This window comes from Apium graveolens, chromosome 3 (assembly GCF_009905375.1).
Source record: "Apium graveolens cultivar Ventura chromosome 3, ASM990537v1, whole genome shotgun sequence".
Classification (NCBI taxonomy): domain Eukaryota; kingdom Viridiplantae; phylum Streptophyta; class Magnoliopsida; order Apiales; family Apiaceae; genus Apium; species Apium graveolens.
In genome coordinates this window covers 5,068,441-5,140,529 of record NC_133649.1, presented here as the reverse complement: position 1 = coordinate 5,140,529, position 72,089 = coordinate 5,068,441, and the positions used below count along the sequence as shown (strand labels likewise).

At 33.6% G+C, this 72,089-nt stretch overlaps 1 non-coding gene across 1 annotated transcript; it reads left to right on the top strand.

Moving 5' to 3' along the window:
- The first annotated feature begins 51,898 nt into the window (after positions 1 to 51,898).
- LOC141715361 (small nucleolar RNA R71) lies at positions 51,899 to 52,005 on the top strand. The gene has a single exon (XR_012572127.1). It is a non-coding gene; the product is annotated as a small nucleolar RNA R71 (small nucleolar RNA).
- The last annotated feature ends 20,084 nt before the right edge of the window (positions 52,006 to 72,089 follow it).

The following is a 72,089-nucleotide window of genomic DNA, read 5'->3' as shown; positions in this document are numbered from 1 at the left end:
TTTGAAACACAATATATTCCTATTTTTAACGAATAAACGAAACAACACGCAGGTAAAATTTAACCCAAAATTACCAAAATAATTTTAAAATTCTCGGAATATTCCAAAATTAATAAAATATAAATTTCGAAATTTTTGAAGAATTCTAGAATTAATTACTGATTTTACGATTAAATGAAATCAGAAAATCATTTAACGATAAATTATCAATAAAATATTGATTTCTAAATTTTATAAACTACTAAAAATAATAAATAAAATTATAAAACAACAAAAATAATTTTATGAGCAATTTTATCATTTATGAGAATAGATATTCAATCAAATCATTTTGAAACGAATTAAATTCATACAGCTCAATAATTAATTATAAAATTCACAAACAATTGATAACACAGCAACACATAACTGACTGAACCATCATATATTTTATTTATTTAATATTTCGATAATTATATTTACATATCGGATCCGAAAATAGGTTACTTAGCCGCTAAGTAACTAAGTAGACGATACGAGTTTAATACTAATTTTGGATAATTATAAAAATAAAGATTCTTATAAAATACTTTATACGAAAATGTGGTAATAATCTCTCCCTTTTGGGAATACGAATTGTTATCGGACTACAAAATGATTTGCGTATCGAAAATTTCATGCCGGGAGTCATACGGATCAAACCGTACCCCGGATCGAAAAAGTCAAAACACGAAAAGCGTTCAAAATTATCAGATTATGTTAGGAAGGAGTTTTCGGAAGAGTTTCAGGTTGTAAAAATACAAAAACAATTGAAGTCGGACGATTCACGGCTTTATAAAATAATTTTGTAATTATTTTGAAAATAATTAATAATTACATAAATCATTATAAAATCATCTAACAGTCCAAAAATTACCAGAAAAATATCACAATTATCTATATTTTTATTCTGGATATATAAAATTTAAATACTCAAATAATATCACATATAAACATCCAAACATCAATTCCAATTATCAGTTAATTCACTAAAATTCACATAAAATCACATAAATAATTCCAAATAATCCTAATAATAATATTTGAAAATATGGGATATTACAATCTGCATCATCTCTCTAGTGGAAAAGATCAATATCCGTTGAGCCACCAATAGGAGTTGAAAGTCAATACAGATCACACTCAGAAGGGACCCCAACTTCAAGTCACAGATCCACAAACTCAGGGGGGATTTCTTCTAATCAAAACTCAGTCATACATCAAGACAACTATGAGGCCTCTTCATCTAGAGCTAATCTACCATAATAAAGAAAATGGACTAGAGATCACCCATTTGAACTTATCATAGGTGATGCAACTTTTAGAGTGCAAACTAGAAAAGCAACTCAAGAAGAATGTCTATACAGTAGCTTCTTGACATTGTTTGGAGTCGGTGTCTTGCTTTTGTACTATTTCCGATGTCATCATTAAGCATCTAAATATACAGAGAAGAGAGAGAGAGAGAGAGAGAGAGAGAGAGCAATTACAAAACTGAAATAGAGAAAGCGAGACACGGAGAGAGCGAAGTCGGAAAAGAAGGAGAAAGGAGAGAGTCGGGAATGTTGGGCGGGGGATTGGGCCGATAATGTGCCTATAGTTGAAAGAAAGTTAGAAACGTACTTTTGCAAATAAAAATTTAAAATAAAGTATATCTGTAATAAGTTCGATAAGTTGGTATAATTGCAAATAAATATATAAAAATTGGTATTTCTAGTATTAATACATCATCAATCCTTCAAAAAACGAGTATTAAGACAGATACAAAGGAGCGTAGATTGCGATAACATGATACCAGGTGAACTGTATGACTTTGAAATCCTAATATTGATATGATAAAATTGTTAATATTTATTAACATATATATTCTCAGTTTTATAGAGAGATTTTTTCATTGTATTAGATGCTCGAAACCATCACATAGAGTATATGTACATGTGTGTTTTATAAAAAAACGCCATGTTACTAAATAACTTGGGATAAAATTGGGTAAATTTTCTTTTCTCAAAACTGATAATCAAGAACACTTCTGAAAATAAAATGTATACAATCACTAAACTATTAGCAAGAAAAGAGGTATATTGTAAACAATAAATAATAATAAATTGGGATTTTGAAAATGAAAAATTGAAATAATCTTTTACCGTTATTTCATATGAAAAGTTAAGATCCCATTCTTGCTAAATGTTGAAATATTTTTATGGCAACTCTATACAGGAATTTTTCCTATAAGTGCTTTTACTTTCGTCAAAGGTCAGTGTCGTATTTCGTAAGTCCGGCATGCTCGTATAGTGACGTGGAATTGGAGATTTACTTATTTTAAAGATGGAATTGTAGCAAGGATATGGGAAGTTGTCCTATGGGAACCATATTTTCAAACTTAAGGGTACAAATGAAATAACCTACGGTAAATGTGAAACTCTAGAAGATTTATGCAGGAAGCAATATAGCTAAAGAGGTATGTAAATTAATATTAAGTCAGGAGAATTTGGATAATAATATTTTTTGACTTCCAAAAAAAGCTAGATATACTAAAGTGAGCATTAGGGTTCATTCCCAGGTAGAAAAATAATTTTATGGGACCTTCACCCCACAAAGAGCGATATATATGAAATTATTCTATAATGGTATATGGTCACACGATTTATTTACGGCTCCTAGATTAAACTTCCTAAATAAGTGATAGGTGCACAAGTATATGTTGTTTTCTTAAAAGTAAACATGGTCTTTAAATTCTCATTTTACATGGCGAACTTATTATCTAACTGTTTTCAAACTAATACATTCAAGGCATTAAACTCTTTAGTAAACTTATTAAAAAAGAGTGAATAAAATCAACTCTGGCGTTTGATTTTACTGATAACACTATGAAAATAGGGTTTTCACCGACCGTTAAATAACTGCTAAAGACCACACGTACATTTCACGTGTCGGGTGACATTTGACATTTGGTGGCCCATGACCTAACATGTCAGTGCATTGTGGCCACAAACACGTGATCTTCCACCTCAGTAATGAAATGAACTAAAAATTATTTTAGTATCATATTTTAATATTTTACTGTTGGAAATCAATAAGAATCTTTGATTTGTAATATTTGAAGGATAAAAAATGTATTTGGTGTAAAATTAAATAGAAATTTTGAAATTGTTGGGCTAGAGAGGCCCTATCTTGAGTTTTAAAAGATTTGGGCGATTTTATAATAACTCACCTAGAATATATGAAATTGTTTGTAATGTGGAGGTGGTCCATTAAGCAAACTCCAATTAAATTGAAAAAAAGTACAAAAAATACTTCAGGGGAGAAAAAGCAGCTACGAATTTCACATAAAAATCCTATAATATAGTTATGGATTTCTATTTGTATGTTTATTATAAATATTCAAAATACTTATGTTGTCATATTTACAATCAAATTTTATTGTAATTAGTTATTAGTTCATTAGTTGGGAAACAAACGATAGTCTTCGATGGGACGCACATTAAATACATTACTTTTATTATAAAATTAAGTCATTTTCTAGCCGATTATACTTTGATGTTTAATATGTCTGACTGGGCCACATCATTAATTTAGGGAAATACATCAAATAGTTTTGCTCATTAGAGGCATACTTACCGAAACAGTTAAATTTGAGTGCAATGGAATTATTGAAGTCGGGAAAAGGTTTCCAAAATGAGGATAAATAATTTCAGTGTAATAGAATTATTGAAGTCCCTAAAGGATTTCTAAAATCATGATAAATAGGTTCATGGACACTGCAAAAAAGACTATATAACATATATAAGCGAAATCAACTATCTTTTGGCAAAAGTACAATACAACATATCCAAATGAAAGCATGCTTTGGATTGTTGGAGGTGTAAGAGAAAAATAAACTGTAGCAGAGGATAACATCACGTTATCCCTTGTAGACACGTTTGCCCAATTTCAGGAAATGAGAGATATAACTTAAAAAAATAAAGAGACGGGATATAACCGACCAATGGCGGATGGTTATATATATGACAGTAAAACCACATCATTCTGGCTATAACAGGCACATCGTTCCTTTTATAACCGACCAACACGTGTGGTCGGTTATAATATGCCGGATCGACGTCGGTCGGTTATATTTGGTCAATTTTTTCCTGTTTTCACTACTAGAAATATGTCCTTAGACATCGGTTTAAATATATGTCTATTTTTTTAACCCGATGTCTTCGCATGTGTAGATAATGGTCAGGGTCTTTAAAATCGGTTTTTAGCAGATGTTAAAGGCCTAAATAAACAACAGTTTTATTAAGAAACTGATGTATATTTAACCGTTATTTTTAATAACATGTTAAAACTAAATTGTGAAAACTGGTAATTAGGAGGTTAAGAAGCACTATAAATATATAACATGGAAGAACTTTAAACCGATGGACATCAAATTATTACCAAAAATGATGTCTTACTTTGTATAGTTTAGAAGTTGCTACATATAACCGATGTTTAATATGGTATATGACATCGGTTTCACTTAGGTTAACGATGTTAATTATGGCATATCTCATCAGTTTCACTTAGGTTGGTGATGTGAATGTCCCATTTGACATCATATTTCCTATCAAAATTGTTGTGTTTCGTTTATTTTTAACATCAGCCGGTTAATATTTAAATGAGGTTATATATATCCAAGTTACAGCATGATCTTTAATTAAAATAAAAGCTATATCAATAAAAATAATCTTAAACCAGAATAAAATATACCAACATTCAACAAATATATTTTTATATCTATATCTATATCAATATCAAAAACTATCTAGTTGCAATCACATTCCTAACCTATCTAGCTCACTAAAGCAGCATCATATATTGAAGAAGTAGAACTTCTTCTGCGAGGATTTAAAAAGACTCATCTTCCAAATTGAGAAGACCGTATGCGAAGGGGTCTGCTAAAACTTCCATATCACCAAACATGACAATGATAGTGATATGTTTTGCCACACTCCAAATCAAGATACTGGAAGAGAAAAAGGTATAGTAATTAATAACAAATTATTTGAAAATATAGGTATAAGTCCCATATTGGTAAGTCATATTTTTGAGCATTATGACTAAAAGATGTGTGAGATATGATGATATTCTCTTAATAAAGGAAATTATTATTTTCCATTAGAATTTGGCTCAAATATTATGGAATAAATTAATTTATTTTGTTTTAGATTAATTGATATGGTGTATGTCTTGATATATTTAATCTGATTCTGTTTCAGATTATTTATGGAATAGAGTAACTTGCAAGTATTACACCGATTCCATAATTAATGATATTTAATTATGGAAATGAGTAGCGCACAAGTCTATCTACACCTATATAAACACCTCTAGGGTGTTAGGGTTAGACACAGCAAAAACCATATTAACCTCTAAACATAAAACCCCACCTCTCTCTCTCTGTTGGTGATAGTTTCGTGCCCGTTCAAGCTCGCTGATGGTGCTCTTTATCCGTGACGCCGCCGCTACCTCATTTTATGCTGGGAGGCTATCGACTCGTACATACAGTGAGATGCAAAATAGCTTTAAGGAAACAATTTCAATTAGACTCGAGGATCTCTCTTCTACTAAAATATTTTCTTTTTTTGTTGATTTTGTTTACTCACGCACACACTTGTTTGATTTATATATATTAATCGCAGATTGTATTCATAATTTTAAAGCTATTATATATATATATACACATCTATGACTGATACATCTGTATATGCTTGTTAGTTGAGTAACAGATCGATGGAGAACGAAACTGTGATTAACGCTGGAAACGTGATGGCTGATCCCAACGCACAGATCGCTGGATCTGACGGGGTTCACCAGCAGGAAATTAACCCTGATGCACAGATCGTAGTATCTGATGAGGGTCAAACACCTGTTGGACATGTGCCTTCGGGACATGTGCCTGTGGGACACACTGTCATTGGACAGTTTAGTGTGCCTCTTGGATAGATATCGACAGGATTCACTCCTCTGATTATACCTGCGGTGCCTACTGGTGTGCATACACCTGTAATACAGATGCACGTACCATCTGTTCCACATGCGGTGCCTGCTGCACCTGTTATGCCAACTGTGCCTGCTACACATGCTGAAAAACCTGAGAAGTTCAACGGAACGAAATTCAAATGTTGGCAACAAAAGATGCACTTTTATCTGACCACGTTGCATATGGATCGCTTCCTCAAAGAAGAACCACCGTTGCTCACTGTTGAGAGTAACGTGTAGACTGTGTATGCTGCTGCTTGGAAGCACTCTGATTACATATATCGGAACTATGTGCTAAATTGTTTATTTGACTCATTGTATAATGTGTACATCACGAAGCCAACAGCTAAGGCCTTATGGGAGTCACTTGACCATATGTATAAAATCGAGGATGCTTGGGCAAAGAAGTGGATTGTTGGCCGTTTTCTTGATTATAAGATGGCAGACTCTAAGTCTGTGGTCAGTCAAGTGCAGGAACTAAAGGTGATCATTCATGACATTCATGCTGAGGGAATGGTCACAAGTGAGTCTTTCCAAGTCGCTGCTGTTATTGAAAAGCTTCCACCTGGATGGAAAGATTTCAAGAAATATCTTAAGCACAAGCAAAAGGAGATGTCTGTGGAGGATCTTATTGTTAGACTTCGTATTAAATAAGACAACAGAGGGTCCGAGAAAAAAGTTAATGTTGCCACTGAGAAGGCAAACATGGTGAAGCATGCTCAAAGCTCCCAGCCCGAGAAGACTAGTTCTGGTAAAGGGGCAAAGCTGGCATCCAAGGGAGGGATTTTGAAGTCAAAATTTTAAGGGAAGTGCTACAACTGTGATAAGGTTGATCATAGGTTTTTTGACTGTAAGAAGCCCAACAAGAAGAAAGAAGCAAACATGGTTGATAATATCTCCAAGGAGATGGGTGATATAGACCTCTGTGCTACGGTCTCTGAAGTGAACCTGGTCGGTTCTAATCCGCGTGAATGGTGGATTGATACTGGTGCTACTAGGAATGTTTGCTCAGACAAGGTTATTTTCTCTAGCCTCAAAGCTTCCAATGCCGGTGAGAAGCTCTACATGGGAAATTCAGCAACTTCTACCATTGAGGGTGAAGGCACGGTGATCCTGAAGATGGCCTCTCGGAAGAATCTGACTTTGAAGAATATAATTTATGTGCCTGATATTCACAAGAACCTTGTGTCTGGTTCTCTGTTGAATAAAAATGGCTTTCGCATTGTAATTGAGTCAGATAAAGTTATTTTTTCTAAAAGTGGTATGTTTGTAGGGAAGGGTTATGTAACCGATTGGTTTTTAAGCTCAATGTGATGTCCGTTAAGGACGATAATGAAATGAAGAATTCTTCTGCTTACTTGCTTGATTCTCCTAATTTATGGCGTGCTAGATTAGGACATGTAAATTGTGACACTTTACGATGTTTAAGTGCAAAAGAATATATAACAAAACTCACTATTGATTCAAAACATAAGTATGAGACTTGTGTTGAGGCAAAATTAATGAGATCATCATTTAAACATGTGGAAAGGAATACCAAAGTGCTAGACCTAATATATAGCGATATATGTGATTTAAAATTTGCTCCAACAAGAGGAGGAAACAAGTATTTTATTACATTCATTGATGATTATACAAAATACTGCTATATATATTTGTTGAAAAGCAAAGACGAAGCTATAAAGAATTAGAATAGACATCGGTTATTTTAGAGAGTGATGTCTGAGATGATCTTCAATATCATTTTAAAAATGTTCAATGTTAAAATTACTTATAACATCAGTGACATTTCAAATCGATGTTAATTGCGTGATGTCATAAGCAGTATTTCTAGTAGTGTTTCTTGTAGTGATTGCTCCACACATTCTCCTATAAATTGATAATACACATTTATGTGTTTACTTCGATGTAGAAAACTGGATTCCTTGTTAAATTATTTACAAGACTATTGTGAGAACCATTGGACCAGGTTGAGACTAGATATTTAATTTAAAACATTATGCAGCCAAATGCCTTGACACACAACAGTCGTTATAGACATGAATTTTACATCACATGATTATAATACTACACACCTTTGCTTTTCCTTTCTCATTCTTTTTCCAATTTTCTGCTTTGGTTCCTCCAGTTTCTCAGTTTCAATGATAGTAGCACGCTTCTCAGCTTCTGATTTGGTAGAAACCTCTTTAGCCTTTTTCTTGGCTTCTAAGGCAACCTGCTTTTTCTGATCCTTAAGTCTTAGCTTTTCTTGTCTTTTGGCTTCTGGAAATTGTGGATGTCCATCCTTCACACAAATTTCTTTACCATGTCTTTAGACTTTGGGTATCCTCTACTTTTAAACTGAATCTTTTGGATGTTTGATGTAAGCAATAGAATGACTAAGCAGTTTCTTATCATCTGGATGAGAAGTTGTATAGACTATGTCCAAAGGATTCTTGTTAGAATGTTTTAAAGAATGTTTCTTGGGCTTCAAAATCACATTGGCCTTTGGTAGTCTTCTAGCAGAGGTTTGACCTCTCTCATTGTTCCTCAAGCTCATTTCAGTGATAGGGATTTGTCTCAATTGTGTGAAGTATTTCATAAATTTATCTTTCTGTTCAATTGGATCAAACACCTTTTTAATATTCTCATCAATTTGCTTCTTTTGTTCGTTCAGCCTGAGCTTAGTTGCTGCAATGTTGATCAAATCAATACCATCTAGAACTGGTGGCTTTAAGAAAGTAATGGCTAGAATAATTACTTTGCTGACTGTAATTTACACATCCTTCTCCCCCTCACTAACTTGAGTAATTGCACCTTTCTCCCCCTTTTATTATCATCAAGTTGGGCAGGATTGGATGTCTGAGCAGCCACTAATTGCTATAGCAATTGAGTTTGAGTTTGTTGGTTGGAAAGTATTTGAACAACCGAGTCTTCAACTTTAGACAGTCTTGAACCCGGATACTCGACTTTGTTCTTTAAGTCATTATCTTTCCTGAGATTTTGATCGAGACTGGTCATAGTAGTATCAGGAAGATTAGCATCCAGTTTCTTGTAGAGATCCTCCTTGACTTGAGACAAGTCATGTTTTAGTATATCTACACTTTGATGATGTTGAAGAGCTTGCATTTTATGCAACTGTAGAGACTCCATATGGGTTTGAAGAAGTTTCTTGGTGCTGGGGTTGTTGGTGGCCTGAATGGCAGCTTGAGTTTTATGAATTAGCTTTAACAAGACATAATTTAAATGATGAAAATTGCATTCTTTGGTAAACATCCAATCCGGAGTTTCAGTTTCTCCCCTATGTTCATGCCTATGTCTTTATGACCCTCTCCAAGAGAATCAAAACTAAAAGAATCACCAGAGGTTGTAGAATTATACTCAAAATCCTCACCAGTTGTGGAAGGAAGTGAGTTGATTGCATCTTTGGCCCTTAGCATGGAAGTTGTTGTATGCACCAAGTTTAGTGTCCTCTCAGCAGCCTCATTGTCTTGTTCAGCCAAAATTTGATAAGCTGGAACAGGGTGAGTAAATGCCTCATCTTCATAATAAACAGAGTAAAAAATAGCTTGATATTGTTGCTGAAATAGCTGCTTCGTCTAAGCCTTATTGACATCCCTTAACTCACTAACAATGGCCACTTCCCATTCTTCATTTGTACCTGTATTTCTCTCATTTTTTCTCTGATGTTGTATCAAGGGCTCATCTTGGCTTCCCACCCTCATACCCTCACATTCACCATCTAAGGTGGGACTCTTCTCACTCACTTTTACCATGCTGGAAGAAATATTATGCATTTTGTCACTCATTTCCTCTCCTTTTGCCTGAGAGCAACTCAGCATCTCACTTTGTTCACTCTCTTCCATCAATCCTAATAGTGATTGAACAACCACTAAGTCATCTGCACTTGTAAAATTTGTGGAAATTTCAATTGGTGTAGAGACTTTCAACGGATGAGAAACATTCATCAAAATAGTAGTTGAGAAATTCAACGGATAATTGCTGTTAAGCACATCCGTCGAGATATAATAATTGGTCGACAGATGAATAATATCCGTCGAGAGAGTAGAAATGGTAGACTTTGGAGTATAAATTACTGTAGAATCTTTGGTGACTGATTTAAGATTGTTCACAAATTTCTCATTATTTTCAGAAAAGAAATGACAAGTGAGCCAACAAATCATCTATAGATGATGCTCACTTTCTTGAGATTTTGGCTTCTCCATGAGAGTTAAAGATGGAGAATCAGGAATTGATGTATTTATCATGTCCACATCCAGTGAGTTTGTGGGAGAAATTTATGTTTGAGATGTTTTGATCAAGAGAGATTTAAGTTGTGACTCCACATTTATTAGAGTCACATCAATCTGACTTTGAGATAGTGCATTAACTAAGTTTTTGACTGCAATTGGCATTGTGTGTGCACCCTGTGTATCCCCAATTATTTTATGTTTCTTCTTTCTAATGTAAGTTAGAGGTTGGTTTGTGTCCCTAACCATTTTGGCATGTGCTCTTGGTTGAGAGCCTGTTTTAATAGTCACATCCTTTTGGGAGGATGCAACTAGTAATGAGCTTAAATCGTTATTAAGAATTATAGTCTATTAGGAGACTGCAATGTGGCTGGTTTGGGGTTCACTTACCTCACTCTCCTTATCCTTAGGGTTTCTTTGATTTTCACCTTGTCCCTCACCTAGCTCACCACCCTGAACAGTCCCCTCTTGGTGTTTGGTAGATTTTAAAACTAGTTTCTTTTGAGAGAAACTTGAGTGGGTTTTCTTTGACTTAGATTTAGAGATTTTAGATTTTTTGGCTTGGGTAGGCATCTGTTTGGTCACTATCACAGATGCCATAGCCACAGTTGGTTGCAAAGAAGTTTGTGGTTGGGTAGAGATTGGGGCAGAAGAAATTACTTTATTTACCTTTTGTGCCTCAAAGATTGGAAGATAATTAAGAGTCACTCTATTATTGAGATTATTTCTGCTCAAATCTGCAAGAACTCTCTTTTCTTGAACCCAACAATCAAGCTTGTTGGTTGGTTTCTCAGTTACAAGATTCTCATAAATAAAATTAGCTAGCAATATAAAGAATCTAGCATAATAAATGTTCTTCGACCTTTTATTAATGTGTCCTAGTTTGTATCCTAGCTCATACATTACAAAATTACTGAAATTAAAATACTTATCATTCAGAAGCATGTTAAGCATGTTAACAATAGAATTGCTAACATCATCAAAATTACTATTTTTTCCAGAAAATGCCTTAACAAAAGAATTACAGAGAAAGCTCCACTCTTTCCTAAGGCCCATTCTCCTAACCTCACCTAACTTGGTGGGATTGATAGAATAACCCATAGAAGTAAGCATGTTGCTCACCTATGTGTCTGTGTGTGGAACAAAAGGTTCATTTTCAGGTAGTTTAAAGCATGCTTTTAGTGTAAATGCAGTGGTCCTTACCTTTGAGAGAGAAGGTAATGGTCTTATCTTTTGAATTGAACACGGAAGTGGTCCAAATCTCCTCAACAACCACTACGCCATAGATTGGATTCTGCAACCCCAAGAAATCGTTACTAAAGGCCAAAAAAGCGTTGCTAAAGGACAAAAAAAGGCTATTGTGACTCTTTTTCGGGGTTGTAATTTTAGGCGTTGCAATAGAGGTTTTTGAAACCCCGGGGACACCCTATTACAACCCTTGGTTACCCGTTACAACATGCTATTGCAACACCGATGGGGTTGCAATAGGACTTGAAAAGTGTTACAACATGGTTTGGGCTATCAGTACAATATTTGTGGGCCCCATATGTGGGGTATTGATGCAACCCTTTTGTAACATTTTTAGTTTTTTGCAATATTTTTAGTGTTTTTTACAACATTTTACACTGATTATTAGCAACATTGTAAAGACCTATTACAATTCTTTTACAAAAAAAATGCAAGGAACTGTTTGTAAACTGGCATGCCCATAAATAAGACCATAGTCTTAAAACCAACACAATCAACCAACCATAACATCAGTTATCACAAATAAATACAACTACCTTCACCATCACCATACTACGATCCCACATTACATGTTCATCTCATAAATTCCAAACAATATAATACAAACTTAATTTACAAAAATAAATAATCTTGAACTATCAATTCTAGTAGCAGGGTCATGCGCCACATTCAATAGTTTCTTGTATATAATAACATCTTCTTCTCTCTCAACATTCACGTCTAACGCATACCTGCAATTAAAATTAATCACATTCTACTCCTAGTTATGAGCTAACCAACACTTCTCGAAAATTTAAGAGATATAATTCCAATATATAATTTGATTCACTTATCTAAATAACTAGTGATAAAGGAAAGATCTGATTCACAATATATAGTTTTAAGTATCATTCCTAAAGTGACTGTACTCAAAGATCGATTCCAGAGACTTAGGATTTGATGATAGATCAGAAAAGAATACTGTATAAATCTTATTAATACTTTTCTCAAAAGTCTTATTTACAACAATCACAACTGTTTTACAATTTATTTTAGATTGATAAAGCACTAGTTTAGGTATATTAGGCAACTTGGAATAACAATCTATAATTATTTCGGTGAAGTGCATCATACAGTAAATTGACCCGATCTGCGCTTTTCTGATGCCAGAAAGTGCAATCGCATGTCCTGAATTTTCTCATACTCCATTTTTAGCACATAACATGTCCAGAATGTAAAGGCATGGGCCATCAATATATGAATCCAAAACCTACAATCAGTTTTAAATAAATAATGTTCTCATCCCCCAATCTGTCAAGTTCTTAAGTTAACATTCAAATTACTATTTAAAAGATGAAAGTATCCAAGTTCTTATATTGTAGTACTGGTAAAAGAATTTTACAGCAGTTCACATGTATTGCAAATGATTGTATGCATTTTACTAAACGATTGTGCAGAGTTCCAAATGCATATACAAAATGAAGGAAATGTAGCACATAAGGATGGTCTTTACAAAAGTTTCTTTTATAACACCAGCACAAGAAAACCCATAGCATGGAATAGTTGAAACCTAATTGGCAGCAATTAGAATGCTCGAGAAGTTTAAGTTTGTAAGCTTAATAAAATTTTCTAATTACTAAAGAATATGTAGTGAAATCACTGTAGATGAATCAAGACATTTCACAAATAACATACATGTAATGATGGTACAGTTCATATAATGCTTGAAACAACTTATATTCTTACATGTCTTATTCTAGTAGAATGTTTGAAATAGAAATTTTATCAATATTGCTGAACATTACACCTTTGGCCTTCTCTAAATTATCATCTGTAACATTGACTAGTACAAGGATAGCCCTTGCCAGTAACATTATGGGGAAAAATATTTTGAGCCGGCATTTAAAGTGCAAATTAGCTATTATAATTATTTCAACAAAAACAACGGAACAACCACAAAGGAGATGATCTTGGTACATAAGAACCAACATATTATTCTTTTTGTATATAATGTCTTCATAATCAGTGGTATGAGTTCTTACAATACTGTATGTCAGCATGTAGGTCTTCCTTGGACTGTACTATAGGTAAACATCAAAATACAGGACGCCTTCACGTCTATTAGCTCTGTTGCAAGTACTAATATTTTTGTCAAACTTACTCTCTTGTTGAAGTCGAGCTGCATTATGTGTCGAGTAATATATATTTTGTCTCAGTGACTCTGAATATTTATTAATTATCTTTAGTATGTGATAAACATTACATTTTACAAATAATTATTCCTTGGGCATAAAATCTGAAGAACAGAGTCCGAGAAATCTCTTTTAGAGTGTATTTTCTCTTTTGTAATAAACTAAGTACTGCACGGTGCCGGATGGCCAATCTCTTTCCAAATTTGTTAATCAGATTTAAAGAGCAAGAGAGCCAGTTTTAAGGAGATTGAAATCAAGCTCCAAGTTGATGCCTTCTATCCAACCAAATAATGCACTTGCAGAACTCTATAACGCATAATATGAAGTATATATTAGTAAATGAATATGAAAACAACTTATTTTCTTATAAAAGAGGAATTACAGATTATTGTCCAATGTGTATATCCTGAAATTCAGTTGGTTACTGAATGCTGATATTTCATGTCACTGTCAAAACTCCAAATAACATGATTCAATTTAAGACAAAAAAATGCAATACTGAAGGGGCTTTATTTTACTAACACAAAACAACCAATGTAATAGACTTTTACATATATATATATATATATATATATATATATATTAGCGAAGTTAGTTCTATCTATGTTAAAATAGGATTCATGTGTGGGATATGATGCACGAGAGATTGACTATATTTGTCAAGTGAAGCATGAGAGACTGTTTGTTCGACATGCTTACAGATAATTTAGGCCACACCATTAAATAGCCTAAAAAAAGGATTCCAAAATCCAGGTCTAAAGAAGTAAGAACCAAAAAATAACGAAGTTACATATCCAACCAAGTAAATCCACAAATACACAACGAAATCCATTTATGCATGGTCAATAAGCTCGAGCTCTGGCATTTGTAATGCGTCAGGCATCCACTTGAGAAACTTAACATAGGAGTTCACATGAAAATTCACGAACTTGATCAGAAAATAACACTTAGGATTTGAATGACAAAGAGCAGATATAAACATTCCCTCGCACATTCTTCTCTCAACCATTCTGTTCAATTCACCCACCTCTATACTTTATGATGTTAATATTAAAAAGTCACAAACTTCATATTAACAATATAGAGAGAGAGAGAAAGAGAGAGAGAGAGAGAGGGTGGGAGGGCAAATAAGTTCTAAATACCATTCAAAATAGAGAGAGAAAGATGGAGAGATGGAGAGAGGGAAAGAGCACCGAGAGGGAGATACATTAAGATTCAAAAACAAGAAAATAATAGCAAATCATACCCTATAATCGAAGCCCCTAATCGATCGAAAAAACCCGAATCTTGAAGAACTCGCTTCATTCGAAACCAATAATCAAAAAACCTAATGAGAGACCATGAATGACGATGAGCTCATTATGATTATGAGACCCTACAACGAGTCCGACACTGGATTCCATGGAGGCCCTTGTTCAAAGTATCCTGATAGACAAATGCAAGGAATGTTGTGAACAAAATAAAAAGTAATGCAAAAATTATACTTAAGAAGACAGAAGCACATATATAATTAAATAGGATCAGGGAATCAATAGAAGCACAAATGCCACCAACTTGCGTGTAGAGAATCCATAATTATAACCAATTCACAACTTAATTATCATACAAAATTCTCTACAAGCAATTTGGGGTAAATTCCATACTTGAATATTAATGTAAATCTATGCGTGTTTACTTGGAAAGTAATTGAAACACAAATACTGAAATTATCACTATAATACACAAATAGTCAAGAAATTAATTTGAATCGAACTTTAGGATCTAGGGTTTCAAGGAATAAGCTCAAATCAAGGGGCTTTTAACATATGATACATATAAAATTATCTACAACACAAAACAAATGCCAATCGTTCGAAAAATCATCGATTAATTTAGAATCGAAGCGATAAAAGAACTGGGGTTCATAAATCTTTCAATCTGAGACTAGAAAAGATGATTTGAGGATTGAAATAGATGATAACGTGGCCAAAGAACATAAATGGCTACGTTTTTTTATCGAGGTTGAATGGTTTGGCTGGAAATGGAAAATATAGAGAGAGGGCGAGAGAGAAACAGAGAGAGAATTGAGAGACAGACTCAGAGAGGGAAGGAGGGAGACAGAGAAGGAGATAGATGACCTAGTGTCGTTTAAATCTCGGTCAAAGTTTTATTCAAAATAAATACCCGGCCGAACTTTTTTTGTTCAACTTTAAACTATTAAATTGTTTTTTCTTTTAGTAAATATTATTTTTAACACCTAATTATAAAAAATTAAATAAATTCAACAATATATGCTGTAAATCACTCCAATACTAATGACTTGTTAAGTTATAGAACTTTCAATTGATCAATATATTATAAATCACTTCACCAATATTAAACTTTAGAAGTTATATATATTTGAATTATTAACTCATTTCTATGTAAATAATTATTAATTAGTTAAATTAAAAAACTCATCTTTAACTTATATATATATATGTCATTTTGGTAACACATTATAACTATATGCAACATCAAAATGAAGGGTTTGCGATAAACATTTGTTTACAAGGCTACTATTACACTTTTCTTGCAACCCCATGAAGGGTTGCGGCATACAATCTGTGGCGTAGTGAACTTCACAATAAATGAAAGGCGATTCAAGTATAGCATAACTCAGTTTGCAGCCTCGAATTAAGTCCATCATTTTGTGATAATCCTCAGAATCTCCATGTCACCAATCCTACAAAGTTGTTCTTCTCATACACAAACCGAGTTTGAGACATGATTTTGACTACTGGTGCCATTGCTGTGATTGAAAGTAGTTGTGGAAAATGGGATTTTTGCTTTGGAGACGAAGAGAGTTAGTAGATTTTTTTTTGAGAAAGATAAAAGTAAAATAGAAAATGAATCGGGGCTTTTATACTTTCTCGAAAATAGAAAAATAAAAATTAAAAAGTAAAAGGGTTAAATCTCAAGGTGCTCATTGCAGTGAAGGGCATGTATTAAAAAAATGATTCTAGTTACTGGTGACTCATTTGTACCACTTTAGTTTCAGATAATGACAACTCCGTTAAATGATCTTGTTGACTTAACCAAAGAATGGAGGTGGCATTGTTGACTTGGCCAGGCTGGACGGGTGGATAGGGTTGCCACACATTTAACATTTTAAAGTGTAAAATGCATGTATATCAATTAGGGTTCATGTGGATAAAAATCACTCACTTCCAAAATATGGTGAGAAATAGTTTAATTGATTTCATACATTGCTCTTAACTTCATGACATCTTAAAGCCCGGTAGCCACGACAGAGTTCTCAGTGTTCTTATGATGGATTGTGTACTTTAGAAGCTGTAGGACCTCTCTATTCGGGTGATCCTGGTATATACACCTTCAGTAGTAGAGTGAAGTGCCATTAATATAGAACTCATTTCTATATTTATAAAATTCATGATCTCAACGAGCTTATATATTTTTAATATTTATGAAATTACTAATAATATCCCTTCGTTAAAAAATGGTCATTTCACTTATATGAAGTGCCATTAATATAAAATTTGATTTATAAATTATTAAAAAATGAAAACTTTGATTTTCAGTTTCTATATTGTGTTACTTGAGTTACATTGTATTTTTTTATTTTTTTATTTAAAACACTAAATAAAGTTTACATTTAAAAACTAAAAAAAAATTATAACAAAGAAAAACTCATTAATTTTTTTATAAAAATTACATGTATTATTAAAAGAAAGGGGCTTGTTCATGTATGTATATAATTTTCTTTTTCTTTTTTTTTGAACTTAGTAGTGCAGTTTGACCGGAAGAGTTTCACCGGTCTATATTACTAGCTCTACAAAAGATGGTAATGGTTTGCATCAAAACAATAATTAACAAAGGATGGTACTTATAATGCATGGACACTTCACCGAGGGCAAATAACATAAAATCAAAGCAACCATATGTTGATATTCATAAAGGATGTGGATGTGAGAGGTACATGACGTACAGAAGGCTGGATGGTGCTCACTTCAACACCGATAGCAACAAGGTGGACTGAGAAAGCAAGTGGTTATATTCCATCCTTAAAGATCATGTAGAGCGACTCGAGCTCTTATTTATGTTAATTCAAAACATGGTACAAATGAGTTCCTTATAGGTGGAATCATTTTTTTGATACATGCCCTCCACCCGAGTGACCACTTTGAGATTTAACTCAAAAGTAACATAAAGTACTCAATGAAATTTTCTCAAAATAGCGGTTTAAAATAAAATAAACCGAACAAATTCTAGAGGCTATCCATCAAAATATACTTACAGACGGTAAGTAAACTCGACGGATAATAAATAGAATTAACGACTATGATTGTAGCAATTCGACGGATAAAATTCAAGGGAATATTCATTTTTGACGGATTATGAACATCCGTCGAGATGTAAATTTTGATTTAGGTAAAATTTCATCTTTAACAAGAAAATTAAATTTGATTCTGGATGCATTTCAAATTGCTTAGACATCAAAATAATTTAGGAATAATTAATGATACCTAACTCAGTTACCAACCTAGTTAAGTTGGACTCGTCAAGTGGCTTGGTAAGATGTTGCAAGTTTCTTCTCACTTGGAATAAAATGAAGTTCCACATTACCATTCATGAAATGTTCTCGAATGAAATGGTACATGATGTCAATATGCTTTAAGTTCTCTGGAAAATATTGTCGGTCGGAGCTCCGTTGCCAGACAAAGACCAGCTTGATTATTCCATCGCTGTCTAGCAGGTCATCTACCGTCTCTATTCCTATAATTGATCCCATCACCTTTTTACTATTTTCCAATACATTCTTACTACTATTTGTTGTTGTCTTTTACTGTTCAATTTTATTGTCTCTCTGATACTAGTCTTGAATACTCTATGGATTTGATCTAAATTGTTGTTTCAATCCCTTTCTGAGTAAACTAGTTGAGTAAATATTAATGATTCCGGCGAAGACAATTTTTGCTTTGATTTTAGTTGATTTCATGGTGGCTTTTGTGATATTAGTATTGGCCCTGCAGGGGAATTCATTTTTCGCTATTTGCAACCACCCGGGCAACTTATTTTGCAACTAAATGTAATTTTCAACAAATTTTTTCAAATTTGTATTTGTGGTTGCATACATGGTTACCAACAGTTGCAGATATGGTTACAAATGCAACCTCTATATTTTTGCAAATATTTTTTGAAAGGTAGTATTTTCGTAATTTATTTTAAAAACTGACAGTATTTTTACAAAAAGTTTATAAAATTTAGGTATTTATGAGAAAAGCCCAAATTTAAATTATATCATTTAACTAACTTAGTTTATTAAGTCATAACACAACACCATATATGGCCTATTGTACCAGTAAAAAAAATGTTGCTAACAGCAGAAAATGTGGTGATAAGTAAAAAAAATGCCTATGGTCACTTTTTTGAAAAACCAGTTCATCACCAATGTGGGGGTCATGTTAGGGGTCTATCACTATAATTTTGATTTTCAGATTACATTGTCTTAAGTGTGACTATAGAGGGTCTACGCTAACACTTTCCTATATATTGTAACATCTATAATATTGTAATAATCACACGACTATAGTTCTTTGTTACATCAAATTTGTGTTATCAACAGGCTTTTTGTTAATAACTCTCTTTTCATTGGTTACACTATTCATATGTGATAATACTTTTATAAACATTATATACATTTACTAACAGTTTTATAAGCTTTATTGACACTTTTTAAAGTTTTACTAACACATATTTTTTGAATATTTACAATATTGCCTACACTTTAAAGGGCTATGCTAAAGCCGTTACATAATTTGAAAATACTATTGAACAGTATATCATTAGAAAATACCATTTCCCATTACATAATTTGCCAATATTCACAATCATCCACGATCACAATCTGAAATCGTAAAGAATTTAAAATATTTTGTTTAAATAATTTAATTAATTAAGTCATAATAATTTAATTTTATATATAGAAGAATTATTTATTTAATTTGATTTGATCGATGAGTAGACTATTAAATCAAAACAACATTAGAAATGGTTGTGCATTTCATAATCACACTAAAATAAAAAGTTCATAACATCACTAATAAAACTAAATTGGAGGTTAATGTTAAGGAACCAATCGCTCAAACATCTCAAAGTCTTAAAGAAATGACCTTTTCAGATCTTATATTAGTATTCTAACACTCACCCTCATCTCGTTTATCAGTTATGGGTCGAATAGTGGATCATGTGCACATATTTTTGGGGAATTAATTTGCCTTTCGTGTCATGATAAATTATGAGAATATTGAGGGTGGCTTAAAGTCGAACCCAATCGACTCCTCCCCTTGCCCAAAAGCCATTTCTTGGTCGAAGAGCGGATCACAAGCACCCATCTTTGAGGCATAACTTTGTCATCTGTGTCGGTAATAAAATGTATGAATGTTGGGGGTAGAAGTGAGTCGAACCAAATTTCTCCCGCTAGCCTAAGTTCTAATATTATGTTAAGGAGCCAACCAGTCTAAGAGCTAAGGAGTTAGATGAATGGTTTATTTTATATTACTATTCAATAGGAATGATGATGTGGCCAAAGGACCAAAACTCCCTTAATTAAAAGGTATCAACAGTAAGACTTTTCAAATTTAAATTTGGTCCAATTAAATTTGAAGCAAACAAATTGAAAAAAATCAAAATCTTTTTACCAGTGCACTGATATAACGACAGCAGACTATTACAAGTGTCGTAAAATAGCATTCATCATTTAATAGATTTCCGAGAATAGTTAGCATCATTTAATCATTTTTGAATAATAGTTTATGCACTTCATCTTCAATGAATCTCGATTTTACACTTGAACTAATTAAATTGTTATATATCAGTTAAAATTTTCATGTATTTAACTTTTGAAAATAAGCTGATAATCTAATGTTCACTTATTTGTGAAAACGAATATGTTGATTATTTGATTTTATATTACATATTAGAGTCAATGGACATGAGTTTTCATCTGAAAGGTATGAAAATGGTAAAAAGTCACATTTTAACATATTTTTTACGTAATTTATCTTTGAAAATTTTCTTATAGATAAAAATAAAATACCGATATTATTTAATCAATTATTTATATTTTCTAAGTGTAAGTAAAATCAAGTATACTTATTACAAAACAATACCATTTTTTATAAAATTTTGATAAAAACAGTATCTTCTACATTCAAGAATGAAGTTGTGTAAATCTTACAAATGATATATGTGTTTGGGGGTGAGTATGAATATGACTAGCTTTTATATTTATTTTTATTTTTAACATTATGCAAAGTTATTATAAATGGAAAAGTTAAATATAAAGATTTTGAAGAAAATTATGGATTAAAATCCAAAAATAAAGACAAACATCAATTAAGAAAGGGCAAAGAGCCATAAATATATCTTGCTTTAGACTCTAAAAATATGCATACAATAGATGGATGAACCAAAAACTGAAATATGATCTACCTAAATTTTCTCTAAATCTAGAGATGAAGATCTAGATCAAGATCCTCCTCTTCTTCTTCATCTGCAAGAACACCCGCTGCATCAGGTGGCCCAACAAAGTTATATATTATAGGGCGTCTAGCAGCGGGGGGACGAGCCATTGGAAGAGAAGGCATACGGGCTGCTGGAGGAGTAGTTGGTACCAACGGAGGTGGAAGAGAAGATGTCAATGGGGCTGATGGAAAAAGAGCCAGAATAGGTGGGTGAGAAGGAGAGACATGGGTAGACCGAGAGGGATCCATTGGTACTGGTGGGGAAAAAGGCAAAATAGGGGGTTGAGGAGGAGACACGGAGATTGTGGGATAAGCCATAGGGGATGTTGGAAAAAGAGCCAATGTTTGTGTCCGAGGAGGAGACACACGGGCAGATGGACGAACCATAGGGTACGAGGGAGGAGCAAAAATCATTGGATTACCATTTTCCTCTATTCTCATCATTTTCTGGTCGTATATGGGCTTAGAAGAAGACATGTTGGACGAAGATGAATCCGGGATTGAAGATGAATTCAATATTAGGAATGAGGGTGGGGCTTTTAAAGACTTTACCATCTTTTTCATGGCTTTTCGTTGATTTTTGTGAGCGTTTTGATGGCCACCCAGGGCCATCGGGGTTGGAAATGATAATGGACAGAACCTACAGCGATAAATAACTCCACTTGCTGCTGGCAGTGTTGGGTGATTGGGTTTGGGTTTGTTTTTATTGTGGGAGGATGGTGATGATGATGATGAGCTAGACATTTCTAAGTGAAAATAATTATTTAGAGTTTTAGTGTATGAAGTGTTTTAGTGATGCTTAGACACTGATAAAGTGATTCTTTAAATAGATGAAATTATAGCATATTCAAAATAATTGTCATTAATTCAAAAATCATATCCCAACCACTTTTGAAATTGTACAATACTTTTTCATGTATTTTGACCATGAATATTCAATTAGATTCACAAAATCTCGAAATCTATAAATTGACCTCTTCGATATATAACAAATCTGCATTCTCATCTAATTATATAGATTTTAAGTTTATTTGGTGAATCTATATAATAAATTTGGAAGATTACATATCTAATTTTCCTCGATCGATTAAATAATATATTCTTTTTTGTAGAGAAACGCCTTTATAAAATTTTAAATGATATCTCAAATTTATCTCGAATAATTTATTATTAACATCTAAGCTCTCCTAATAAAAAATATACATGTATTCTTCGGTTTTCTTTGTTTCTCTCTCTGCTCCTCTTTCAAGTTTTCGCCCTTCATTTCCTGAACTCATACCACTATAGAAGCATAGGAAAGTCCATTCCTGTCTCTAGTTATAGCTCTGCAAAGACTCAACAAAAATTCAACAAAAACACCACATACTTGAGGTCAAGTCATCAACTTAAGCCGATATGAAGCATCCTAAATGGGTATAAAATCCACTTATCACACCCCCAAACTTAAATAGATGCTTGTCCTCAAGCATAAAAAGACTCGACAACTACTAGCACAATGCATGAATGCAACTAAATGATAAAACAAAGATCCCCTCGGAATAAACATAACCAGATCAATAAGCCAATATCTCTATGAATGCAATAACTTTAAACAGAGCTCGACTAAATCACATATACTAACTTACAAGCACAAAAATGTGAGTGTGTGCTTTGCTTATCAGATATACTCCTAATACTAGATCAAAACCATATCCTATTCTTCGCCAAAATAATGACAAGCTTATAAGTAGAATGAACGCTAAACACATCATGACTCTAAAACACCTCCATCATCACTGGAGTTAGACAAGGATTCATGCAACAATACTGAACACATCAACACAAATGCTTATTTGACCATGCATTGGATGAGGGCCCGAAAGACTTATGCAATAATACCCATGTAACGAGCATTAGGTTAGCGGATCCAACACTGAACAAGCCTTAGGTCACTAGGCACAAAGTCCCATAAAACTTAATTGCTCGAGTATTAAAGAGCTCACCCGTGGTCAATTATGCATAATCAGATACTAACACAATGTTTTTTTCCTTTTTTCCTTTTTTTTCTTTTTTTCCCCTTTTTTCCTTCTTTTTTTCTTATAATAAAAAAACACACTAATAATTTGGAATGATTGTGTTTCGCTCCATCTCATCCATCCCTAGACTAGTCATAATATATGAGCGGCTTTTGACGTCTAATTTTTATTAACAACTAGCAATGAAATCCATGGTTTCCCCCAATTTATATTTTAGTGTTATTCCGTCATCAATCGAATGGAAAACATTCTAAATGTAAAAAAGTGATTAAATTTCAACAACCAAACCTGTATGGCCCTAATCTAGTCGAAAAGCAACCGATGAGACTTGTGCATAGGCTTTGCTTCTGGACATACAAGTCAATTCATAAGAACTTGATCATCCCTTTATTCATCATCACCACACCCAAATCAACACCGACCTACCAACCGGAAATAGCTCATCCTACGAGATCATGCTATATACTATGGAAATGCAATTAAATGGACTCAAATAATATACAAAACAATTATGCAAACAATCATGGCCTATATGAACAATAATGCAAGACTATGAATGAACTACCACTACACATGCAATATGATTCCTATATGAACACGACTCCACTACTACTAATCCTTAAATTACCACCCCAAAATTAAAATATTCAATGACCCCATTGAAGGAAATAATAAGGATAGAAAGAGCATATCTAGCTTTTGGCAGGATCACCCTCTTCTGGTGGAGAATCAGGCGAAGGATACACAATGTTAGCTCTAAAAACTAGCCAATCCCTGAATCTAGCCATTTAAGAATTTCTTTCTTCACCACCTCTTTCATGATAGGATTGAGGCTTCTCTGATGTTCAATGGTAGGTTACTTCCTTCTTCAAGCAGAATTTTATGCATACAATAAGAAGGGCTGATTCCCTTGATATCTGCTATAGTCCATCGGATTGCTGATTTAAACTCTCTAAGAATTTGCAAAATCTTGTCTTCATCACTACTTGACAGGTTAGACAAAATAATAACAGGTAATATAGATGTGTCATCTAAAAGTGCATACCTCAAGCGATCTGACAGTGGTTTGAGCTCAAAAGTGGGAGCTTGAGAATTTTTTAGCTCTACTGATCAAAGAGAATCGAATGGCATATCCAACTTCCTTCTAGGGCAGGGTAAGATGGTTAAAATTACACTACTAATCATGAATGTTAAAACATTCATAAACCTATGCCAGCATGGCAAGTTCTAAACCTCTATATCCACTTTCGTATTCAACAGAGATTAATAATACAACTTACATGTTAGTTATGCATTAAAGAAGATTAAGCACACCCATACGAGGAAATCAATAATTCATCACACACTGAAAACTTTAAGGCAGTCAAGTGCTAAACTCCATAAATAAATCAACTAGAATCCCATGATAACGATTAGTTTATAATCGAACGGCTTGTCATCACAGGTTCCAATGAAAACATGATAGTAAAAAGGTTCTTAATCCTAAAAGAGAATATTAAAGTATTAGGGTTTAGAAAACAAATCCAAAATGAACATCCAAAGTATCGTCTAATTAGAAGAATACAAAAATAAGATGTAGAACTAGATCTTATTCTTCTTAGCCATCTTATGCTCTCTGCTTTAGGTTTTCCCTAGAGTTTGCATCCCTTTTCTGATTGATATCTTCTTGTATTTATACGTTCCAGGTAACTTGACCGCACAAAACTTCCAAAATAGAATTAAAATAGCTTAGCAGCGCGGGCACACTGGGTATCTGTCCAGGGTAGCGCGGGCGCGCCAAGGTAGAGGGCGGCCGCGCTTGCCTTTTGCCGAAGAAATTCCATTTTCTTTGTTTCTGGATATGCTCCTCTTGCAAGTTTTCGCTTTTCGCCCTTCCTTTCCTGAACTCATACTGCCATAGAAGCATATAAAAGTCCATTCCCGCCTCTAGTTATAGCTCTGTAAAGACTCAACAAAAATGCATCAAAAACACCAATACTTGAGGTCAAGTCATCAACTTAAACCGATATGAAGCGTTCTAAATGGATATAAAATCCACTTATCAGAGACTCCTCAAATAAGTAAGGGTTTCCCTTCTTTATTTATTTTGAAGAGTCACAACTCACTCTTAACTTATATTTTTTAATTAAATTATCTTTCCACTTTCCTTCTCTCTTATATTTTTTTGTAGTTTTATAACTTCAATGTACTTTTATTTATAAAATAATAGATAAAGAGTTGGTTTAAATATTATTGTTGGAGATGAACCTTATTTATCTTACTAAGAGCTAATTTTTTATAATTTTTATAAAGAGTGTACTAAGAGTCTGTTGGAGATACTCTTAGGATTTCTAAACTATATGTTTACTTTGTGTTTTGTTTATTTGAATAAGTCAACTTGGTTGACATCTTATTAAGAAGGTTCGTTTGGTTTCATCTATCCAATGCTTACTAAGACTAGTTATACGGCATCAGCTATGAAGAATAAATTATTTATGCCAGCACATGAAGTTTGGGAAGTAATAGAAACCAAGAATTTCAACGCTATTTTTGAGGATAAGATTGACAAACAAGCATTAACTGTTATTTACCAGGGGATTCCAGAGGATTTACTGTTGACACTTGTTGAAAAGAAAGCAGTTAAGTAGACGTAGGAGGCTATTAGGACATTGTGCCTAGGCGCAGAAAGGTGAAGAAGGTAAATGCATAAACACTGAAAGGAGAATTTGAATTACTAAACATGAAGGAAATAGAGCAACTCGATCAATTTTATATGAAACTGAATGGCTTGATTACAAATATCTGGACTTTGGGAGAGATATTTGAGGAGACATACATGATGAAAAAATATTTTGAGTAGTACCTTTAAAAATTTCTACGAATTGCTTCATCCATTGAACTATTTTGGAACTCGAAGGAGCTGTCAAAGGAAGAAGTTATTGGGTCCCTGATAACTCATGAAAAGGCAATTTGGGGAGAAACAAAAGTGAACGAGGGAAAGATTTTACTGATAAAGAACGAGTGGAGAAAACTTGAGCAAGCAGATGGACTATTTTTTTGCTTACCAGAGATGAATGGATAGAAATATCATGCAAGAAAGGATATCGAAGGAGTTATGAAAATCGTGGAAAAGATAGTGAACGTAGAGGACGTGGTCGAAGCAGAGTAAGGTGCTTTAACTGTGGATCTCCGACTGCCAAAAACCATGACAAGATAAAAAGACTAAGTTTGAGGTGAATTTAACCCAAATTTAACCTAGATGGTATAATTCTGACTTTATTGTTAATTTTTTAATTTATATTTTGTCCAATTTACTATTGTACAAAGATATATGACATATAATTCTATAATTTTTTTTAAGATATTCATGAAGCACATAACTAAAGGGTTTCGCAGAGAAAATATCATCACTGCTTTGTCCGGGAAAGGTTATATTGGTCTAAAAGATGATGAAGTAAGAACAAAGTGAATACATCAATATTCTAAGCATAATTGTCATGGATTTTTATATTTTATTTCATTTTGAACAGATCAAGAAAGGAAGGTTGGAGCCAAAAGTACAACTTTATAGAGCACTTTTTTTGAAAAAGGCTCGTAAGCGAAAAAATGGGGAAGAGGGCGGTGAAGACTTGACTGTTGTATGCGACAAAATTCTAAGTCTCATGTACGATTATATTTGCATACTAGTAGGGCCATAAGTTATACTGAATATAACTAATTGAAATGGCATTATTCCACTAATAAATGAAAAATTAAATGATTTAAATCTTCGTAATTTGCATAAATAATTCGCATGATGTAGTTATATATATCCTGCAAATGAAATATATTAATATAACATAGAGAGAAAGGTCTGTATGCCTCATAAATAGATAAATATTAACAAATACCAAAATGTCTTTTGAAAATAACAAAATCTATTATGCAAAATTCAAAATTTCACAGAACACTATATGTAACAAAATTATTTCAATTTCCACCATAACAGAATCTATTATGCAAAATTATGTTGGAAATCAATTTTAGGTATTTTTATTTCATGTCGATTGGATGCTTAGTTGGGAAAAAAGAAGGGTGAAATATAATTTGATGGATGTGATGATGTTCTCACTACAGCTTTGGAGAGTCATGAGCATTGTGGAAGGGTTCAGGCTATTGAAGTGTACATACCTCCGAAATTATAATTTAAGTTATGAGGAAAAAAAGATTCGAATCACGAAGGAAGAGTTGATGGCACTAAATCGACAAAGAGATGACAAGGACGAGAAAAAGATGCATGCTCTTGAGGCCGAGATTGCTCAATAGAAGGAAATGATTGCTTTAGTAATTCCTCTTCACTCCCCAATGCAGTCCGAAAGGGAAAGTCACCAGCCAGTTAATGGTATTATACGCGATGCTAATGATGATGAGGAATGTCTTCCTATAGTTCCTCAGCCTAGGCCTTTCCCTCCTGGCATTTTGGTAAATTTACCACAAGTTAGTATTTTAATTTTATTAAATAATTTCCTGAATAATTTAGTCCTTTATATAATATAGGGATTGTGGTTATGATGTTTAATTGATTGTATTATTAATGTAAGAAACTCCGAAACATGGGTTGTATAGTGTATTATAATATTAGCAAATAGGTTGCACAATTTGATGTGTTATATTTTTATCTAACCGCAAATACATATTGTCTATGGTAGTACAAAGTTGCTAGTGGAGGTCGTATCCATAAGAAAACTAAGCTTTAAGAATTTTAATTTAACTGTTACGAATTATTTCCGAAAGAAGAACGAACATTAAAGGTTTTTAACTAACTAATAATGCAAATAACTAGGTTTTTAATTCAATTAACTAAACGTCTACGACGGTGTAGGTTCACCATGTTTACACCAAACTAATCATAAAGGTATATCAATTTAGTGGGACGAGTAATTAAAATATAAGTTAATCTTTCCCGAGCATTAACACTTTCAGAAATTCAATGATGCTCACACTCTCACTTTTAATTCTGCTATCATATGTGTGTCTCTACTGAGTAAAATCTCCCGATCTATTACCCCTATTGTTTGCAGTTTTACATTCCTTTATATGTAACACAAGAAGCTGAATAAAGATTTGTTAACTTTCCAAGAAACTTGTTTTCCTCATTTATATACATACCAACACCTATATCTATATATATTATGTAACAGGCATTTACAGGAGGGCTTCTATAGTTGGTATCAGTGATGTGGTTTACGGCAGATATCGATGCCCAAGTACATGCCAAGGGGAACAACAATGAAGACAAGCTCAAAGAAGGGGGAGGTTGTCCGACCTACCCAATCTTGGCCTGCGATAACTATACAGTATTGTTTATAAAAATGAAAGTGTTCATATACCATGGAATTTCGGAGGTTACACTCTTGTCTCTAGCAGATAAAACCACGGCTAAGGTAGCATGAGATGTAGTAAAAACGATGTGTCTTGAGGCTGATCACGTAAGGAAAGTGAAGGTACACTATCTGAAATAATAATTTGAAGTGCTGGAAATGATGACACAAGGCATTTATTGTTAACCATTGAAGAATGGCTCAAGAGACTAAGTTCGAGAGGATAAGGTGGTAATGGAGATTACGGTGAAAATCGTGGTGGACATAATAGGAGCAAAGTTAAGTGCTTTAATAGTTTTGGTTATGGCCATTATGCAATGGAGTGCCGCAAGCCCAAGCATGAGGAAGACTCGCGATATGAGGTGATTTTTTCACAAACACATGATGATGAGCCTGCCTTGTTAATGGAAGAGTGTGGTGGGCAAAAAAATCCTACTGAATAAATAAAATATTGTGCCAAGGTTGGCATCAGGGGGTGATACTAAATAAAGAGATTTGAATGTATGGTATCTACATAATGGAGCGAGCAATCACATGTCAGGTCAACTCTCAAAGTACACAAGCCTGATAAAATAGTAAGTGAAGAGGTGCGTTTCGGAAAAGGACCGATTATGAGCGTAAAATGGAAAGGCAAAGTGACGTTTAAATGCAAAAATGGTACATAAAGCATGTTTCAAGAGGTATATTATATCCCAAACCTTTGCAACAACATTATAAGTTTGGGTCAATTATCTGATAAGGGCGATAGAGTTGTGTTAAATTGCTGTTTTTTGTTGATCTATGACGCACAAGGAAAGTTGCTTATGAATGTCAAGAGGTCAGTAAATAGATTGCATAAAAATATTATAGACAAAGTTGAGCCTAGTTGTTTATTATCTAAGACAGAGAATGTATCACGGCTATGGCATTCAGGCCTCGGCCGTGTAAACTCTCAAGCCTTAATGCTGATGTCCAATAATAATATGGTTAATGGATTGCCAATGATAAATCAGCATAAGGAGATATGTACACATTGTTTAATGTCAAAGAAAGCTTGAAAACCCTTTCCAACACAAATTTGTTACATTAAATTTGTGTTAACAAGAGGCTTTTTGTTAATAACCCTCTTTTCATTGGTTACACTATTCATATGTGATAATACTTTTATAAACATTATATACCTTTACTAACAGTTTTATAAGCTTTACCAACACTTTTTAAAGTTTTACCAACACATAATTTTTGACTATTTACATTATTGCCTACACTTTAAACGGCTATGTTAAAACTTTATTTTAAGAAATTGAACAGTATAGCATTTGAAAATACCATTTCCCATTACATAATTTGCCAATATTCACAATCATCCACGATCACAATCCGAAACCGTAAAGAATTATAAATATTTTGTTTAACTAATTTAATTAATTAAATCATATTCAATTAATTATATATAAAAAGAATTATTTATTCAATTTGATTTGATCGATGAGTAGACTATTAAATCAAAATAATATTAGAAGTGGTTGTGCATTTCATAATCAGACTAAAATAAAAAGTTCATAACATCACTAATAAAACTAACTTGGAGGTTAATGTTAAAGAACCAATGGCTCAAAAATCTCAAAGTGTTAAAGAAATGACCTTTTTAGGACCAAAACTCCCTTAATTAAAAGGTATCAACAATAAGACTTTTCAAATCTAAATTTGCTCCAATAAAATTTGAAACAAACAGATTGAAAAAAATCAAAATATTTTTCCTAGTGCACTGATATAACGGCCACCGACTATTACAAGTGCCCTAAAATAACAATCATCATTTAATAGATTTCCGAGAATAGTTAGCATCATTTAATCATTTTTGAAAATAGGTTATGCGCTTCATCTTCAACGAATCTCGATTTTACACTTGAACTAATTAAATTATTATATATCGGTTAAAATTTTCATTTATTTAACTTTTCAAAATAAGCTGATAATCTAATGTTCACTTATTTGTGAAAACGAATATGCTTATTATTTGATTTTATATTACATATTAGTGTCAATGGACACGAGTTTTCATCTAAAAGGTATGAAAACTGTAAAAGTCACATTTTAACATATTTTTTTACGTAATTTTATCTTTGAAAATTTTCTTATTGATAAAAACAAAATACCGATATTAATTAACCATTATTTGTATTTTCTAAGTGTAAGTAAAATCAAGTATACATATTACAAAACAATAACATTTTTTATAAATTTTTTAATAAAGACAATATCTTCCACATTCAAGAATGAAGTTGTGTAAATCTTACAAATGATATACTCTCACTGGTTTTTTTATATGTTGTTTGACTTTTGTGCACATGTTTCTAAGTCCATTGACCACATAGTTAAAATAATAATTTTTAAAAATTTCTTTTTCTGAATTAAAGTTTTAGTTATATATATTTATTCACAAAAAGAAAATTTTAAATATTATTAATAAATGGAAAAGATAAATATAAAGATTTCAAAGAAAATTATGGATTAAAAACCAAAAATAAAGACAAATATCAATTAAGAAAGGGCAAAGAGCCATAAATAGATCTTGCTATAAACTCTAAAAATGTGCATACAGTATATCGATCAACCAAATGCAGCAAAAACTAAAATATGATCTACATAAATTATCTCTAAATCTAGAGATGAAGATCTATATCAAGCTCCTCCTCTTCTTCTTCATCTGCAAGAACACCCGCTGCATCAGGTGGCCCAACAAAGTTATATATTATTGGGCGTCTGGCAGAGGGGGGACCAGCCATTGGAAGAGAAGGCATACGGGCTGCTGGAGGAGTAGTTGGTACCAACGGAGGTGGAAGAGAAGATGTCAATGGGGCTGATGGAAAAAAAGCCAGAATAGGTGGGTGAGAAGGAGACACATGGGTAGACCGAGAGGGATCCATTGGTACTGGTGGGGAAAAAGGCAAAATAGGGGGTTGAGGAGGAGACAGGGGGATTGTGGGATAAGCCTCAGGGGATGTTGGAAAAAGAGCCATTGTTTGTGTCCAAGGAGGAGACACACAGGCAGATGGACGAACCATTGGGTACGAGGGAGGAGCAAAAATCATTGGATTACCATTTTCCTCTATTCTCATCCTTTTCTGGTCGTATATGGGCTTAGAAGAAGACATGTTTGACGAAGATGAATCCGGGGTTGAAGATGAATTCAATATTAGGAAAGAGGGTGGGGTTTTTGAAGACTTTACCATCTTTTTCATGGCTTTTAGCTGATTTTTGTGAGCGTTTTGATGGCCACCCATGGCCATCGGGGTTGGAAAGGTTAATGGAGAGAACCTACGGCGATAAATAACTCCACTTGCTGGTGGCAGTATTGGGTGATTGGGTTTGGGTTTATTTTTATTGCGGGGATGATGATGATGATGATGATGATGATGATGATGATGATGATGATGATGATGATGATGATGATGATGATGATGATGATGATGATGATGATGATGATGATGAGCTAGACATTTGTAAGTGAAAATAATTTTTTATTGTTTTAGTGTATGAAGTGTTTTGAGTGATGCTTAGACACTGATAAAGTGATTCTTTAAATAGATGAAATTATAGCTTATTCTAAAAAATTGTCATTAATTCAAAAATCATATCACAACCACTTTTGAATTTGTACAATACTTTTTCATGTATTTTGACCATGAAAATTCAATTAGATTCACAAAATCTCGAAATCTATAAATTGATCTCATCGATATATAATAAATCTCGTCTAATTATATAGATATTAAGTTTATTTGGTGAATCTATAAAATAAATTTGGATTCCTTTTTGCAGAGAAACGCTTTTATAAAATTTTAAATGATATCTCAAATTTATTTGGAATTTATTATTAACATCTAAGCTCTCTTAATAAAAAATATATATGTATTCTTTGGTAATACATATAGTAAATTTTTCATCTTCTCTCTAGTTTACCCATGTTAATTAAGATATTTCATCGCTCCTTCTTAGTTGTTATTTTTGGTAAAAAAATTGTCTCTGGATAGTTGTCTCACAATTGCTTGAATACACTTTGGTACAAATATTTACATGTATACTACTAATTAGTTCATCAAATTATAAGACATGAGTGTGTATGTTAGTTAATGAGATATGAGTGCCTTTATTATATGCAAAGTTAATTTTTTTTATCTTAGTTTTAATAGTTTTACTCGTGTTTGTGTTAAGTCTAGATTAATGTCTTCTTTTGTTGCAGTCATACAGACTCTCCTATTCTTGGTCTCTATAGTCTACACGATCTCCTATGCTTTTTTATAGTTTAAGTTATCTCTTTTGTTCGATATGCTAATTAAAGATGGGGTCTGGTCTATTGGGTTGTAAGGACTAGGCCTTTAAAAAATTATATAAGCTTGGGCCTTCTTTTGTTTAATATTATTATTGTCTTACCAAACAACTGTAAAAGTAAAATATTGGGATTAGACATTAACAAAGGGGTATATGCTATCGAATTTACGAACCAGATACAAGTGTACGTGTCGTAACAAGTAGTACAATAATTCTCTACTTCAGTTTTTCAATTACTAATCTAAGGCTATTAAATCATCACTCGGACCTTCCGAATTTCAAGTGATACTAATTCATTAACTAATTTTCCATATTTCGATAAAGAATTCAAGTATGTGAAAAGCACTAAGTACCGCCTTATAATGACTACCTAGGGTTTTTATGTATATCCGTATCCTAACCACTAATTAGCATAACACCAATCTCACAAGTTATATTGAATAGGTCTTTTTTTAGGCTTCCTTTTCCAAATATACCTAAATTATCAAATCAATTTTAAGATTGATAACATCTTGAAAAGCAATTGACATAAAGCACTCTAACCAATTGTAATAAATACCAAACCAAAAAACTTGAAATAATCTTATATATCAAAACAAGTATCCATCAAAGGCCCACAAAGAGTTTAGTTAAATATCAGAAAAGAGAATATTGAATACAACAACGAAGACATAATATCAAATTTACAATAAAGAAAAGTAAAGTAGAGAAGATAAAACTCTAGAGTTCTTCCTCTCCCCAAATCAATTGCTTTTCTCCTTGTCTTATTTCTTCCTCCCGTGTCTTCTTTTCTCACCTGTATGTAACTGCTATGTCCCCATGTGTCTCATGTATGTGTATATTGTTTATCTACTAAATATATAATTTACATATTTGATTTATGTTTTAAAATGATATAATTTATTTATTCAATTTTTAAAACAAAAGAGTCTCCATTGTAGAGTACGATTTCCACATAGAAAATTCGAGCTTTCCGATTTTGAAAATTTCCTGGGCAGTTTGGAGTACCAATAAATTATGCGATCATACGTGAATTAATTTTTTTCTCGTAAGCTTTCCAACGGCTCCTGAATCGTCTCTTACAACTTTCAAAGCTCTCGTTATAGCCAAAACAGTGAACAGTGCGCAAGATGTCCCGATAATCCAAATTTTGCTAGAATTCATTTTAATTATGCACTTTTAACTCCAATCCTTCTCTTCTAAGAAAATCTCTTTTTTCAATAAAACCTATAAATTAATTAAATAATAATCTGTTAGTCCCAAACAATGCCACAAGAATTACAGAAGGGGGGTTGAATGTAATTCTGGCTACTTTTTCGATTTTAAGACTGTTCTTACTTAATATATAACAGTGTTTGATTTTGCAAGAAGTGCGGAATGAAACTTGAATTGAAATCAAAATGCAAAGTAATAAACCACAAAGCTTTAAAACTTTCTGGTGGATTTGAACTTATCCACCAGAGATATATATTAGTATGAGAACTCTGTGATGCTTGAATAGCACACAGCTGCTTACAAGTGAACTTACAAGCTTACAGAAAAATTATTAACATATACAGCTTTATCTATCTCTCTGAAAATAATACTTACTCACTTATTTATTCTACTTGCTACTCTTGGTGTATATATCACCAAGTTACATGATAGTAAGACAAGATAATAAAAAAAATATCTAATCTAACTTTATGCTGCTACATTACTATATCTAGCATCTTTGAATATCTTCATATTTGCATAGAAATGATAATGCTTCTTTGTTCTCTAAATCCTGCAATTAGGCTGCCACATTCCATTTGCAAACACCCGACGCATGTGACTGTGTTGTCACTATCAACTGCTAATTTGAATATTATCATCCGTCAGGATTATGTTGATCATCCGTCGGGAGCCTTGCTGATTATCCGTCGGGAGCCTTTGTAGGTCATCCGTCGGGAGTCTTTTGGTCACTTGATTCTATTTCACTTATGCAGAATTACAAGTCATCTTATATTTACAATTAGCCAACCTATTCTGCATATCAATCTAGTAGACAACATGACTTAAATAATTCTGCAGTAGCTACTCAACTAATACATTGTTGTTTGCAGAAATGTGCTACAAGACTTATTATTACATAAGCTACACTCTCGATGGATGTTAAATTGTCATCCATCACGACTAAAAAGTTCATCCGTCGGGACTATATTAAAACATCCGTCGAGAGCTACAAAAACACTAAGTTAAATCTACTAAGGTATTTTGTTCAACTTATTATAAAGTTCACAACATATTTCTAACAATCTCCTCCAATTTATGTCTACTGGAATTGTAGCCATAAATTAAGAGAAACTCGATGATAACAAAACACCCTAAATGCATAGATTGGGAAACAGTTTATATCTGAACTTTCTTTTCTGTTGAGGTTCCTTGTGCATTTTCTAATCTTGATCTTCAGCTACCACAGGTGGTTTCTCAGAAATCTCAGTTGCAGTTTTCACAGCTTGAAGCTTGGCTACTATAGCAGCTTGCTATTTCTTCTATTTAGTTTCTTGGCCTCTAGAGTAGCTTGCTTCTTTTCTTGCTTGGTTCTTTGTTTTTCTTCCTTTTTAGCTTCTACAAACAGAGGGTATTTAGCCACCACACAGATTTCTTTCCAATTCCTGCAGATTTTGGCAATTCTTTTCTTTTGTACTGAGTCAGTTGGATCTTTGAAGAATGCAATAGACCTTGCTAATAACTTCTTTTCATCGGGCCTTGGAGTTTCAAACATAAGATCCAAGGGGATTTTGTCAGATGACTTTGGATAGATTCTTTTGGGCTTCAAAACTATATTGGCTTTTGGAGACTTTATACATGAAGGTTGGCCTTTTTCCAAGTTTTCTAGACTCAATTCATTCACATAAATTTGCTTGACTGAGAGAAGTGATGAAAGATCTTGTTAGGTTTCTCAACGGGACCAAATTTCTTCTGAATTACTTCATCAATCTTCTTCCATTTAACCTCTAATTCCTTTTCAGCTGCTGCAACATCAAGTTTTATGAAATTTGACTTTGAATTCAACTTAGCAGCTGCTACTTGGATCAGATCAATGCTGTCCAATACTGGTGGCTTAGGAAAAGTAATTTCTGGAACAATTACTTGAATGACTTGTATGTTAAGCACATTCTCCCCTCACTGATTGGCTCTCCTTGACTAACCGGGAAAAGTGAATCATTTTCCCCCTTTTTGTTAGCAACAAGTTGAGTAGATGTAGAAGTCTGTGCAACCACTAGCTTTTGAAGCAACTGAGTTTGTCGGGCTTGATGTAAATGAATTGCAGTAATGGAAGCTTCTAATGTCTTGAGTCTTGTGTCTAGGGAGTCTACTTTTGTTACAAGATTAGAGTTTTTCCTCAGTTGTCTGTTTATGTCAAGTTTGGTTGTGTTTGGAAATTTAGCATCCAGCCTCTCAGAAACATCCTTCTTGGCTTTATCAATCTCTGTTTTTATTGCAATGACATCCCGATTGTGTTGAAGAGATTGAATTTGTTGCGGTTGAAGAGAATTGAGATGTGCTTGAAGAAGCTTCTTGGTGTTGGCATTGGTTGTAGCGTGAAGAGTTGTCTGAGTTTATTGGATGATATAAAAGAGAGTAGTCTTGAAGTGTTGCTCATCACATTCTTTGGAAAACACCCAAGATGGAATGTTTAATTTTAATCTAGGGCCTGCTTCTCCCCCTATGTCCATTAGCTCTTCTTCATTATCATCTTCATCTCCAAAGAAGTGTTAAGAACCACCAGTTACATAATCAACATCATCACCAGTTATGGGAGGCATGGCTAAGATAGCATCTTTGGCTCTTTATATGGAGGTTGTTGTATGCACCAGATTTAGCATTCTTTCTGCAGCCATATTGTCCTGCTCAGCTAGAACTTGATAAGTTGAGACAGGGTGAGTAAATACCTCAGCTTCATAAGAAACAGAATCTAAGACAACTTGATATTCTTGCTGAATCAGTTGTCTCTTTTTAGCCTCATTGACATTCATTAACTCACTTACAATGGGCTCTTCCCATTCAGTTGTACCTACTTTTCTCTCAATTTATCTCTATTCTTGCATCAAGGGCACCCCTTGGCTCACCACCCTCAAACCTTCACCTTCACCTACAAAGGTGGAACTCCCCTCACTCACTTTTGCCAGAGTGGGAGAAATAGACTGTATTGTTTCTCTCGTTTCCTCTCTTTTTGCCTTAGTGCAACTCAGCCTCTCACTCTGTTCACTCCCTTCCCTCAAACCTAGGAGTGATTGTACAACTACTAACTCATCTATACTTGTAACAATTGTTGAAAATTCAGTTTGTGAAGTGAGTACCGACGGATGAGGAACATCCATTGGGGTAGTAGTTAGGACATCCGACGGATGACTGCTGTTAGGCACATCCGTCGGGATACAATCACTGGTCGACGGATGACCAATATCCACTGGAATAGAAGAAATGATAGAGTTTGGAGTGAAAACTATTGTAGACTCTGTGTAGATTGATGATAATTTAGGCATAGAAGTCTAAAAAGTTCCTGAAAGAATTGGCAAGTGAACCAAAAAGATGATGCTCACTTGCACTAAATTTTGGCTTCTCCAATATAGTTAAAGAAGGAGAATCACGGATTGATGTGTTAATCATATCTACATCCAGTGAGTTTGTGGGTGAGTTTGGTGTGTTTGGTAATTCAGTAGTCAAAGATTTTGGCTGTGACTCCACAATTATTGGAGCCATATCAAACTGAATTTGAGATGGTGCAGTGACTGAGTCTTTAGCTGCAGTTTGCACTGTGAGTGATCCTTGTGCATTCCCAAGTTTTCTAGCTTTCTTCTTTTTGGTATAAGTTTGGGGTGAATCAGTGTCCCTAGCCCTTTTGATCTGTGCTCCTAATTGGGAGCTTATTTTAATAGTAACATCCTTTTGAGAGGATGAAACTAGAGATGTGTTAATTTTCTTATTAATCACCATAGTTTGTTGGGAAACTTTGGTGTGGCTTGGTCTGGGCAAACTCATCTCTCCATCCTTATACTTAGGGTTTCGTTTATTTTCATCCTGTCCCTCACATATCTTACCACCCTTCACACTTCCTCTTTGGTTTTGGTGGATTTTGAAACTGACACCTTTTGAGAGACAGCAGAGTGTGGTTTCTTTGACTTAGACTTAGAAGATTTAGGTTTTGTGGTTTGGGTAGGCATCCGTTGGGTCATTGACACAGATGCCCTAGCAACAGTCGATGGCAAAGAAATTTGAGAGGTAGAGATAGTAGAGACAGTAGTGATTACCTGAGGGCCCTCCATGACTCTTCTTTCTTGAACCCAATAATCCATTTTGTTGGTTGGGTTCACAATCTCAAGATTCTCACAAAGATGATTAGCAATAATCATAAAGAATCTAGCATAATAGACACTCCTAGGTCTCTTTTTAAACTCCCCTAACTTGTATCCTAACTCAAACATGATGCCATCACTGAAATTGTAGTACTTATCAGTAAGAAGCATGTAAAACGTGTTAAGCATTACAGTGTTGACAGAATCAAAGTTACTTATTTTACCAGTAAACACCTTTGTACCTACATCACACAAATAACTCCACTCTTTCCTAAGATCTAGCCTCCTAATTTTACTTAACTTAGTGGTAGAAAGTACATAGCCCATAGAATTAAGCAAATTAACTATATCAGCATTTGCGTGTAGCTTAGTAGTTATCGAGAATTTTAAAGCATGCTTTGATAATATCACTGTTAACACAGAATTCCTTACCTTTCGCAGAGAGAGTTATGGTCTTGTCAATTGCCTGATACACATCAATTGTCTACATTTCTTCCATAACTTCACAGTAGATTGTGGGTGATTCCAGCATGGCATAGCTAAGTTTGCATCCCTTCACAAAATCCATCATTTTGTGATAATCCTCAGATGCTGGAATCTCTTTGTTCACCAGAGCTACGAAATTATTCTTCACATACATGAATCCTGACTGAGACATAATCTTGACTACTGGTGCCATTGTTAAAGTAAGGAAAATTGTAGAGAGAAAGGGGTTTTACTTTGAGATAGAAGAGAACAGTTAATTGCAGTAGAGAGAGATAAAAGCGAAAATAAACTGAAGTTAGGCTTTTATGTACTCTCAAATAAAATGGGATAAAAATTAAAATTAAAAATTAAAGACCCAATGAGAATTGCCCAAAATAGCCGTTTAAAAGTAAAATAAACTGTCAAAATTCTGTCAATTATCCGTCGTGATATACTTACAGACTGTAAGTATATCCGATGGATAATGTTCAGGAATTTAACGGCTCAGATTTAGACAATTCGACGGATGAGAATAAAGCAATTATCCGTTGGGTATAAAATAATCCATAAAGGTAATCGATTTTTACCAAGCTATTCGATTTCGACGGATGATCAAACTCGATGGATAATGAACATCTGTCGAGATGTAAATTTTGACTTAGCCAAAATTTCATCTAAAACAGAAAAATCAATTAAGTTTCTGGCTGCATTTCAACTTGCAAAATTATTAGAAATAATTAAAGAATAGTAAAGCATACCTAATTCAATTACCAACCTAGTAAAGGTGGATTCATTAAGTGGCTTGGTAAAGATATCTGCAAGCTGCTTTTCACTTGGCACAAAATGAAGTTCCACAGTACCATTCATCACATGTTCCCTAATGAAGTGGTACTTGATGTCTATGTGCTTTTTTCTTGAATGCTGAACTGGATTTTTATTGATGGCAATTGCACTTGTGTTATCACATAAAATAGGAATTCGTTCCACTTGTAGACCATAGTCCAACAGTTGCTTTTTCATCCAAAGAATCTGTGCACAACAACTACCAACAACAATATACTCAGCTTCAGCTATAGAAGTAGAAACTGAATTTTGCTTTTTACTAAACCAGGATACTAGCTTGTTTCCTAGAAATTGACAGGTTCCTGTTGTACTCTTTCTATCAATTTTACAACCTGCATAATCTGCATCTGAATAACCAGTTAGATCAAAACCATAATCTTATAGGGTACCAAATCCCAAGTTTTGGTGTTCCCTTGAGATATCTGAAAATTCTCTTAATAGCTACTAAATGAGATTCTCTAGGATCAGCCTAAAATCTAGCACAGAGACAAGTAGCAAATATTATATCTGGCCTACTAGCTGTTAAGTACAGAAGTGAGCCTAACCATGCCTTTATAACTTGAAATATCCACAGATTTTTCAGTTGTATTTAATTTAAGTTTAGTTGCAGTAGTCATGGGAGTTTTTACAGATGTGCAATCCATCAGATCAAACTTCTTTAAAGGATCATAAATATATTTGGTTTGACTAATGAATATTTAATCACTAACTTGCTTAACTTATAAACCGAGAAAGTAAGTTAGTTCTCCCATCATGCTCATTTCATACTTACTTTGCATCAATTTGACAAACTTTTTGCACAGTTTTTCATCTGTAGAGCCAAATATAATATCATCTACATAAATTTGAACAAGTATACTAGAGTCATTTACATTTCTAAAGATTAAAGTTTTGTCAACAGTACCTCTTGTGAAGTGATTTTCTAAGAGAAACTTTGACAAAGTATCATACAAGGCTCTAGGTGCTTGCTTAAATCCATAAAGCGCTTTCAAAAGATAGTAGACATATTTTGGAAAATTTGGATCTTCAAAACCAGGCGGCTGAATAACATAGACTTCCTCCTCCAAATCTCCATTCAGAAATGCACTTTTCGCATCCATTTGATAGACCTTGAAATTGGCATGGGCTGCATAGGCTAAGAAAATTCTGATGGATTCAAGTCTTGCAACAGGTTCAAAAGCTTCATCAAAATCTATTCCTTCTTGTTGACAGTAGTCCTTAGCAACCAATCTAGCTTTGTTCCCGACAACTATGCCATTTTTATCCATCTTGTTTCTGAATACCCACTTGGGGTCAATTGGATTCTTTCCTTTGGGCTTGGGTACCAGCTTCCATACCTTGTTTCTTTCAAATTTTTTTAGCTCCTCTTGCATAGCTAGAACCCGATCAGGATCCAACAGAGCTTCTTCTACCTTCTTTGGTTCTTTATTTGAAAGAACGCTGTTATACAGACATTCTTCTTGAGTTGCTTTTCGTGTTTGAACTCTAGATGATGCATCACCAATAACGAGCTCAAAATGGTGATCTCTAGTCCATTTTCTCTGTTGAGGTAGATTAGCTCTAGATGAAGAGGCTTCATCATTGTCTTGATGTGTGACTGAGTCACTACGCCATAAGTGCACATAGGCAACCCCTACTATACAGTTGCATAAGGCCTAAATGGTGTTACATAAGGTAGGCAACACCAAGAAGGGGTTGCCAATGTGGAAGTGGCCATAGACACCTAATACAACACTTTGTGCAACACCTCTACGTATTGCATTATGCTGATTTTGCAACAGTAGAGGCAGATATTGGCAACAACACTTAGTGTTGCATAAGGCATGATAGGACACTAAACCAGGTCCTACGTGGCAGGTGACACATCAGATGACATGTCAGTAGTAGGGGGTCCCAATAACCACGTCAACAAGCCACGTCGACATGCCACGTCAGCATGGGTCCACCTTTCACGTCAGCTGTGGGTCCCACTTTGCCACGTCAGTAATGGGACCCATATTGCCACATCATCTGTGGGGCCCACTTTGTTTCTGCAACACCATGTTTGTGCATATATAACATCAATTTCATTCAATTGTAACAGTATATACAACTATATGAAACACCATTTTTAAAATTGCAACAATATTATAATCAAATGCAACACAATATAATACAATATGCAACATCATATTCTGGAAAATGCAACACTTGGAAATATAAAATTTGGACATAACTGGTCTATTTTTACATGATACCTGCCATAAGTGGCATCTAACAATACAGTCTTATCAGGCATCCAACAAAAAAAGGGGCATCCAACATAAACAGCCCAGATCCAATAAGTTCTAAATATACGAAAGTACCAAACAACATACACCCAATTATAAATTTAAAACACCAAAAGTACATCAAACCTTTCTTCAAATGAACAGAAATAACAAATAACAAAGTCACTAAGAAGTTGTGCCTTGAGTGCCTTGAGTAACTGGAGTACAATTTTCCTCTTGATCACTGGAAACCGTGGCACATACGTCTTCGAGATTGAATGTCATACCAGGATTTGCTTCTCCCAATTTTTCACCATCTAAGCCATGTTCTCCTGCAATTTCCAGTTGAATTTGGCCTCCAATTCGCTCTCAAGGACGCATATTTTTTCAGTTAACTCTTGCACTTGTTGTTCAGTTGAGGCCTTAGTTGACGTCGAGACAGACATAGTAACAGTCCTTCCAAGTAGCCAGTTTGGTGTATGGGCCTTTCTATTAGAAGCAACTGCATTTGCTTCAGCCTCCTTTCCCTCTTCCATCAACTTCTGAATTTTTGCCTGCAAAAATTGGTTAGTGCAGTAGCTAAATATGCCATTAATATAAACTACCTCTATACAATAAAATATACTTACAAGTTTCTCCTTCATTTGTTCAGTATTTGACTTGTATTCCCGCCCTTCTTCTCGCTTACGAGTGATTGAATATATTTGAGTATCGCTTGGATGCTCAAGATACAGATCAGCCTTTTTCTGCCACATTCCATTTGCAAAACACCCGACGCATGTGATTGTGTTGTCACTGTCAACTCCTAATTTGAATATTATCATCCGTCGAGATTATGTTGATCATCCATCAGGAGCCTTGTTAATTATCTGTCGAGAGCCTTTGTAGATCACCCGTCGGGAGCCAATCTGTCACTTGATTCTATTTCACTTATGCAGAATTACAAGTCATCTTATATTTACAATTAGCCAACATATTCTGCATATCAATCTAGTAGTCAACTCAACTAATACATTGTTATTTGCAGAAATGTGCTGCAAGACATATTATTACATAAGCTACACTCTCGATGGATGTTAAATTGTCATCCTTTGGGACTATAAAGTTCTTCCATCGGGACTTTATTAAAACATCCGTCAAGAGCTACAAAAACACTATGTTAAATTTACTAAGTTGTTTTGTTCAACGTATCATGAAGTTCACAACATATTTCTAACACAAACCAATTTCGTGCCAAATAAACTAAAAATATAGATAAATTATGAACATAAAGATTATATATTAGTATACATGTAAATACGAAATGAATATATATAAATATTTATATTTTTTATATTAATGTGAAAACTGATACTATTATCATGGTTTACCAACAAAAAATAGTTAAATATTAATATTAGTGATTCGAGAGAAGAAAATAATTAAATATGGCGTGTGTAGAGTTTAAAGGTGTGTAAATAATGTAACCCCTAAATTAACTTTTTGGGACCGTTTTGTAAGGATTCAATTAGGATAGAGGGGTTGGTACCTGAAATCATGATTGTAGGAACGTTCTGGAATACGGGGACCTGGACGCGCATGATGGAGACACACATCCAGGTTTCCTATGTATGTTAGAGTCTGTCAAGATGAGATTGGCGTGTGGCTGTAGTACCATTTCATGTGGGACATAGTGATGTGAGTATGTGAGACATGATTGGGAATAGTACTCGTACTCACAAACAATGTTTGTGTAAATATTTTGGGATGACATGATATCATGACGTCCATAACCACCTGAAGTCAGGTGGCCTTCCTTAGATCTGGGCTCATTATTTTAATTGGTTTTAGAGTAATAATTAGGCTAAGTTGTTATATAGCCTATCAAATATACCCTAACAAAATAGTCATGAAGTGCATTCTGAAAATCATCATGGAAGTGCAAAAGTTGGCACTTTTTCATAAAGCTAGACGTGATTTGCATTACAATTGTTTAAGCTGGCAGGTATGTCTTTTGGTAGTAGGCAAGATTTTCAGAACTTTTCCATAAATAATGTTGTTTTGACAAAGAAGTGCAACTAAATCGGTAACCTTATTACTTTATCTTCTCAAAGAAAACCATAATAATAATTCCTTTCATTAACCATTTATCTTACTAAATGTTATATTTAGATATGCTTTATAACTATGAACTATGCTAAACCAGTTATTAGATGAGCTCAAATATTTTGAATGCTCTTAAGAACTCGTTCACTATAATTATCAAGGTGTTGATATCTTCTCGGTTTACCAAATTTTTATATCAAAATATGACTTTCATGACTATAATTGCCTTAGTTGATGATATGATTAATCATAAAATTAACTTGAATATGTAAAAGCATCTCTAGTAGACTCTTTATTTAGGATCTTAACTCAAAATATAAAGAACATGAGTGAAAATGCAACTCTAACAGGCTCTTAGTGATTGTTCGCACAAAAACACGCAAGCATACACGGTCAGAAGTAGTATAAGATTAAGTTTAGTTCGTTCCCACAGAGACAAGTATCAAGTTGAATTTGATTCTCTAATTAAACTAACTAAAAGTAATTATGCTAGAATGAATTAATTAAGAGATTAAAATCAAGTTACTTATGTGAAATAAAACATGGGATTCCAACTTCATTAAATACTTAATTCAGAGTTTAAGCCTTTAATCGTAGTATGTGACGATTATGATAACTAATCAGACAACACGAAATTGGTACACGCTATCTTTCGATATATGTTACCCTACCACTCAGCATCCATAAATTAGATAGAAGCTGGCAGACACCAATTATGTTTAGACCCTATATGTCTAAAAGATTTGAAAACATAACGGGTTAAGAGCAAGTTATTCATTGAGATCACATAGGGCAGCGTAAGTTGGTTAAAATTACAATACAAATCATGCATGTCAAAACATCTAAAAACCTATGCTAGCATGGCAAGTACTAAACCTCTATACCCACTTTTGCATTTAATAGAGATTAACAATACAACTTAGATGTTAACTACGTATCCAAGAAGATTAAGCACAACCATACGAGGAAATCAATAATTCATCACATACTGAAAACTTAAAGGTAGTCAACTACTAATCTCCATAAATAAAACCGCTAAAATCCCCTGATAACGATTAGTTCATAATCGAACACGACTCTACTACTACTAATCCTTAAATTACCACCCCCAAACATAAAATATTCAATGACCCCTTTGAAGACAATAATAAGGGTAGAAAGAGCATACCTAGCTGTTGGCAGGATCACCCTCTTCAGGTGGAGAATCAGGAGGAGGATACACCTTGTTAGCTCTAAAACCTGGCCAATCCCTGCATCTAGCCATTTAAGAATTTCTTTCTTCACCACCTCTTTCATGATAGGATTGAGTCTTCTCTGATGTTCAACGGTAGGTTTACTTCTTTCCTCAAGCATAATTTTATGCATATAATAAGAAGGGCCGATTCCCTTGATATCTGCTATAGTCCATCAGATTGTTGATTTAAACTCTCTCAGAATTTACAAAAGCTTGTCCTCATCACTACGTGAAAGGTTAGACGCAATAATAACAGTTAACATAGATGTGTCACCTAAAAGTGCATACCTCAAGTGATGTGACAATGGTTTGAGCTCAAGTGCTGGAGCTTATTCAATAGATAGTTTAAGACACTCCTTAGAATTTTTTAGCTTTGCTAATCAAATAGAATCGAATGGCATATCCAAATTCCTCTTCCACCGAGATGCATTCAACAACTGAAGTTGCTCTGCTCCTTCTTCATCTTCCATATCAGATTCCCCTATTAAAGCTCTCTCTAAGGTATTCGACCTTAGCAATTGCTCAATCTATGAATTCACTACAAGGTCAACCAACTCAACTTTATAACACTCCTCTTCATCTGTTGGAAATTTGATTGCATTGAACACATTAAAAGTCACATCCTGATCTTGAACCCTCATTGTAAGCTCTCCTTTTTGTACAGCGATCAAAGTTCGGCATGTAGCTAAGAATGGTTTTCCCAAGATAATAGGAATCTTCTTATTCTCCTCAAAGTTTATAATGACAAAATAAGCAGGGAAGATGAGTTTATCCACTTTAACCAAGACATCTTCCATTATACCTCTCCGATACGTGATGGACCGATCAGCCAGTTGTGAGGAAATGTTTGTAGGTTTTGGATCAGGCAGACCAAGTTGCATGAAGATAAATAATGGTATAAGATTGATACTAGCCCCCAAGTTGCACAAGCACTTGCCAAAAGATAACTTACCAATAGTCACTACACCATAAATGGCCTACAGCAACACCAAGAAAATGTTACAACAGGCCCAAAAAAGTGTTACCACAGCCAGAAAAAGGCCTAAGGTAACATAAAATTTAAGTTGCTTTTTTTCGAGTTACCTTTGGCCCCTAAGGTAACATTTCCTTTGCCCTGGTGCAACATGGACTTTTGTGTTACAATAGACATCAAAGGTAACGTCAATGTATGTCTATAGTATCACACTATATATGTTACCTTTGCACTTTGAATTTGCAAAAAAACATGGGGTCCACTTGTGGGGCCCATATTGGGGCCCACAGGTGAGCCCCATTTTTTATAATGATTTGTATTATATTAATTTGACATGATTTGTTTGTAAATTGAACACATATACTACATGAAATTATGCTATTTGAAATCGAACAATCCCATCATTACATACCACAAAATGTATTACATACAAACCAACTCAAACATTCAAACCATCACATGTCTAAAACTACGACAACGACAATTATTTTAACAAAACAAAATAGTTCAGTTCTTTACTAAACATTAGGAAAAAAAAGATAAACTTAATAAAATAGTAACACTGGAAATTCTTCACATTCTCCTCGACTTCAGACGCAAGTGTTTGGTCCACTTTTTGTTAAGTGTCCTCTTTTACCAGCATGTCCCTAACTGCATGATACCCCAAAGATAACAATGCACAAATTAGTTAAGCACTTCTGATAGATGCTTTAGGCAGACAAACAGTAAACCGCATTCATGAGAGTGCAAAAACATGGTAGAATTTACGAAATAAATATAATGTACGTACAAAACAAAGTTAAAATATTAGAGGGGCAGGGATGATATAACCGAAATAGATAAAGCCTTATACGATGTAATTCTAAAGAAATTACATTACAGTAGCATGTAATTCCAGAAATACAGGTTCAACAGAAATGCATCTGGTGACATGCATTCAGCAGAACGCAGACAAAGCATTACAGTATCATGTAATTCCAGAAATACAGGTTCAACAGAAATGCAGGTGAGTATTTAAATTGTGGACAAAGAGGTATATGTCAAAAAAGGCCGACAACCTCTAAAAACGAATTTCGCATCCATGACAGAACAATGTATATTAACTGACTGTTCTGGTGCTAAGAAACCCCTCAGATAAGTAAATTCAACAAAATCACATATCTTGCTTTAACATCTGTTTTATACAGATTCAATTGCAAATTTAAATGAACAAACTGCAGATGTGAAGATATAAATTACCTGATCCCTGCAACAATCCTAGCTGACATTATTTTTGATGTTTCAGCATAACGTTGCCCCATGATCCATGTAAGCGCCGTAGCATAAACTGCGTATGAATATCACTAGGCGTTAAATTCAGCGCTGCCAATTTCATAATCAATTCAAATTTACAAGATTATCACCAGTCAAAACTCTGCATTACTTCTGTAATAATATTCTACAATCTAAGCATAAGTAAAGAAAGGTGTACAAACTTAGGTTATGTATTCTTCACATGCTAAACAGATGTTTATTTTCCCTGGTCTTCCTAAACAGCATCTAAATATGTGCTAACTAATAGATCCACAAGAATCTATATCAAAAAGCAATGGTAGAGCTAGAAAACCTTAACTCAGGGGACAGGGCACTAAAATAAATTAAAAACATACAAGTTAGACATCTCTTTATAAAAAAAAAATTCTCTACTGGGGACAAAAATTATTTCCAATCATATACCATAATATGATTAGTATTTTTTTTTTATTTTTGGGTTTAGTGGGGACTATAAGTCTCATCTACATTAAACTATTTCAAAAACTGCACAAAACATTATTACACGTAAAGGAGAACCAATCGTATAACATGAATATGAATACAAAGAAGTAGAGCTGGAAAATTACTTTTACAAAGTTAACAATGACAACCATAATTGGTATGAGTCTAGCATATTAGTTTACGACAGTGGAATTCTCGAGTTGATGATTTGATTCGTATAGAAATCCTTTAGGCCTTCACCCCTTCCTCCTGAACAACTTTAGTAGTCGTAAATCCTAATCAACATAATAAGTTTCTGTAATATATGCATCAGACCAAACACACAAGAATCTGCACTTTATGTACTGAGGAAAATTTCTTGCTCAGAGTAAGACCTAAATGGTTGGTGACTTTAATATAGGGCTCTGCCTTCAAACTGAATGCACGTTATAACCCTTCCCTTAACACAGAACAAATATAAGTTGAATTCATTTTAAGATACTGCACAACTTAGTATGTACAAGCCTACACAACGTGAAACAACTTTACCTACACCAGTATATTCAAATTTAAAAAACTCATAAGTCGTTGTAGACACCGGATAATCAAATTAAAAAAACTCATAAATCGTGGTAAATACCAGATAGTCACTTACATCCTGAACTCCATAATTGCGGATAGCATTCCCAACTTTCATCACAATGTTGTACATTTGTTTGTAAGTCAGCCACACGTAACTTCCATGCTACATGTAAAACAAAAGTAATCTTACTATTACTTAAGAAAATGTAATGTAAACAGAGGAAGTGAGGACAATACTAGTTAAACTGTATATATAATGCTTTGGAAAATGAGCGATTAGTATAACTTAAAAATGGACATCATGCACCAGACGCCAATAGCTTATTCTATAAATTGATAAATTAAGCCACAGTGAGGATCTAGACAGATGTTGGGCGAAAAGCTAGAATCGTAAGTTTTACCAAATTTTGGACTAAAACAAAATTAAACTAAACCAACTTACACGTTACCTATATAGACACTTCTTACGTGTCTTTCATTAAAAGATACCTATTCATGTTAATTACTGAGTAACAAACAAATCCAAAAGTATGACAATTTCTAAACCAAAATGCCCATCATCACACAAAACTACTCAATTCAAATCCTCCCCTCTAAAGCACACATATATATACACTTGATACTTCTACAAGTACCAAATCCAGCTAATATACAGCAAAACAGAAACCAAACCAACACAAAAACACACTCAAAACCAGTCAAGCTTACGAGTTTACAAACACAAAAATCATTCAAAACTAGTCAAGGTTACGAATTAACAAATATAAATAATTCACTCAACATTTGATACTAGTAAAAAAAACTTCCAAATTTATGAATATAACAAACACAATCCACACTAAATTTCATTCAACGCTAGTAAATCTTCCAAATTTCAGAATATAACAAACACAACACACACAAAATTTCATTCAACACTAGGAAATCATCCAAATTTATGAATATAACAAACAGTAAAACAGAAATATACATTTAAAACTAGTAAAACTTACAATCTCCCGGTGACCAAGCATTCGATTATTAAGATTCTTTTCACCCATTACAAATGAAAGTGCACTGCTCAGCCGAAATATAATACACTGAAGTTGTGGAACAGATAAACTACTCCCGTTTCGAGATTCTAATAACTCCGAAATACAACACAATATAAAATGTAAATATCCAAATTAAAGAAGCCCTAAAACCAAAGAGAAACATGAATTACCTGAAGTTAAAGCGAAGAAATCGAGTCATATGAATTGAAAATAAGAAACCCCTAATTGGAAGAGCCCTTGCCAAACTATATTGAAAAACCCTAATTTGAAGAAGAAAATTTACTTTAGATGAAGAGATTTACAGAGAGGCTATGTATGAGACAGAGGTTTAAGAGAGAGAGAGAGTTTTAGGAAGAGTACAAGAGAGGGAGAAGAGGAAGAGAGTGTAATGACGAGATAAAAAGTGGGTTGGGCGGCTTTCATCCAAAAAAAGGGCGCTCCGTTTGAAATTTTTTACAAATTTTGTCCGCTTTTAAAAATTTCAAGTCTCCAGAAAAAGTATACAATTTGTAAGTTATAATTGTAGTAAATAATATTGAAAACATTATTTTAGAACAAAATTAGTTATATAATTTGTTACTTGCATAAATCTGTATATTTACATTTTAATTTTTATTTTTAAAAATGTGTACATCAATGCTCGTATCAGAATGAAAGAGAATTATAATATTTTAATTTTTTATTACTTAAAATTTTATATTAAAATTTTAAAATTTTGACTTTTCTAAAATTTTAATACCCAAGTCAGTCCAAAAAACTACCGCTTCTCCAAAAGTTTTGAGCCTACTTTAGTACACCTTATCGAGAGCCCAATATTGCTAATTTTTTTACTAAACTTTTAAGTTTAAATAGTGTTCAAATTTTTTAATAATAAAAAATTATTAGTTACTAATTAGTACAGTTTACAGAATTTAACAAAAATAATTTATTTTATCAATCTTAGCTAATATTAAAATTATTGCTTAATTGTGTCATCAAAATTGATTAATTTTGAAGTCAAATAATTATATAAATTTAATTGTTTGTAAAATATTACTTTTTTATCCATTAACACCCTATTGTAACATAAGTTTCCACATGTTACGATATGTAACACTTTGAAGGTATAGTAACATGTTATGAAGGCTATGGTAACATGAAAAACACTAGGTTGCGGTAGGCTAAGATGAGCATACCTAAGGTAACATAATTTTGTAACACGCATGATTAAACCATTGCGATATGCCATCTATGGCGTAGTGAGTGCATGGTATCGTGAAACTTCCCGGATCATTAAGTTTAGGAGGCAATTTTTATTACAACACCGCACTGCACTCTTCCGTTAGAGCAACGGTTTCCAACTCCTCGAGTTTTAACTCCCGAGATAGAATACCCTTCATAAACTTAGCATAGCTCAGCATCTGTTCTAGAGCTTCCGCAAAAGGTATGTTAATATGCAATTTTTGAAAACCTCCAGAAAATTGACAAACTTCTTGTCAAACTTCTGCTTCTGAAGTCTTTTTCGATATGGAGGAGGTGGATAGACCTGTTTATTTCCCATATTCTGCTCAGGAGTAGATTGTTCAACAGAATTATTGTTCGTTTCCGCTTCTCCATCCTTCTGATAAGCTTTATCATAAAAAAATCCACTATCTGGTTCAGGGGAGAGCGCGGGCGCGCTGAGAGGTAGCGCGGGCGTGCTGACCTCTGCCCGTGCACTTCTCCGTTTAGCCTAACTGCTGATTTTTGATGGTTAGCGACTTTTCTAGATCTCTAAGTGACTGCTTTCAACTGTTTTTTGACTTCCCTCTTGCCTGGGTTAACCTCTGTTCCTTTTGGTCTATTCAACAATGCATTAGCAATTTGTCCAATTTGATTCTCCAAAGTTTTGATCAAAACAACTTGACTTTTACACATTAGACTCAATTCTTCCAATTTAGATTTTTCATTAGCAGACTGACCAGCACTTCAATGAGATTGTTGTTGCATTCCTGATGGCTGAAATTATTGCCTTGGTGCATACCGTTGTTGAAAACTAGGAGGGTTGAATGGATTGGCTCCAAACTGCTGGTACGGTTGTTGTGGATGTTGAATATCATTCTGATTATTGCTCCAGCTGAAATTAGGATGGTTTCGGTTATTAGGATGATAAGTGGCATGAACTGGTTGCTGTGGTCTCTGAAAATTGCTTACAAACTATGCTGACTCACTAGATATAGCACATTGATCCGTCGCAAGTGCACCTCCAGAAAGATCATAAACACTTGCTATCTGATGAACTCCATAGTTGGTCAGAGAATCCACTTTCATAGTCAACGCCTTTAGCTGAGCCGCTATAGCTGTAATTATATCCACCTTCAAAATTCCTACTACCTTGCCTTGTGGTAGTCTCTGAGTTAGATTCTGATATTCATGATTAGCCATCATTTCAATTAGCTCATAAGCTTCCTCATACCTCTTAGCACATAAGGCTCCGCTTGATGCTGCATCTAGCATGGGTCATGACTGTGCTCCTAACCCATTTTAGAAGCAATTAATTACCATCCAATCAGGCATTCCATGATGAAAACACTTCATAAGCAATTCCTTGTAGCGCTCCCAAGCTTCACATAAAGATTCTCCCAACTACAGTGCAAATTGAATAAGAGCATTCCTGATTGCAGCTATTTTTGCCATAGGGAAGAATTTAGTAAGAAATTTCTGAGCAAGATCCACCCATGTCGTAATTGAACCTGCTGGTAGAAAGTGCAACCAGCTCTTAGCTTTATCCCTCCGAGAAAATGGTAAAAGTCTCAGTTTCACAACATCTTCCAAAGCACATTGAACTTGAAGGTTTCGCAAATCTCGATAAAATCCGTAATGTGCATATTGGGATCTTCCGTTGCAGCACCCCAAAACTGGACTGAATTCTGTACCATTTGAATCATGCCAGGCTTGATTTCAAAGGTATTAGCTGCAATGGTTGGTCTGACAATTCTAGACTGAATGTCATTGATTTTCGGTTGAGAATAATCCTTCAATGCATTCATTTCTGCTACTGGTTCTCCCATTTCCATGACCATTTCCGTTTCTACTTCTTCTAGTGTGTCCTTACGAGACTGAGAACGTTTTCACATACACGCTCGCTTGAATACCTGAAACAAACAAGCAAAGTAAAATTGGTAAGAGAAATAATTATATTGAGTGAACTTTAACAACCACTGATGACAAACACATAAAAAACAACACATATAAGTCAAGTCATCTATAAGTCAAGTCATCAACTTAAGCCGATATATAGCATTCTAAATGGATATAAAATCCACTTATCCCGTCTTTCTTTATTTTGAAGAGTCGCAACTCACTCTTAACTTATATTTTTTAATAAAATTATCTTTTAACTTTCCTTCTCTCTCATATTTTTTGTGTACTTTTATAACTTCAATGTACTTTTAATTATAAAATAATAGATTAAGAGTTGGTTTAAATATTATTGTTGGAGATGAACCTTTTTTATCTTACTAAGAGCCAATTTTTTATAATGTTTATAAAAAGTGTACTAAGAGTCTTTTGGAGATACTCTTAGGATTTCTAAACTATATGTTTACTTTTTGTTTTGTTTATTTGAAGTCAACATGGTTGACAACTTTTAGTAACAATGCGATTAGTACATGAAAGTAATAGTTGGTCAAGAGTAGAATTGGGGAAATAATAGGAAGGGGCTGTTGCTTTATAGCTGCCACTTTGCTCCTAGTTATATTTAGGTGTAGTAGTTCCTTTTCTTGATGTTACGTAACCCGCTCTCTATATACTTCATATATACAAAATTGAGTTTACACTTATATAAGTTTCCTTCTTGTTTACTCGTTTACATATTTTCAATATTCTAGTAACAGAGCCACAGCCCTTTGACCATAAAAATACACACGTAAGTGCAGAAAATGGAGTCTAGGAAAAATTAAGAAGGTTCGTTTGGTTTCATCTATCCAATGTATACTAAGACTAGTTATACGACATCGGCTATGAAAAAGAAACTATTTATTCCAGCACATGAAGTATGGGAAGTAATAGAACCCAATAATGTCAATGCTATTTTTGAGGATAAAATTGACAAACAAGCATTAACTGTTATTTACCAGGGGATTCTAGAGGATTTGCTGTTGACACTTGCTGAAAAGAAAACAGTTAAGTAGACGTGGGAGGCTGTTAGGACATTGTGCCTAGGTACAGAAAGGTGAAGAAGGTAAATGCATAAACACTGAAAGGAGAATTTGAATCACTAAACATGAAACATAGCAACTCGATCAATTTTATATGAAACTGAATGGATTGATTACAAATATCTGGGCTTTGGGAGAGAAATTTGAGGAGACTTATATGGTGAAAAAATGTTTTTAGTAGTACCTTTAAAAATTTCTACGAATTGATTCATCCATTGAACTATTTTGGAACTCAGAGGAGCTGTCAGTGGAAGAAGTTATTGGGTCCCTGAAAACTCATGAGAAGAGAATTTGGGGAGAGACAAAAGTGAACGAGGGAAAGATTTTACTGATAAAGAACGAGTAGAGAAAACATGAGCAAGCAGATGGACAACTCTTGCTTACTAGAGATGAATGGATAAAAATATCATGCAAGGAAAGATATCGAAGGAGTTATGAAAGTCTTGGAAAAGATGGTGAACGTAGAAGATGTGGCCGAAACAGAGTGAGGTGCTTTAACTGTGGAGCTCTGACTGCCAAAAACCATGACAAGATAAAAAGAGTAGGTTTGATGTAAATTTAACCCATATCTAACATGGATGGTATAATTTTGACTTTATTGTTAATATTTTAATTTTATATTTTGTCTAGTTTACTATTGTGCAAAGATGTATGACATATAATTCCATAATTTTATTTTTAAGAAATTCATGAAGCACAGAATGAAAGGGTTTCGCAGAGAAAGTTTCATCACCGCTTGTCAAGAAAGGGGTATATTAGTCTAAAAGAAGATGAAGTAAGGTTAAAGTGAATACTTCAATATTCTAAGCATATTTGTCATGGATTTTTATATTTTATTTCATTTTAAACAGATCAAGAAATGAAGGTTGGAGTCGGGAGTACGTCCTAATAGAGCACTATTTTTGGAAAAGGCTCGCAAGCGAAAAAATGAGGAAGAGATGGGTGAAGACTTAGATGTTATATGCGAAAAAATTTAAAGTCTCCTGTATGATTATATTTGCATACTAGTAGGGCCATCAGTTATATTGAATACAAATGATTGAAATGCAATTATTCAACTAATAAATGAAAAATTAAATGATTTAAATCTTCACAGTTTGCATGTACTTATAAATATCATGCAAATGAAATATATTAATATTAAATAGAGAGAAAGGTCTGAATGCCTGATAAACAGATAAATATTAACAAATACCGGAATGTCTTTTGAAAATATCAGAATCTATTATGAAAAATTCAAAATTCACAAAACATTGTATTTAAAAAAATTATTTCAATTTCCACCACAGCAGATTCCATTATGCAAAATTATGTTGGAAATCAATTTAGTTATTTTTATTTCATGTTAATTGGATGATTTGTTGGAAAAGAAAGAGAAGGGTGAAATATGATTTGATGTAGGTGAAGATGTTCTCAATACAATTTTGGAGAGTCGTGAGCATTGTGGAAGGGTTCGGGCTATTGGAGTGTACATACCTCCGAAATAATACTTTATGTTGCGGAGGGAAAAAAGATTCGCATCACGAAGGAAAAGTTGATGGCACTAAATCAACAAAGAGATGTCAAGGCCAATAAAAAGATGCAGGCTTTTGAGGAATAGATTGCTCAATAGAAGGCAATGATTTCTTTAGTAGTTCCTCTTCACTCCCCAATGTAGTCCGAAAAGGAAAGCCAACAGCCAGTAAAAGGAATTATATGTGATGCTGATGATGATGAGGAATGTCTTCCTATAGTTCCTCACCCTAGGCCTTTCCCCCCGAAATTTTGGTAAATTTACCAGAAGTTAGTATTTTAATTTTATTAAATAATTTCCTGAATAATTTGGTCATTTATATATTATAGAGACTGTGCTTATGATGTTTAATTGAATGTATTATTAATGTAAGAAAATCCAAAACACGGACTGTATAGTGTATTATAATATTAGAAAATATGTTGCACAATTTGATGTGTTATTTTTTTGTCTAACCGCAAGTGTATAGTGTCTATTTCTAGTACAAAGTTGTGATTGGAGGTCGTATCCATAAGGAGACTAAGCTTTAAGAATTTTAATTTAATTGTTATGAATTATTTCTGAGAGAATAAATGAATATTGAAGCTTTTTAACTAACTACTAATGCAATTAACTATGTTTTTAATTCAATTAACTAAAGGTCCAGGATGGTGTAGGTTCACCATGTTTACACCAAACTAATCATAGAGGCATATAAATTTAGTGGGTCGAGTAATTAAGGTAAAAGTTATTCTTTCCCCATCATTAACACTTTCAAAAATTCCAATGATGCTTCCACTCTCACTTTCAATTCTTCTATCATGTAAGTAAAATCTCCCTATCTATTACCCATATTGCATATAGGTAATGTATGATATTGGCCAATTACACATATAAGCTTTTTGCTCCAAATAAGCTTTTTATCCTTCAAATCTTTCAAATCAAAGATTCTTGATTTCCAACAATAAAATATTATAATATGATACTAAAATAATATCTAGTTGATTTCAATATTGAGGTGGAAGGCCACATGTTTGTGGCCCCACTACCACTTGACACTAACATGTCAGGTCGTGCGACACCACATGTCAGATGTGACCGAACACGTGGAACGTACACGTGATCTCTAACAGTTATGTATCAACCATTATATTATTGTGAATTTCTTGTATGGTCATTTTTCAAAAATACCGACTAATTTGATGTTAAAGTATATACGTAATATATATTAATCAATTGTATAAGTATTAAACGGAGAAAATAGTAGTGCTTTAGTCTGCGAAATACTTGTCTTATTTCTGGAAAACGGAAATAAAATATACTGAAAAGACTCCAAATTAACTGATCCTACAAAATAGGACATAACCCAACTATCTCCTCACTACTCTATACCACTACTTATTCTATTCTCCTAAATAAATGACTACTAACTAGCTGACCAAATCAAAATATACATTAACATATTTGAACATAAGTTTGAGATTACATATTCAACAATCTGCCCTTTAATCTCAAACATGTCCACTCAGATTATTAATTCCCAATAGCTTTCTCATGTCTTCGAACTTGTTCTTGATCAATGCCTTCGTCATTATGTCTGCTCGTTGTTCACTGCTACTCACGTGCTTCAAAATAACTTCACCATATTTCACAGATGCCTTAATGAAGTGATGTCGCACGTCTGTGTGCTTGCTTCGTCCATGAAATACTGGGTTTTTCACCAAGTCTGTAGCTGATCTATTGTTGATGCATATTACCACTGGACCAATGAACTCTGATATGATTTGACTAAAAACATTTCAAGTCAATATAGCTTGACAGGCTGCTGAAGTGGTAGCCATGAATTCTGCTTCACACGAGGACAATTCTACACATCATTGTTTTTATGAAACCCAGTTTATGGAACTTTCATTTAAGTAGAAAACCATTCCGCTTGTGCTCCTTCTATCATCCAAATGACCAGCCAAATTGTTGTCAGAGAACCCGTTTAAGACACTGTTATTGCTGTCTTCGGAGTATACCAGGCCGAAGTAAATTGATCCCTTCACGTATCTCATTATCCAAATTACTGCTTCCAGGTGAAGTTTTGTTGTCCTTTCCATGTAACATCTAACAATTCCCACACAAAAAGAAATATCTGGACTATTTCAACACAATGTGGTCAACCTTTTGTTCTAGTTCAATACCCAAGTACTAACTAAGCTTCCCCAAGTTGCTCATCTGAAATTTTTTACCCATCGTTGTCTTAAATTTTTCAGTCAAAACAATACTGGAACCTGTGACTAGAAGAACATCTACATACACTACTATGATCAACATTTCATCGTGCTCCTTTCTGGTGTATACTGCTGGTTCGTAAGGGCATCGTGTGAATCGAAGTTTTTCAAGGTAAGAATACAACTTAGCTTACCAAACACGAGGTGATTGACGAAGACCATATTGCGCTTTTTTCAATTTATAGACAAGTTGTTTTTTTCCTGCCTATTCAAAACCTTCAGGCTGAGCTACATATACATCTTCCTTGATATCTCCTTTTAGGAATGTTGTATTCACATCGAGATGATGAACTGCCCAATTTTTCTTTGCCGACAAAACTAATAACAGTCTCACTATTTCGAGTCGGGTGACTGGGAGTCAGGTGAATCGAGTATACACTTCGTCATAGTAAACACCTTGTTCTTGAACGTATCCCTTTGCTACATGTCGTGCCTTATGTCTAATGACCTTTCCGTTAGCATCCTTTTTCAGTTTATAGATCCATTTCAGACCAATGACTTTTTTTCCAGGTGGCAGCGTTGTTAATTTCCATGTCACATTTTCTTTGATGGATTTCATCTCTCATTCCATGGCCTGTTTCCTGTTTTCATCCTTGACAGCCTGTTTGAAATTTCCAGGCTCATCGACACCCGTACGATATAATTCATCTCTTACCTCTTCTGTTTCTTCATATATATCTCTGATTAATCTGCTTTTTTTTGGTTTATTGTTGTCATCATAATCATCATGATTTAGACGAGTAGTAGTCTTTATTTGGGTGGGAGTATGCAGAGGATCTTCTTGATAGAAATTCCCTTTATTTACTTCCATAGGCTGAGAATAAATGTCGATATCAACTTCATCTGCAAGCTTCACAGTAAATTTTTATGAAGCCTCCCTTTCAATGTCTGATTTATTCCAAGGCCAGGATTAGAATTCTTCGAAGGTTACATCTCGACTCACTTAAACTTGATCATTTTCAGGGTCATAGAGCCGATACCCTTTGGTTCCTAGTTCTTTCCCAAGATTGATGACTATTTTGCTATGATCCTCCAGTTTTTTAACATATCTTTCAGTCATTTTCATGTATATTGTCAGTATTGTGAGTGCTCTCGTAGGGACTCTGTTAAGAAAATATACTAAATGCTGGATAGCTTATCCCCACATTTTCATTGGCAATTTTGTCTCATTCATGCAACTCCTAGCCATCTCCACTATTGTTCTGTTACAACGCTCCACTACGCCGTTTTGTTGAGGCGTATAAGGAGTTGTATAGTGTTGTTCAATTCCAGCACCCTCCAAGTATTCTTTGAATTCGTTTGACATAAATTCACCCCCTCTACCTGTCCGGAACACCTTAATCCATTTTTCCGTACCTTTCTCTACTTGAGCTCGAAAACATTTAAAGGCCTTGAATGCTTCATCTCTGATTTTAAGAAAATAGAACCACATAAATCTACTAAAATCATCAACAAGGAGGAAGAAATACCTATTGCCTGATTCTGTCTCTGGAGTAATCGGTGCACACCGATCGCCATGGATGAATTCGAGAATCCCTCCAACTTTATAGTTAGCTTTATATTGAAATTTATTTCATGCTTGTTTTGATATTAAGCATCCATCACAAACATTCCCTGATTGGTTTATTTTGGGAATCCCTTTCACCATATGTTCATTTATCATCATATGCATAGCTTGATAATTCACATGTCCAAGGCGCATATGCCAGAGTTTGGACCTCTCATCAACTTTAGCAAGAAAACATGTTTTGTTACCGGTTTCCATGGTCAATTTATACAAACTATTTGATGATCATTTAACCTTCATCAATAGTCTTTCCATCTCGTCATAGATCCACATAAAATCCCCTTTTAGTACTACCTTGTTTCCATCTTCGGACATTTTTCCCAAGCTTATGATATTGTTACATAGGCTAGGGATATAGTACACATCAAACAAGCATTTCTCTTCTCCGTTTTTGCACAACATCATGACAATCTCTTTCCCCTCAATCTTGAAGGTTGAGTCATCTCCAAAATGAACCATGCCTGTGATTGTCTCGTCCAGTTCAAAAAACTTTTCTCTGAAGCTCGTCAAATGGTAACATGTACCATTGTCGACGTACTACATGTTTATACTCGCAGCTTTCTCATCATTCTTTGACAATGTTGAGTGTAAAGCATGATTCTCATATGTGAGCATCACCACTACTTTTTCCTTCACACATTTTGCCAATAATAAGGTTGGTTCATCGTCATCTATCTGAGCCATGTGTGCTTCCTACCTAGTTTCTCTATTTTTCTTAGGCTTTCAACATTCTACAGCAAAATGTCCGTAAATGTTGCAGTTGTAGCACTTTACATTACTTTTGTCACCATGTCCCACCCTGTATCTATGATTTGAAGATCCTTCTTTGTTGGTCCGTTTTAGCCATTCTTCGCGAGTCAAGAGTAGTTTCCCTTCAGCCTTCTCTCGCTTTACCCACTCCTCTTCAGTTAATAACAGAAGACTTTGTCTAGACTCTGTCTTTTCTTTTACACGTTCCTCGTGAGCCTTTAAAGAGCCCACAGCTTCTTCCTTTGTCATAGTGTCGAGGTCTTCAAATTGGTCAATGATAGAGGTCATTTGCAAGAATTTGGATGGCATAGCACGAAATTTTTTTTTCACTGTGTAGGACTCATCCACTTTCTCTCCAAGTGATATAAAGTTAGTCACAATTCCATTCATCTTCATGTGATAATCATCAATTATCATGTCTTCTTCCATGGTCATGGCTTTGAATTCAGATTTCAGTGTCTGTATTCTAGCATTCTTCACCTTATTAGCTCCTTGGCAAAGTGTCTTAATTGCCTCCCAGGCATCTTTTACCGTTTCCTTATCAGATAGATCATTGCTAATGCCATTTTATCAGTCTTATCGTCGACTACAGCCTTTGGGTCTTTCAGTTCTATGGTGTTCGACTCCCCTCGTGCCTTTATAAACACCTTCTTCTTGACAGCCCAACATGACACTTGCCTATTGACCCACTCTTCACCTTATTAGCCACCATACTTATCTTCCTTTTGCGTTCACTAGGAGCTACCCCCGCTCTGATACCAAGTGATGTTGAAGTATATACGTAATATATATTAATCAAGTGTATAAGTATTAAATAGAGAAAACAGTAGTGCTTTAGTCTGCAAAAGACTTGTCTTATTTCTGGAAAACGGAAATACAATATATTGAAAAGACTCCAAACTAACTAATCCTACAAAATAGGACATAACCCAACTATCTCCTGACTACTCACTACCACTACTTACTTATTCCATTCTCCTAAATAAACAACTACTAACTAGCTAACCAAATCAAACTATACGTTAACATATTTGAACATAAGTTAGAGATTACATATTCAACATAATTTCGACAATATAACGACCGATTTAACGGTCGGTAAAAACTCTATTTTTATAGTGTTATGAGTAAAAATCACACGTCAGAGTTGATTTCATTCACTACCTGTAATAAATTTACTAAAGAGTTTAATGCCTTGAATTTAAAGACCATGTTTACTTTTAAGAAAACAACAAATTCGTGTGCACCTATCACTTATTTAGGAAGTTTAATCTAGGAGCCATAAATAAAGCATGTGACCATATACCATCATAGAATAATTTTATATATATCGCTCTTTTTGGGTTCACTAAATTATTATTCTACCACACTGTTATGGTGAATGAACCCTATTGCTCACTTTAGTATATCAAGCTTTTTGTCTGAAGTCAAAAACTATTATTATCCATATTCTCCCCACGTAATATAAATTTACATACCTTATTAGCTATATTGCTTCCTGCACAAATCTTCTAGAGTTTCTCATTTACCCTAGGTTATTCATTTGTACCCTTAAGTTTGAAAATAACGTTCCCATAGAACAACTTCCCATATCCTTACTAAAATTACATCTCCAAAATAAGTAAATCTCTAGTTCCACCTCACTACATGAGCATGCCGGACTTACAAAAGACGATAATGACCTTTTTGGAAACTAGAAGCTCTTATAGGAAAAAGTATAGAGTTGCTATAGAAATATTTCAAAATTGAGCGGGAATGGGATCTTAACATTTCATATGAAATAACGGTCAAAGATTATTTCAATTTTTCATTTTCAAAATCCCAATTTATTATTGTTTATTGTTTACAATATGCCTCTTTTCCTACTAATAGTTTAGTGATTAGATAAAGTTTATCTTAGCAAGGGTTCTAGATAATCTTTTTTAAGAAAAGAAAATTTACCCAATTTTATCCCACAGTTATTTAGTAACATGTCTTGTTCTTATAAAACACACATGTGCATATACTCTATGTGATGGTTTTGAGCAACTAATACAATGAAAAAAATCTCTCTACAAAACTGAGAATATTTATGTTAATAAATATTAACAATATTTTCATATCTAGATTACGAGTTCAAAGTCAAACAATTCACCTGGTATCATATTATCATGATCTACGCTTCTTCATATCCATCTTAATACTCGTTTTTTGAAGGATTGATGATGTACTAATACCCGAAAATTTTATTTTTTCCTTTATTTTTCATACTCTAAAAAATTGATAGGGTTTAATAGAACACGTGGCTTAAAATCTGTGTATAATAAGGAGAGAAACAAAAAAGAATGAGTTTTTTTTATTCTAATCCAATTTGAATCAATATAAATTACAAATTCAATTTATTACTAATTAAGCTTCACTCTAGAAATAAATAGTTTTAGTGGCAATTTAAATTATATCATTTAAATAATTTAATTTATTAAGTCATAAAACTACACCATATATGGTCTGTCGAGGACCAACATGGGCCCCACATGTTGATGTGGACAGCCACATGTCGAGGACCCACATGCCAAGTAAAATGCCATGTGGAAATACAAATTTCCTACCACCAGCGGTACGAAATACCTATTTCCTACCACTGGTGGTAAGACATACGAGCAGGAAATTATGCCACTTGGTAGGATTTATATCAGAATGTCATGTAAACACCATTTCCTACCAATCATTTTCTACCAACCTCGGTAGGAAATACTTTGTTGAAGACGGTACAAAATAACTTGAAGATGGTATGAAATAACTTGAAGATCATAGGAAATAGCTTGAAGATTGTAGGAAATAGCTTGAAGATGGTAGGAAGTAGCTTGAAGATGGTAGGAAATAGCTTGAATGTGGTAGGAATTTCTCGTTAAGTTTTTTAAAAAAATTATTCATTGATTTAATTTATAACATATTTCCTACCAACATCAATGTCTAAATCTCAAACATACAACCAAAATCGAAAACCATACGTCATAAAATAAAATTCATCTTACCACTGTTATTTTATTTATAATTATATACCATACAAATGCACAAAATTTACAAAAATTACATGAAACCAAAAATTGTGATAAAGTCATCATCGTTTAATCCTCCATCACTGTTCGACATCGCTTTCTTCATATCTTTATCTTCAATCCATAAATTCCGGTTTGCATGTATTAAGCACTATTTATATATATAAGAAGTAAACAAATAAAAATTAGTACCAACAAATAAAAAACTAATACATAAACAAAGTATTAAAAAAACTAAAAACATATGATAATATGGAAACAATTGAGATGAAGGAGGTGAGGTGATTAAATTTGATTAAGAGATGTATGTAAATTGAAATTTTAGTCAAGTGAGATGAGAGAAAATAGTAGATGAAAGAGGGGAGAGGGAGATGAAATGAGGTTAAAAAGAGATAATAAAGAAGAAGTAGGGTAGAGTATAATTTTCAATTTTCGGATTTGGCAAAAAAATTTGAATTTGATTTAGGCGCCAACTTTCAAATTTTTGAAATATTTTGAAAATTTTGGGCATTTGCTACCGAATTATGGTAGGTTATAAGTTTGTACAAAAATTTTGAATTTTTCAATTTGGAGCCAACTGAATTTAAATTTTGATTTGGGTGCCAACTTTCAAATTTTCAAAAATTTTGAAACTTTTGGGCATTTCCTACCGAGTTGCGGTGGATTATGAGTTTGAAAGAAAAAAATTGATTTTTTTAGTTTGGGGCCATTTAGGTTTTAGTGGTTTATTTTTAAATATTCATTATAAAATCATTGAAAATGAAATTGAAAAATTTTACTTTTTTGCGTGCATCATGATAATTGTTTTTACATCCGCATGGTTCAATCATTGAAATTATTATTTTTTAAAAATAGTTATGTAACCCTAATTTAACCCCTAAATTTTTTAAAAATAGTTATGTTACCCTAATCTCTTATTCAAATTTCTAAAAAGTTTCTTTTGTTGAATTTATTTTGGTTGAGTTGAATTGTTATCATTCATTGAAAACTTATGTTTGTTAAACTATAATTGTAAATGAAGTTTAAAAACTTCTAGTTTTTAAAAAATGTTTATGAATGATCCAATCTTAGAGATGTCAATATCTATATATTTTAGAGAGATATAATAAAAAATTTAAAAATAATTTTGATTTGTTATTTTAACAGTCAAATAGTAGTTTGACTAGTACTTCATACCAATGTTTAGTCCCATACAGATATTTTGATTTTTTTAAAAATGTTTATAAATGATCCAAATTTACAGATGTCAATATCTATATACTTTAGTGACATGATAAAAAATTTTGAAAAAAATTAAATGTATTTGTTTTATTATTTTAACAGTCAACTAATAGTTTCACCAGTACTTCTTTCTAGTGTTTAGTCTTGTACCAATGTTTGGGTTTTTTAAAAAATCTTAATAAATGGTCCAACTTTACAGATGTCAATATCTATATATTTTAGTGATATGATAAAAATTTTAGAAAAAAATAAATGTATTTGGTTTACTATTTTAATAGTCAACTAGTAGTTTGACCGATACTTCTTATTAATGTTAGTCGAATGTGGATATTTCAATTTTTTAAAAAATATTAATAAATGATCCAGCCTTACAGATGTCAATATCTATATATTTAAGTGATATGATAAAAATTGAAATAAATAAATAAATGTATTTGGTTTGCTATTTAACAGTCAACTAGTAGTTTGACTAGTATTTCATAATAGTGTTTAGTCCCATACTGATGTTTCAATTTTTTAAAAAATGTTTATGAATGATCCAACCTTATAGATGTCAATATCTATATATTTCAGTGACATGGTAATTTTTTTTAAAAGAATAAGTGTATTTGGTTTGCTATTTTTACAGTCAACTAGTACTTTGACTATACTTCTTACTAGTGTTTAATCTCATAACTCTGTTTCGATTTTTAAAAAATATTTATTAATGATACAATATCACAGATGTCAAGATTCATATATTTTAGTGATATGATAAAAAATTTAGAAAAGAATAAAGGTATCTGGTTTGCTATTTTAACAGTCAACTAGTAGTTTGACCGTGAATTAGAACGTGCTGACCCGTCGTCAGTATTTGAGACCTCGTTTCTGTCAGGATTTGACAAAATCAGGATATGTCGATTCGAATTCAACAGTTGTTTGGCAAAGCATCACAAATTATTATCAAACCACAATTTTAATCAAAACAATCATAAAGATATACATTTTAAGTGGATGATGTAAAGATTAACACACTTCAAAAAGAACATTCACATGCATACATGGCGAAATAAGCATAAACTTGATCTTGCAACCAAAAGAAATTAATTTCATTAATATATCAGAAGAGTACATTTCATGAAATTTATGGATTACATGCAAAAGATATTACAAGATAGTCCTAGTCTAAGAAGATGAACATCAGTAGTCTTTGTCAAAGAACAAATGCCATTGATGTTGATTAGTTCCTCCTCCTTTTGACAAATAGCACAGCAAGATGGATTATCCGTTCTTGCGGGAGAAGAGCCTCTCGTCGTGCTTCTTCCAAGCAATCAAGATGGAGATGTTAATCCATCTCAAAGAATAGGAGATCTGTTTGAATCTCCTGTGGAACCAAGTTCCACACCTCATCGGGAATGGCAGTGATGTGCCATTCCTGTTGCCAGTCATCACAACTGAACTCGATGTTGAAGTTCTCAATGTTCATGAACATGTTGAAAAGAACCATTTTTCTGATAGGAGAAAATAGTGAGAAATGAGAGAGAGAAGATCGTTTTATGTGAGAATAGGTAATGATATGACTGAACTGAAATGAAAGTTAAATAGCCAAAGGAATATCAAAGGACTCGTGGACTGATCAATTATTAAGTGAAGAGTTAACTTAATGTTTTAACTAAAAGATCTATTGTTAAGGCCCGTCTCCCTAGACTGATTTGTAATGATGCTAATGATATATTTATTCATACATGCATATTTATCAAATAAGATCACTTAATTCATCATGCATATAATAAAATAAAAAACATCAAATATTCCTGGCTTAATATCTAAAACAACATTTAGGACATATCAGGATTTGATCAATATACATCAGGATTTGATCAAATATAAATTGAAAGAAATTTATTTATCCCAACTAACCATACCAAGTTCATTTACAAGCTTTGTAAATATTGCTTCAGGTAATGGCTTTGCGATGATATCAGCCAACTACTGACCAGTAGGAACAAAATGAAGCTCTATGGTTCCTTCCATGACATGCTCTATGGACTATGATACTGATATGTTTAGTAAGAGAGTGTTGAACCAGATTCCCTGTCATAGCAATAGCACTTTTATTATCATAATAAATAGGAATTTTTGAAAATGATAATCCATAGTCCATGAGCTGATTTCTCATCCATAACAACTGAGCACAGCAACTCCCAGCTGCAATATATTCAGCCTCAGTAGTTGAGATAGAAATAGATTTCTGCTTCTTTCCATGAGATTAATCTGCCTCCTAAAAAATGACAGCTTCCTGATTTACTCTTCCTCTCTATTTTGCATCCAGCAAAATCAGCATATGAATAACCACATAATGCAAAATCAGCTTCCCTTGCATACTAAATTCCAAGTGAAACAGTACCCTTGAGGTATCTGAAAATTCTCTTTACTGTAGTTAGATGTGGCTCCCTTGGATTTTCCTGAAATATTACACACAAACAAGTGGAAAACATAATGTCTGGCCTACTAGCAGTTAGGTATAAAAGAGAACCAATCATACCTCTGTAGCTTGTGACATCAACTGTTGTACCTTCATGAGGATCAAGTTTTATAGCAGTTGCCATAGGAGTACTTGCAGTTGCACTTTATTGCATATTAAACCTCTCCAGTAGATTCCTTATGTACTTGGACTGATTAATATAGATGCCATTAGCAGTCTGTTTAATTTGCAAGCCTAGGAAATAGCTCATCTCTCCCATCAAACTCATTTGATATCTTGATTGCATCAACTATGAAAACTTATCACACAGTGTTTGATTAGTTGATCCAAAAATGATATCATCCATATAAATTTGGACTAAAAGCAAATCTTTACCTTTATTCAGATAAAATCGGGTTTTATCTATTGTACCTCTTTTGAATCCACTTTCAAGTAGAAACTGAGCAAGGGTTTCATACCAAGCTCCAGGTGCTTGCTTCAGTCCATAGAGTGCTTTTTCAAGTCTGTAAACATAGTCAGGATGTTTAGGATCCACAAATCCTGGTGGTTGTTCAACATAGACTTCCTCTTCAAGTTTTCCATTGAGAAATGCACTCTTGACATCCATCTGGAAGACTTTAAACTTTTTGTGAGCAGCATATGCTAAGAAGATTCTGATTGCTTCCCACCTAGCAACAGGAGCAAATGCCTCATCATAGTCAATACCTTCCTGTTGGGAATAACCTTTAGCCACCAATCTTGCCTTGTTTCTGATGATTGTTCCATCAGAATCAGTCTTATTTCTAAAGACCCACTTTGTGCCTACAATTGACCTGTTTCTATGTCTAGGTACCAGCTTCCATACTTCGTTTCTTTCGAACCCATTTAATTCTTCTTGCATAGCCATGACCCAATCTGCATCCTTGAGTGCATCTTTTACTTTCTTTGGCTCTTCTTTTGAAATTAGATTATGGTATAAACATTCATTCTGAGTTACACTTCTTGTCTTTATACCATCATCAGGATTTCCAATAATCAGATCAGGAGTATGATCTTTGGTCCATTTTCTAGCACTTGGATGTGTCCTTCTGGATCTAGATGTTCCCCCTGAATTGTATGCCTCATCAAATGCGTTTGAGGCTCCCCCTGAATCTGTTGTGTTATCTCTTGTTAAAATATTGGGACTTGACTCATGTTCATCTGATGTTGAATCAGTATTGGATTCTGAGAGTTTAGATTGAGAAGAACCTTGAGATGATTCTTCAGTGTTAGTACCATCAGCTGACCCTTGTTGTTGCCCCCTCAAGATGTGTAGGTTCATTAGTACAATGATTATCTTCAGAATCTAAAGGAGTGTCAGGATTTGGATCATCAGGATTTGACAGTTCATTAGAGTTTGATCCAGATTCCAACAATGCATTTTTATTTGCAAATATTAGACTTTCATGAGTGTCATCTTCAAAACCAGGAATCTTCTTATCATCAAAAGATACATTTATAGAGACAACTATAGTGTTTGTTCTCATATTGAAAACTCTGTATGCTCTTGATGGTGAGTATCCAACAAAAATTCTTTCATCAGCTTTTGATTCAAACATTCCTAGCTGATCAGTATGAGTTCTCAAAAAAAAACACTTACATCCAAATACATGAAGATGTTTGAGACCGGGCTTCTTTTCTTTCAGCATCTGATAAGGAGTAACACCATGTCTATTTATCAGAGTGATATTCTGAGTGTAACATGCTGTGTTTACTGCTTCAGCCGAAAAGTAAGTGGGTATTTTTGCTTCTTCTAGCAGAGTTCTGCCATCTTCAATCAAGGTTCTGTTCTTCCTCTCAACAACACCATTTTGTTTAAGTGTACCAGGATCTGAGAATTGTTGTTCTATGCCTTTATACTTGCAGAATTCCTCCATTTTTGAATTCTTGAATTCAGTATCATTATCAATTCTCAGAATTTTCACTTTATGAGTAGATGCATTTTCAATTTGCCTTATGTGGTCCAGAAGAATTTCTGGAGTTTCATCCTTCATGTGTAGAAAATAAACCCAAGTATATCTAGTGAAATCATCAACAATTACGAGTGTGTACCTTTTCTTGTTGATTGACATTATGTTCACTGGTCCAAAGAGGTCCAGGTGTAGCATGTGATATGGCTCAAATGTAGAGAATTCTGTTTTGCTTTTGAAAGATCCTCTTCTTTGTTTAGACTTTTGGAAAGTATCGCAAAGACCATCACTTGAGTATATCATATTTGGTAATCCCCTTATAAGCTCCTTCTTGGCAAGTTCATTGATTGAATTGAAGTTGAGATGTGAGAGCTTCTTATGCCAGTTCCAGCTCTCATCTACTAATGCCTTAGAGATCAGGCAAGTAGCTTCCTTTTCAAGACTTTCATGTAGTCTTGCTTCATATATGTTACCATGTCTGTATCCTATCAAGACAATTTTCTTCGACTTGTTATGAACAACTTCATATTGTGAGTCATAGAATACCACATGATAACCTTTGTCAGTGATTTGACTGATGCTCAGAAGATTATGCTTCAGTCCATCCACCAGAGCTACATTCTCTATTGCTATCTTTCCAATTATCAAATTGCCATATCCCAGAGTGTGTCCTACATTTCCATCTCCATAAGATACATCTGGGTCAACCTTCTTCTCAAATTCTGACAGCAGGGATTTATTTCCAGTCATGTGTCTTGAACATTCACTATCCAAGACAAGTGTATTTTTCTTGTTACCCTGCAATCAGAAGAATAATTAATTAGAAGGATTTTTAAGGACCCACACTTATTGGGCCCTCTTTTTGGACAACTTAAGCCTTTGTATGTCAGGTGTACTTTTGACAGTTTTTCCTTTATCAGGATTTATATTGTCAATAGCAGAAAAAGAATTAAGCACACAAGCAACTTTATTAAATTTAGGCAAAGGTTCAGAATAGTTCTGATACAGCTTATGATAAGAGTTACAAGTATAAATCAAATGCCAACTACTACCACAATGAAAACAAGGATTTTGTCATTTCTAAAATACTGATCTACCCCTAACATCAGACTCAGGAATCAATAGCAAGATGATTTGTATTTCAACAATTAAAAAAAGTTTTTCTAGGAGCATTGGGAACAACCTTGTAATTTGAATCCTTAAAAATACCTTGCTTACCATTTCTGTTTCTTTTAGGACTTTTTACTTGAGGTTTATCAGTAACCTCAGATAATTTCTTTTTCAATTGTCTTATTGACAAAAGTCCTATGTTCTTTTGTTTCTTAATAGTCTTAATGGTTTCTTTGCTCTCCTTTCTTTGAGATTTATTAATTTCCAATTTTTCTTGTGATATTAATGTTGAACCCTTTTCAAAGATGGATTTGGGTTCATCAACTTCTGAAGAGATGAACTTAATAGGAGTCTTAAGGGAAATTTTATTTTCAGTGTCAACATCTTTAACTCCGTCTTTATAGCCTAGGCATTCTTTCCAGTTTTTCTTTGAGATCATCTCATGAACCTTTTTTCCTGAATCAGTCCAGGCTTTAAGGGTTTTCTCTCATTTTCTATATCTTTTTATATCATACTGTATCTAGTCTCAAGGATCTTTACTGTATGTTTAGCTCTCTCACATTCTTTCTTCAAATCAGTCTGATTCACTAGTATTTAGTCTCATACCGATGTTTTGATTTTTAAAAAATATTTATTAATGATCCAATCTTACAAATGTCAAGATCTATACATTTTAGTGATATAATAAAAAATTTTGAATAAAAAAAATGAGTTTGATTTGTTATTTTAACACTGAACTAATAGTTTGACTATTACTTTCTTACTAGTGTTTAATTTCATACTGATGTTTCAATTTTTTAAAAAATGTTTATGAATGATCCAACCATACAGATGTCAATTTCCATATATTTTAGTGATATCATAAAAAAATTAAAAAAAAATAAATGTATTTGTATTGCTATTTTAACAGTCAACTAATAGTTTGACCAGTATTTCTTACTAATGTTTAGTCCAATACGATGTTTCAATTTTTAAAAAATATTTATAAATCATCCAATCTAACAGATGTCAATATCTATATATATTAGCGATATGATAAAAAATTTAGAATGAAAAAATGTATTTAGTATGCTATTTTAACAGTGAACTAGTAGTCTGACTCATACCTCTTATGAGTGTTGCCTTGATTAGTCATATAGATGTTGGTAAATTAATTATAATGTATGTAAAATTGTCGGATATGTAATTTTTTAAATTGTCGGATATGTATTTTTTTAAATTGCATTTTGCTCACTTTAATTTGTTTATAATGAAAACAGTTTACATTGGATTTTGATCGTGTTTTGGGAATCAGAAATTTTCATCCTTAACCCATTGCTTCATCATCCTCCTCCCCAGGACCTTGAAAAGGCTTTAATGCGGTAATTTTTTACTTCAATTTACAATTATATATAGAATGTAATCGTTAATTGACGGATTTGACACTGTATTTTATAATTATAACATTTACAGGGTAGTGAGATCTTATAATGCTCTGGAAGGACGGGTAAATAAGAATCTCAAAGTTAAAAACCTTTTGTGAGTATTTAGTCGATTTTTTAATTTTTCATTTTTGTAAAATATGGATTTATGATTAATCTTCGATTTCATTAATTGTCAACAATTTATTGGAATGTATAGGGATGCCCTAAACAACCAGGTGGCGCAAAATGTGGATATGTGGTCATGCGATATATGAAATATTTAATTGAGGATCAGGAGATGAAGCTGCTAGAAAAGGTACATTTTTTACTTTTCTTAATTCTATGAACATTACTTTTCAGTTGGTTGAGGAATGACATAGGTTTATTTGTGTTCCAGTGGGCTTCCAGGAGTCGCAAGTCTTATACAGAGGAGGACCTTGACGTCGTTCTCTATGAGACGCTTGATTATATCCAATCCATCATTTAACTGTTGGCGACTCTAGCTTGGCGACTGGTACCTATATTACAATCTGAAAAACACCTTTATTTTGGTTGCATGTATTCGGATTGTAACTAGTAATTAGAAAATTTTTTGGTTGAATGTCTAGTAGTTCATGTTAAGTGGTTCAGATTTGAAACTATGTAGCTAGTATGTTGGCATGATAATTTGGGTGTTTAGAGATTGAGATGTTAATTTGGATGGTTGGAGATTTGAATGATAGTTTGGTAAATATTGGAGCTGAATTTGGTTGTTAAATGACAATTGCTTGGTTTTATGGCAATTTTTTGGTATCAATGTTTCTGATTTTTGCATGGATAAAATAGGTGATGAGACATCATTTTATACAAAGCAACTGATTTTAAAACAAAGCCATTTATCATAATTTTTTGACATAAAACTGATATTAATGTAATACTATAAACATCTGCTACAAAATAAAAAAATGATGTCGATCAAAGCTTAATATATCAATTCAAGTTGACCATTGACATCAGTAAAAACCGAGGACCTTGACGTCGTTCTCTATGAGACGCTTGATTATATTCAATCCATCATGTAGCTGTTGGCGACTCTAGCTTGGCGAATGGTACCTATATTACAATCTGAAAAACACCTTTATTTTGGTTGCATGTATTCGGATTGTAACTAGTAATTAGAAAAAATTATAGGTGAATGTCTAGTAGTTCATTTTAAGTGGTTCAGATTTGAAACTATGTGGCTAGTATGTTGGGATGATAATTTGGATGTTTGGAGATTGGGATGTTAATTTGGATGGTTGGAGATTTGAATGATAGT